The sequence below is a fragment of the Abramis brama genome (assembly GCF_963993115.1).
Source record: "Abramis brama genome assembly, chromosome: 20".
Classification (NCBI taxonomy): domain Eukaryota; kingdom Metazoa; phylum Chordata; class Actinopteri; order Cypriniformes; family Leuciscidae; genus Abramis; species Abramis brama.
Genome location: NC_139982.1, coordinates 14,099,222 through 14,155,805, shown reverse-complemented (window position 1 = coordinate 14,155,805; position 56,584 = coordinate 14,099,222). Strand labels below are relative to the sequence as shown.

The 56,584-nt window shown below is 37.5% G+C and overlaps 2 protein-coding genes across 3 annotated transcripts in view; one reads left to right on the top strand and one right to left on the bottom strand.

Moving 5' to 3' along the window:
* Positions 1-7,268: 7,268 nt before the first annotated feature.
* LOC311071523 (SITS-binding protein) lies at positions 7,269-42,925 on the bottom strand. 2 transcript variants are annotated; one of them, XR_014603890.1, is made up of 10 exons: positions 41,937-42,925; positions 40,133-40,304; positions 27,062-27,269; positions 26,027-26,174; positions 19,446-19,640; positions 17,241-17,491; positions 16,407-16,539; positions 15,373-15,494; positions 12,285-12,464; positions 7,269-11,372 (listed from the first exon to the last, which is right to left on the bottom strand). XR_014603890.1 is itself a non-coding variant. In XM_084095901.1 (10 exons), the coding sequence occupies exons 1-10, from the start codon at positions 42,405-42,407 to the stop codon at positions 11,196-11,198; spliced, it is 2,061 nt and encodes a 686-aa protein (XP_083952027.1). In that variant the 5' UTR covers positions 42,408-42,925; the 3' UTR covers positions 7,269-11,195. The 2 variants fall into 2 exon arrangements, 1 of the variants encoding a protein (XP_083952027.1); XM_084095901.1 differs by having other exon boundaries at positions 16,403-16,539.
* Positions 42,926-54,588: 11,663 nt separating this feature from the next.
* mrpl23 (mitochondrial ribosomal protein L23) overlaps positions 54,589-56,584 on the top strand; it is a 19,318-nt gene continuing 17,322 nt past the window's right edge. The window contains exons 1-2 of the mRNA XM_084095056.1: positions 54,589-54,727; positions 55,506-55,628. Of these exons, the coding sequence (XP_083951182.1) occupies positions 54,711-54,727; positions 55,506-55,628 (140 nt within the window). The 5' untranslated portion in view covers positions 54,589-54,710. The remainder of the gene's footprint in view (positions 54,728-55,505; positions 55,629-56,584) is intronic.

Below are 56,584 nucleotides of genomic sequence, written 5' to 3'. Positions count from 1 at the left end.
ACATCAAGGCTGTAATGTCATTGGTTATCAAGGCACACACTGTTTCGCATTCTCCAATGGTAGAGTCATGTACTGGGTATCTCACAATAATAAGACCATCTCAGCAAGAAAGGTAACAGGTAGGCGAAAGTGGATGTAGAGAACCCCTGGTTTAGGGGCTTTAAATGCTCATGAGAGGAGCTGCAAAATAGATATAAATTTGACTAAACAAGGTATACTGTAATTACACAAATATCATTCTATCACATAAAATGCAAGTCTTGTTATATTTTGATATATGACCATTGTACATTTTGGTGCAGTATCTTGCCTCCTAGATTGCCGATATTGTATAAGTGTGTTTCTTCGGTTATGGACACATTTGTGGATTTTTATAAATGAGGTCTCTTAAAACACATGCTCAGTAGTTTGCACATGCAACAGCAGTCTATTTGGGTTAAACTTAGGATAATTTATCATTGCTTTGGCACAAAATGCGTTCATTGACTAAGACATTTTACAAAAGGAAACATTGTATAATGCTACCTGTTGTTAGTGGTTTTTAGCTTGTTATTGTATAATTGTGTTTGTTATGTGAAAACCTTTGCTATGTAAGTGATAATCATAGCTGAACGATTTGAATGCGCTCCACGGAGGCAAATTTTGATGCCATAGAGCGTGTTCGATGTGGTCGAGAGTGAAGAGGCGTGGCAGCTGTTTCAGTAGCAATGGTACAGTGAGTGCGTCCAATGACGGTTGGCAAGGTGTATGATCAACATCCAAGTACACCCCCAAAAGCCAGCACCAATATGACAGTTCAACATCCTGGTGAGAGCGACGGTCAGGAGAGGAGGAAGGAGGCAGGGAGAGAGGAGAAAAAAAGAGGGAGATGTAACAGTGGAGGCTTCCCTCTTTCTTTAGAGAAAAAACACCTTCTAGAGAGCAACTCTACCACATACATTTTATGTTACACTATATTGCTAAAAGTATTGGGACACCCCTCCAAATCATTGAATTCAGGTGTTTCCAATCACTTCCATGGTCACAGTTGTATAAAATCAAGCAGCTAGGCATGCAGACGCTTCTACAAACATTTGTGAAAGAATGGGTCGCTCTCAGGAGCTCAGTGCATTCAAGTGTGGTACCGTTATGGCGCTTTTCCACTGCATGGTACGGTACGGCTCGGTTCGGTACGGCACGCTTTGGCGCTTTTCCACTGCATGGTACGGTACGGCTCGGTACGGTACGGCTCACTTTTGGCGCATTTCCACTGCATGGTACGGTACGGTACGGCTCGCTTCAGCTCGCTTTAAATGGTACCACCTCTGTTGAGGTTCCAAGCGTCCCGTACCGATACTAAAATGTGACGTGAAAACACTGCAGATCACTGATTGGTCAGACAGAATCATCACTACCAGCGTCATTGTATTTACGACACGAGACACTAAACCCGCTAGATTTAAATAGCCAGTAGACAACAGCCAGCGCTGTAGCGCCTGTTTTAAAAGTATTTGCTTTAAAAAAAAAAAAAAAAAAAAAGTATAAACTTCGAAAAAAGAAATGGCTGAATCGTGGTCAGTGGACGAGGTGCAGATGTTCCTCTCGTTGGTTGCCGAGGAGTGGATGGGGAAACACGGAATGAAAAATTCGCATTTAATATGATGATATCATGGCAGTAGAGACGGCAACTATAAAGATCAGTCCCACCCACTTTGAAGCGGTACTAACTGCAGTGGAAAAGCAACCGAGCTAAAGCGAACCGAACCGTGCCGTACCGAGTCGAGTCGTACCACGCAGTGGAAAAGCGAAGCGAGCCGAACCGTGCCGTGCCGAGTCGAACTGTACCGAGCCGAACCGAGCCGTACCATGCAGTGGAAAAGCGCCATTAGATGTTGCCAAATGTGCAATAAGTCCATTCGTGAAATTTCCTCACTACTAAATATTCCACGGTCAACTGTTAGTGGTACTATAACAAAGTGGAAGCAATTGGGAACAACAGTAACTCAGCCACGAAGTGGTTGGCCACGTAAAATAACAGAGCGGGGTCAGCACATGCTGAAAGTTGCCAACTTTCTGCAGAGTCAACAGCTACAGACCTCCAAACTTCGTGTGGCCTTCAGATTAGCTTAAGAACAGTGCGTAGAGCTTCATGGAAAGGTTTTTTTATGGCCAAACAGTTGTGTCCAAGCCTTACATCACCAAGTGCAATGCAAAGCGTCGGATGCTGTGGTGTAAAGCCACCGCCACTGGACTCTAGAGCAGTGGAGACGTGTTCTCTGGAGTGACGAATCACGCTTCTCTGTCTGGCAATCCGATGGACGAGTCTGGGTTTGACGGTCGCCAGGAGAACGAGACTTGCCTGACTGCATTGTGTCAAGTGTAAAGTTTGGTGGAGGGGGGATTATGGTGTGGGTTGTTTTTCAGGGGTTGGGCTTGGCCCCTTAGTTCCAGTGAAAGGAACTCTTAATGCTCTAGCATACCAAGACATTTTGGACAATTTCATGCTCCCAACTTTGTGGGAACAGTTTGGGGATGTTCCTGTTGCAACATGACTGTGCACCAGTGCACAAAGCAAGGTCCATAAAGACATGGATGAGCGAGTTTGGTGTGGAGGAACTTGACTGTCCTGCACAGAGTCCTGACCTCAACCCGATAGAACAGCTTTGGGATGAATTAGAGCTGAGTCTGCGAGCCAGGCCTTCTCATCCAACATCAGTGCCTGACCTCACAAATGCACTTCTAGAAGAATGGTCAAAAAATCCCATAAACACACTCCTAAACCTTGTGGAAAGCCTTCCCAGAAGAGTTGAAGCTGTTACAGCTGCAAAGGGTGGGCCAACTCCATATTAAACCCTACGGATTAAGAATGGGATGTCATTAAAGTTCATGTGCATGTAAAGGCAGACGTCCCAAAACTTTTGGCAATATAGTGTATTTCATCTTTTATTAGACTACATCTTCAGCTGCTACACTATGGGCAACCAGCTGGGGCAAGCTAGTTTTGGCGTGGTGATCTTAAAGCAAGTAAATATATGTGAAACCTGATCTAGAAAGCAAATTTTTGTCTTATCTCATCCTTCTGACATCACTTTAAAGTCTCCTAGTGTAGTCTCCAAGTTAATTGCTTGTTTTGCTGATCAGATGGCCATGTAAAGGCAGACGTCCCAAAACTTTTGGCAATATAGTGTATTTCATCTTTTATTAGACTACATCTTCAGCTGCTACACTATGGGCAACCAGCTGGGGCAAGCTAGTTTTGGCGTGGTGATCTTAAAGCAAGTAAATATATGTGAAACCTGATCTAGAAAGCAAATTTTTGTCTTATCTCATCCTTCTGACATCACTTTAAAGTCTCCTAGTGTAGTCTCCAAGTTAATTGCTTGTTTTGCTGATCAGATGGCCCTAAAATACATCACGAAGACCAAAGACACAGAATGTGTTACTGGTAAGTAGACTGGACTATCCAAAAAATATAAAACATCTCATATTAACAATCACAGACCTTTTATTTTATTTTATTTTTTTACAATTAACAAAGAGGTCTAAGACTGGGATAAATCCCTATTTGAGAAACCACCTCTATCTAACCGTTATAAAAGTTAGATGCCTGATCTCCCCAAATCCCTTCCAAAGAAGATCGCCCTCACGATACTGGCAAATAAAGGCCCAGGCATGCCAGAGATCATCAGGCTGCTGGACTGGCAGGACCATCCTGACCATTTTGTCATGGTCCTCGAATGTTCCTCTCCCTGTTAGAATTTAGTTGACTTCCAGTGGAAGCCTCAAAGAGGGGCTAGCGAGTCATGTGACGATTCAGGCTGCGCACACGTGGTGCTTCCACTGTGACATCAGATTGGAGAACCTTCTCATTAACAGGGAGACATCCGAAGTATGCAAGGACATTCTCGCCCTATAAGTCATACTGGGGTATGTGTTATATAATTATTTTCTTGCAGGATTATTTTTCTGTATCTATTGTCATACGTTAATGTAAACTTATCACACATCAGACAGAATCTCTTTCCTCCAGGCACAGCAGCGCACTCCTCTCCCGAGTACCACATCAGGAGAAAGTACCTGCGATATCGCAGGCCCACGACGACATGGTCACGAGGGGTCTGTTGTTTGCAATGCCTGTTTGTCTGTTGTTTGCAGTGCTGTGCAGACATTTCCCAAGGGACTATGATCTGTATATGCTTTAACAGAATTTTCATTTTAAATTATACAAACAATAAATATTTTCCTAATATATCCTATTACACAAAAAGCATATAAAAAATATACATACATACATACCTTTCTGTGTGGAGTTTGCATGTTCTCCCAGCATCTGAATGCATGGGTTTTCTTCGGGTTATAGTCCGTCCTTTGTTTGGTTTAAAATTGAAATTCAATAAAAATATTTTTTGTACATAAAACTAATGATAATTTGAAAAGAGTGGTGGTGACCCAGTCTAAAATGTTGACCTATCTATGTATTTGTTAAAAGCTGTTTTAATTCTGCTGTTAATTAAGAATGTTATTTGTTTCTCCAGTAGATGGCGTCTCTTGAACATGTAATATGTTCATATTTAATCACAGTCTGTGGAGGGTTTTTTGGCGTGAAATCTCTACTAAATTATGTTTTTGCTCTGTAAAATAGCTGCAGGGCCATACATATATCTATGTTTGTCACCTGTAGCCTACATATAAATCCACACTCTGCCCTCTTCTTAGAATGCCCACTTTCACCACTGTGTCCTTTGGTGTGACAAACAGAAATAGGGTTATTATATATGTGCTTCATTTAAATGTTTTATGTACCAAAGTATATAATATGTTGTAATATATTAGTAGGTTAGTATATTTTCCTAATATATCATATAACACAACTGTAATATATAAGTTAGTAGGTTAGTATATTTATATCATATCATATTACACAACATATAGGCTGACCATCAAAGTGGCATCTTAATATTTATATATTTTTGTCACACTTTATATGTCTTATTTTTTCCACATTGTTTCCACTAATCTTTGGAAAATCTTTATTAGAAGCAAAATCATTGGTTGTACTGGAAATTGCATCTCAACTGTAGATATACAGTTTCAAGTTGATTCAAGATAGTAAAACTTATATTAAACCCAGAACATTCTTTTAACACTGAATAAAAAGGACTCAAGTAGGCCTAAATAATATTCCCACTCAAATTTCCTGCAAGATTGCCGCTTCTCATTTGTCAATATATGGAAGCATTCAAGTAAAGGGAACTGTATAAAAGGTCAGTTCCTATACGTGTACCGGTAATCCTAATAGTATCCTGCAATGCATCTTATTTCTAACGCATAGACAGTTGTACCACCCTGCTAGCTGTGGGTCTTAAAGGATATTCTGTTGGTCCTCAGATACCGTATATCAGGCAGACTCTTAAAACCATTGCAAGGTGACAAATATCTCATAAGTGCAAAACAGGAAGCACACACATTTTCTCTACAGTGTTACTCCCAGTGAAGACATTCAATAACCCATTTCCACAGCAGCTTATATTTCGGGGATTGCGTTCTTGTCTGCCAAGACCATCAACACTTTCATCCTAAATATGGGGGATGTTTATAGGTTAGGCTACTATTCTTAAAGGTGCATTCAGTGTTTTTCCCCTTATTTGTTAAGTTTTTATAAAAGTCACCTGAAAATTATGTATTGCACGGCTCGGGTCACCCCTTATTATCGTGGGGGGGTATTTGAGCCGCTGTATTTGAAGAAACATCCTTACAGCAGCGTTAATTTTTTGTTTGTCAGTAATTATAGCCTAACACAAATACATTACTATTCACTTTTTAATGAAAATATGAACAACTTTACTAGATTAGCTATAAATGTGATGTGGAAACGCATAATCAGAGTCTGTGAAAAGGGTTAGTATTGATCGCTCTTTAAGACTAGTACTCTCAGTGTAATTTACATAAAACTCAGAGACGATCGTGCTGATTCACGTTGATAGATGGCATTATGGAGCATCTAACGTTCCTGTAGCTCAAACAGTAGAGCACTGGCACTTGTAACGCCAAGGTTGTGGCTTCGATTCCCAGGGAAAGCAAGAACTGATAAGAATGTAAATGTTTGGATAAAAGCATCTGCCAAATGCGTAAATGTAAACGTCCATTGAGGTACAGGTACAGGTTGTTAAAATACACCAACCAACAGCAATGCTAACGACTGAAAGCACGTTTAATGTGCATACTACCTCAAAAAATGTTTGGTCTATTGCATGCTGTTATTCAAAACACAGAAAGTTCTCCAAACCGCATCTCGACTATTATCAGATGCCACACACTTTTCACACTAGTTGAAAAAAAAAAATTCATACGAAACTTTTTCACTTTAACAGACTATTAAAAGTAGCCTCAGCCCACAATTTCACAACTAGTGTAGTTTGTGTGCAGCTTTGGAGTCTACGAGGAAAGACATTTGTAGTTAGCTGTATGATGTGACTTTTATCTGATGAACTCGGGAAACACCAGCAGAGCAAATTTTAGAGTGTAGGTAAACTATTCTTACACATGAAATTTGTCTCTTTTTTTACCTATGCCTGTAATGGAATAGGTAGGGCCCCCTGAATGTGTTTTCCATATGATTCCGTTTGCATGCTCCTACTATAAATAATTTATATTGGGTTTAAGTGGAATTAGTGCAGGTTTTCCTCGTCAGCAGAGCCACTGATACTGTGAGAGTGGACGCTTACTTGAATATCCCTGTGTTTATTGAGGGGTCAGATGGTGGCTACTTCTACAATGACAAAGGTGGGAATTCCAACACCTCTAAATTGGTGTATTTCTATTCGCATGCAATTCTACACATACTGTATACTTATATTATGCATAGTTGACTTAAGTGAATGAAGAAATTATATTTTATTCTGCAATGAAGCCTATGGCTATATTTTGCATTGTGCCATTTTCACAGTTATTTTCATTATTATTTACATATTTCACCTGAATGATTAAATAGTTGAATGTGTAAATAGTTTACATAATATTAAATAATAATATGCAATATTATGTAATATATCTACATAAATTTACACATTACATAATATTCATGTTAACATAACATTTTAAATAGTACATTTTCCTCCCCAATTTATAATAATGAGAATTTTTATCAACAACAGAAAAGCTATTTTCCCGAAATAGGTTTATATTTCTTTATGCCTTCTCCTTTGTTTCTTTTGACTTTGGGGTAGAATGAATGGGACATGATCTTGGCAGGTTTCATAGGATTTAGTTTGCAAACAACAGGCTCCTATACAGTAACAAAATGTAAACTTTATTGCAGATTGACATCTCTATTTTTCAGATTAACAGAAGACAGAAAAGTTGAATGGCAGAGTCATATATGATATATGCATATTGCTGATTGGCTTGTGGCACCTGATTTCTAAAAAGAAAACGTCAAAGATTGCTCAGCAGGGAACTTTTCAGAATATCATTTTCATAGCGTAGCATTTTAATATAAAATACAAGCAAAACAAGGCTCCCAAAACACCATTCTATATAAGATCATCACAATTAGTCTCTTCTGTAAATGCTCAAATGAAAAGAGCATCAAGAGATTAAGACATTAACAGTGCGCTGGGGCGTAAGACATTTTCTTTCTTTTGGATTTGATATCTTTGACCTGAGAAACCTGCAGATACAGTAAACATTCAAAATCACAGTGATGATTAAGAGGACATTCCCAGTAGGCCACACGTATCAGGTGATACTGATCAAGTTCTCCTCTCTCTGCACTGTAGATTCACATGGTGGTGATTGTGATTTAGTGTTTTAGCACAGGGACCAATGATCCAAGGTTGGACCTTGTCAAGACAAGAGATTGACAAGCTGAGTAGCAGCACATCTATCAAACTATTTTAAAAGTTCATCTGGATTTTGCCAAACTCACTTAAAGTGCCCCTATTATGCTTTTTTCGAATATTGCCATTCATGCAGTGTGTAACATAACAATATTTGTGAATGTAAAAGGTCTCCAAAGTTTTAAAGATCAAAGTGCACAACACATTTATTGTTTCCTAAAAGAAAGAATCAATTCGGAAGTGCCGAAAAAGTCTCACTTTCTGTTACAAATCTAGGTTTGTAACACACTTATAATGCCAGCCTATGGTCTTCATTGGCTGCCTGCGAACGTCTACTTTGACCCTCAAGCACTGTAGTTGTTGCTGTTTTCTACTTTGCGAAAGCACATCCACTTTAGCCTGGTCCTACCAGACTCTCGTACATTTCATTTGTACAGAGAGTCTGGCCACTCTCCATTGACAAGCGTTAACTTCCTTGAAGGCGGGTACTCTGTTGAAGTTTAAAACTATTGGATCTGCCCAGAGCCACTCAGGATCTGCCATAACCAATCGCTAACGTTTGGTCGTGACGTAAACCCTACAACTCAAACTAGCTCATGACCTCAACGTCATCGTTTTCAGCCACTCCCTCTGTTCGCTGATTGGACCGGTAAAAATTTGGCCAGAGAAAACCTAAGAATATACCGCAAACCCAGACGGAGTACTGAAGGAAAATGAAAATTGAGCGGAAGTACATAGGGGGGCGTAGTCAGGATACATCCACTTTGCATCCACATCCAAAAGATGAGGACTCATGCACGAATTAATACAGTAAAATCAACAGCATCGTAACTGTCCGTTTACATGGACATTGTATTGCGATTACAATCGATTTAAAAGTCCAATCCGAATGAAAATGCTCCTTGTAAGCACCTCAATTGAAATTAAAATGCACAAACTGATTAAAATTTTAATCGGTTTGAGAAGGGTGGGAAAAAACTTTTTCTAATCCATTCTATAGGACCTGTAAACACTTGATTAGATTGAAATCAGAGCAGAGTAGACCAATCACAACAGACTGGGCTGTCTGATCAATCAGAGCAGAGTAGACCAATCACAACAAACTGGGACATCTGACCAATCAGAGCAGAGTAGACCAATCACAACTGAGGCATTTGACTAATCAGAGCAGAGTAGACCAATCACAACAGACTGGGCCGTATGACCAATCAGAGCAGAGTAGACCAATCACAACAGACTGGGTCATCTGACCAATCGGAGCAGAGTAGACCAATCACAATAGACTGGTTCTTCTGACCAATCAGAGCAGAGTAGATCAATCACAACAGACTGGTTCTTCTGACCAATCAGAGCAGAGTAGACCAATCACAGCAGACTGGGTCATCTGACCAATCAGAACAGAGTAGACCAATCACAGCAGACTGGGTCATCTGACCAATCAGAACAGAGTAGACCAATCACAGCAGACTGGGTCATCTGACCAATCAGAGCGGAGTAGACCAATCACAACAGACTGGGTCATCTGACCAATCAGAGCAGAGTAGACCAATCACAACAGACTGGGTCATCTGACCAATCAGAGCAGAATAGACCAATCACAGCAGACTGGGTCATCTGACCAATCAGAGCGGAGTAGACCAATCACAACAGACTGGGTCATCTGACCAATCAGAGCAGAATAGACCAATCACAGCAGACTGGGTCATCTGACCAATCAGAGCAGAGTAGACCAATCACAACAGACTGGGTCATCTGACCAATCAGAGCAGAATAGACCAATCACAGCAGACTGGGTCATCTGACCAATCAGAGCGGAGTAGACCAATCACAACAGACTGGGTCATCTGACCAATCAGAGCAGAATAGACCAATCACAGCAGACTGGGTCATCTGACCAATCAGAGCAGAGTAGACCAATCACAACAGACTGGGTCATCTGACCAATCAGAGCAGAGTAGACCAATCACAACAGACTGGGTCATCTGACCAATCAGAGCAGAGTAGACCAATCACAACAGACTGGGTCATCTGACCAACCAGAGCAGAGTAGGTTCTCGGAAAGGAGGGGTTTAGACTAAATCCTTGATTGAGCTGTTTCAGACAATGAGAGAAAAGAGCTGATGCTGCAATGTATATTATGAGAAAATTAAAGTGTTTTGACCTTGGATGCATGTAAACCGATTGTAGGAGACCTCCAAAAGAATTTAGGAACCTTTAATATTGCATAATAGGAGCACTTTAAACCACAATTCTACAGGACAAATGTTGCCCTCAGGCTGTAAAATCATTTGTAATGGTGGAATTCAGCTTTCTAACAATTAGGAACTATATTTCATAAAACCAGGTATTCTAAACATGACCACAAAATGTACAAATGCCGCTACAATCATCAAAGTTTTTCTAAAGTTAAGGCAGACGTCGTCAACGAATGATTAAGTTTAGTCTGAAGTGATATAAATACAAAACTCTAATTCTACCTTCAATAATGTCCTACAGTATGAATTAATTAATATCTAGAAATAACATATTGGTTAATCTGGTCAATTGTAAGAATCTAAACAAATAATTATTAAAATCAGCATAATATCAAAATCTCTCAAAAACAACCATTATGAAGAATCAATTTGTCCTTGTGTGTTCTGCATTAAAACTAAGACTGTACAGCTATGAAAAAAATTATTTACCATTGGCTCATATTCTACTACTATTGATTGATCTTCAATATTCTTGTATATGTAGTAAAAAAATGATTGTGCTATTCACGTTAAAAGCCCTTAATTTCAGTCTCCTCAATTAATAAGTGCTTCTCTCACAGTTCATGCTGAAAAATTTGCATCAAAAAAACACCATGAGAACTTGAGGTACAGTTACAAAACATTGCAAACTACAGCAAGTATTCAGCAAAGTTCAAGTAAAAACCCAGCTGAGATGAGTGATGTTTAAGGTTTTCATCTTCATCCATTTAGCGCATTGGTTTGTCCTTGTAGAGTCTTTTTCAATTTTCATTCGATTGTTTGGTCTTCGTAAAATTCCATTGATTGTTTTTAAGCAAAGGGTTTGATTTCTAGCTCCATATCATGATAACAATTTAACTTTAAGAGGCTATAAGATTTTTATAAATTTATCAAATGTAAACGGCGTTCTGAAGAAGTAAAAATCCCCCAAAAATCTCATGAAACAACAAAACAAGTGGTGAAGAAAAACGAGAGGGATCTAAAAATCATGAGAAAATACAGATCACTTTGATTTTTAAAGTGCAAATGTAAAATTATCTTCTACCTAATCTCAAGATTCCTTGAGACGCAGATAATGGTCTTTATGGAAAGTGCAATTTGAGATCAGCACAAGTGAAAACAGAAAAAAAGTTGTAAGTAAGCCTCAGGATCTCCGTCGTACAAAAACTGGCACGTCCCCAAGGCCGACCGGGTAACTTTCCAGAAACGTCCCTCCATCAAACACTTGAGCATTGTTAGTGTCCTGCCACTGAAAGGCACTCTCTGGCAGGTAAATGTCTCTTTGTAAAGCTCCTTTCTCTGTAACCGGAGCAACAAGAACCTACAAAACAAAAGAGAACAACTTCAAGTGTACAATAACGAAGATCACATAACCCTCTGGTGCTCTTTTGCATGGCCGTCAAAAATGACAGAATTGTTTTAGTTTTTTTCAATGAAATGAATGTACTATATTTTAGTTTGATAATGTTTTTTATTTAATAGTTTGTATTTTTAGGGGATTTGATGGTACTATATTATATTTATGCTGTAGTTATAATCCATTTATTCACTTTTTGAGCTTGGACCTGAAAATCAAATTTCCAACTTAAACTGTCATAAATCTTTAATGCTTTGGAACAAAGGCTTGTTTGGTTACTTTTTAAAGACGACACTTGACAGATTATTGCTGAAGTGAAAAAAGTTTAAAAAGTGAACTTGGAAAAAGTTAGTTTTACATTTATTGCTGTGAAAATTGCAAGAAAAGATTTTCAATCTTTATATGAAATATATATTTTCCAAAACACATTTTACTCAAAATATGTGGGAAAATCAACGGCATACATCTAAACAAGCTATGTTCCAAATTTGAGGTTGATATCTCAAAAAATTAGTTTTCAGTAAGATTTTGTTTGGGCGTAGTACCAAATGTTTCCACTAGATGAAATTCGTCTCCCATTAATTTCCAATGCGCTTATTTTTGACCACGAACAATAGAAGTGTGACCATTTAACCTTTTCGAATCATGTCCATGGTTTTCACCTTTACCAAGTTTCTTATCATTCCGATTAAGTAAAAAATTATTTAAAAAACGAAAACTGAAAACATTTCAGGTTAGGTTTGGACTATGTTGTTCCAAAACCAACAAATGATCCAGGAATCAATCAGTCTTTCTTGGTAAAATCACGGTCACTGTCTTTGAGCAAGGAGTTTAAACTCAGGTCACTCCTAAATGGGCCGACTGGAAGCAGCTTACCTCATCTCCAATGAGGAACTCATCATCAATGGTGAATGTGATTGGGTCATTTGGACTAAGCCACCACAGCGGTCTGTAGATGGGGTTTCCAGCTTCTTGCCATTCTTCTGCGTATTTCAGGATCAAAGGAACGACAAAGTCGTGGTGCTTGGCTATGTAGAACCTGGTGAGGTTTAGGACCTAGACGGAAGGTGAGACTGTCAGTGAATGCTTAATAAAACTTATATGAAAGAGGATGTGAGTTTTGTTCGACACTGTTCTCGTCTAGTTCTGCTGTGGTTCGTTTCTAACATTCCTTGAGAGGTCACATCCTTCAGTTAACATCCTAGCCAACCTCTGGTGACGGAAACAAAGCAAAACCACGTTCATAAAAAATGTATTCTCTAGTTGAAAAAAGTTTCATGAGATGAATTTTGAATAACTGCCGGAGTTCGGTCTAATTTTAAATGGGGAAAACAGGCCTGTGGCTTCCAATCCCGTTTTCCTCCTATTTAGACCCAACATAGTCATTGAGTCTCTAATGGGTGTTGGTGTTGGGTAATCGCACAAAAGCTAGTACACACACACACACACACACACACACACACACACACACACACACACACACACACACACACACACTGCCTGCAGAGGCCAATCAACAGAATGGAAAATAAAGGCAAGTTAAACATTTCAGTATGATCAGCACATTTAACATCAATACTAATTAATTATGATTTAAAGGGGTTAAGACTGTCCAGATAATATCCATGAGCCAAGATCAAAACCAGTGCATGTTCCAATTCTATTTTCTCACTGAAATAGAAGTCATAAAGTTCTTAAAGGGATTGTTCACCCTAAAATTGTCATAATTTATTCTCCCAACGCCATTCCAAATCCTTTTATCCTCAGACACAAAATGAGAAAATGTTAAGTAGTCGTAAGACGACTTTTAGAATACTTTAGAACAGTGATCTCAAACTCAATTCCTGGAGGGCCACAGCTCTGCACAGTTTAGCTCCAACCAGCTCCAACTCACACCTGCAAGGAAGTTTCTAGTAATCCTGAAGACCTTGATTAGATGGATCAGGTGTGTTTGATTAGGGTTGGAGCAAAACTGTGCAGAGCTGTGGCCCTCCAGGAATTGAGTTTGAGATCACTGCTTTAGAATGTGTTATTTTTCACCCAAAAAAGAAAATTAAGTCATCATTTATTCACCCTGGTATTGTTCCAATGTCGTTTATGCCATTGTTTTTGTGTTTTTTGGACCACAAAATGAGCATTTATAAAAAATGTCCTGCCTCCATATAATGGCAGTGAATAGCGACCAGCATCAAGCTTTAAAGGGATACTCCACTTTTTTTGGAAATAGTCTCATTTTACAACTCCCCCAGAGTTAAACAGTTGAGTCTTACCGTTTTCGAATCCATTCAGCCGAACTCCGGGTCTGGCGGTACCACTTTTAGCATAGCTTAGCATAGATCATTGAGTCGGACAAGACCATTAGCATCTCTCTCAAAGAAATGACCAAAGAGTTTCGATATTTTTCCTATTTAAAACTTGACTCTTCTGTAGTTACATCGTGTACTAAGACCTACGGAAAATGAAAAGTTGCGATTTTCTAGGCTGATAATGGCTAGGAACTATTTTCAGGCGCTGCGTCATATCATTACGCCTGCTGCACCCATGGTACGGCAACAAAGTTTCTTGATTATTCACAGGAATGAGAGTATAGTTCCTAGCCATATCAGCCTAGAAAATCGCAACTTTACATTTTCCGTCGGTCTTAGTACACTATGTAACTACAGAAGAGTCAAGTTTTAAATAGGAAAAATATCGAAACTCTTTGGTCATTTTTTTGAGAGAGATGCTAATGGTCCTGTCCGATTCAATGATCTATGCTAAGCTATGCTAAAAGTGGTACCGCCAGACCTGGAGATCGGCTGAATGGATTCGAAAATGGTAAAACTCAACTCTGGGGGAGTTGTAAAATGATGCTATTTCCAAAAAAAGTGGAGTATCCCTTTAAAAAAAGATGCTAAAACATTTCAGAATGACCCCATGTGACACATACCTTGGATTCCAACACTTAGAATGATCCCATGCGACACATGTCATATATTTCCGTGATACTTTTTTTTTTTAAAGCTTGATGCCGATCGCTATTCACTGCCATTATATGGACAACTGCAAGCAGGACATTTAAAAAAAAATAATTATTCTCCTTTTGTGGTCTGAAAAATAAGAAAAAAGGGCATACGGCATTGGAACAACACCAGGGTGAGTAAATGATGACTTCATTTTCATTTCTGGGTGAACTATCCCTTTAAGCTTGAAACTTCAGTGCCTGATCATTGTAATGGCAGTGATTCACTTTCAGAATTTTCATTTTCAAAGTCAGCTGTCCCTCTACTGCTAAATATAACCACATGTGTCCATTCGTAGCAATGAAATGCATTGAAAGATCTACTTCTACCAGTGATTAGAAAAAAGAACCACCCCCTATTCTGGACTGCAAAGTCAAATCACAAACGAAACCTGTAATTGTCTCTGGAAATTTTCTTTTCCACTTATCCAGCGATTCATTATTCCTGGTGCAGCGGTTCTCATTACAGTTAAGATTGAGAGTCATAAATTTGAAAGAGACACTAATGCAGACCAGATGGACCCTTAACCACAGGTGATGTTGGGGAAAGGCCAAGCAATTACACCATGAAATGCAAGAAAAACGGCCACCTGGAGGATCCTCTGCGCTGGTCCTAAACTCAAACCGTGCTCTATGGGCTCAAATATATCAGTGCTTGAGACTAGATATTCTGGTATGTATTTAGCTAGTGTTTGGAGAAGGGCATTCTCATGATACATCATGGAGTGAATGAGTATTAGATTCCTAATGTTATGTTAAGAGTGAAAAAGAAATCTCTCATTCTGAGGCGTTTAACTCTCAATGGTCAACATATTGCGCCCAGTTTTCCTACCAGGGAACTCAGTCTTTATTACACTTAGCTCCATGTTATCCCTTTTTCTTTCCTGACCACAACGGGGGGGAAAAAACTGAACTGAAAGCTAAACCCGGATAGGGCCGAGGACCCGTCCTTGCTGCACTCACCCATTCCTTCTCAAACACCCACGGAGGTGTCTGGAAGCTGATGACAGGAAGAAAGGCTGCGATTCCCAGCCAGCGAACGAAGAGCTCGTCGTCTGCAACCAGTTCGGCAGAGAAAGAGCCTCCTGCCATTGAGGAATGCAAATGCATTCACATGTAAAAAAGAAATATATAATCATAGGATTATTCAAAACGGTTTTATACAAAATTGTATATGATATAAAGTGCTGTCTATATCTATATTGAAAAGAAGAAAAACATTTTTTTTTTTGGATAATCAGAAATTTTTTGCAATGGGGGATTATTATTTTCATGAGAATTTAGTGCTTAAGGCCGTGTGTCCACCAAAGCATTTTTAGCCAGCTGAAACCGCTAGGCGCTCTGCTGAAAACGCCTAGCTGTGGGCACTTGAGAATGTTTTGGCAGCGCCTCGTTACGCTCATGGCGTTTTAAAAACGCGGCGCTCCCATTGAAAACAATGGAAAAAATACGACCAGCCACGTGAAAAAAACGCTTTGGTGGACACAATGTGGGTGAAATATATGGAAGCTGGTTTCCGCCACAGAGTAAAACATTTTAAAAGATTATTGTGACTTTTTATCTCACAATTGGGAGTTTACATTAGAGAAATTAAGTCAGAATTGCGATATATAAAGTCAGAATTGCGTGATTAAAGTCGCAATTGGGTGTTATAAACTCAAGAGTTTATATCTCACAATTCTGACTGTATAACACGCAATTGCGAGTTTATATCTCGCAATTCTAAGATGTAAAAAGTCGCAATTACCTTTTTGTTTTTTATTCTGTGGCGGAAACAAGCTTCCATAGTGTGGCCTGGTCAAGTTCTTGAAAGATTTATTCGTACCACCCTGTGTACTATACAACTGTGAGCCAGGTGAAGATACTCCTTTGTTTTTGTAAAGGACTCAAGAAGACAGTTGATTAAATTATATTGTCTTTATCTATGGTATGCATCATCACAAAAGATAAATGTGTGTAAATGTGTATTCATGTGTGTGTGGGCAGGTATTACCTACTGCATCAGGAATGAAGAAATGATATCCCAGGAGACTGTGATGCAGCAGGGATGGAATGATGCCCTTGAGGCCGGAGTAACTCCAGTCTGACTGTAGTGCGCTCATGCGGATGAACAGCGGTTTGTGGCTGGACCTGTGCAACCAAAATTGGCCAGTTACAAAACAATACGACACATTATCCAATATTTTTTCATATGGGAAAGTTGTTTTTCAAATGAGTGACTGCCAACACATGTGATCTTTTGCACATTATAGATCTGATTGTTCAAACCATAATCAATATAAGTTGCATCTTGCAATGGTGAGTGACACTGGAGTCAGAAAAATGCAAAGAGGCTTTCTTCTACAACAAATATGAGTAGCTGTTAATGTGGAAAGAGGGGAAGAAAAACTGGAAATCGTGCCTGTAGTTACACATGGTATATCCACAGTGCTGATAACATGGTAAATCATAAAATAAGATCTTCCAAAATCCATTTTAATCAGATTTCGAATCGCACGTACGCATGTGGTTTGGATCAGGTTTGTAAAAATCTGGGTGGTTTAGACAGTACAACTACAGATTTTGGTTCCCTGAACAAAGTCTCATTTGTGGTAGGTTGCAGTTGATGGTCATGATTTTGCCAAATGGGACGAATTTTTGGATTAACATTTCCGGTTGATCCTTGAACAACATTCCGGTGAAACAAACTTAATCGTACCACCTGTAAATCCCAACCCCAGCCCTAAATCTAACCTAAAATCAATTTTTAGGACCAAAAAGGATGTTGATCCATGACCTACTTGGCAAATTCAGTGATTGATCGGGGTTATTAAAACAATTACACTAAATACCTTGTTCCTGAGGTCACAATGGTATTGTCCCCGATCTTCTCTGCCAGGTCCGCAAGGAGTCTGATGTATTCATCCCCGACCGATGCCTGTTCCTCGAAAAGGTTTCCCTCACCACCTTCCAGGATGACATACTCCATGCCCAAATGACTATGTAAGCTGTCCACTTTGTCCAGAAACCAATTCGTGGCTTTTGGGTTGGTGATGTTGAGCTTCACACTGTACTTTCCTTTCCACTGAGTCAACATAGGCACCTTATGAAAGAGGAATAGTGTCAAAATAATAATGAACAGGTAAACATAATGTAGGTAAATAACAAATGAGAAAATTGTTTAAAACATGCTGAGTTCTTTAAAAAAAAAAAAAGTTATTTTGAGGTCATATCGTTCTGAAAAACGTTTATAGCATTTTCAAGAAATGGTTAGATTAAATGACTCTTAAATGTCATATAGCCATCAAGTAAAATTGTTTTTTCCCCCTTATACCATGAGTACATTTAAGTGTACACATCTTAATCTTTATGAAGTTTTTAAATAAATGATTTAAGGTAAAAATATTTTAACTACTACCATCATAATTTTTTTTGTTTGAGTTGCGCCGCATGACATTTTATAACCTGAACTATCCCTGCCTTCTCAAAACTACTGCCAAACTACTTAAAGGGATAGTTCACCCAAAAATGAAAATTCTGTCATCATTTACTCACCCTCAAGTTGTTCCAAACCTGTATGAGTTTCTTTGTTCTGCTGAACACAAAGGAAGATATTTGGAAGAATGTTTGTAATCAAACAGATCTCGGTCCCCATTGACTTCCATAGTAGGAAAAAAATATACTATGGTAGTCAATGGGGACCGAGATCTGTTTGGTTACAAACATTCTTCCAAATATCTTCCTTTGTGTTCAGCAGAACAAAGAAACTCATACAGGTTTGGAACAACTTGAGGGTGAGTAAACAATGATAGAATTTTCATTTTTGGGTGAACTATCCCTTTAATAAGAGAATTAATAGAATTTCAAAAATAGTTTAATGAGGCTATTTTTCATTATTATTCTTATCAGGACAGTCGCACCGCCCTGACATTTTTATTTTATACTTTCTCCCCCAAAAGATATCAAGCAATTGTATGTCTGAATTACATTTTTAATGTATTTTTGATTAAATGTATAGAGGCATCACAAGTTATTGACGTTAACTAAAACTAAAACAAAAAACTACTTGAAATTAAACATTAACTGAAATAAAATAAAACCCTGAAACTTATTTTGAATTTTATTTGAGCTAGTTGCCAAGGCACCATTTCTCATTTTGGTTTAGTTGAAATACTAAAATAACTAAAAATAAAATAATCAAAGTCAATATGAAATAAGGATTAATCTATATTTAATTTATAATTAAGGCTGTAAAGTGTTTGATAACTTTATTCAATTTCCATATATTTACTTTGATAAGAACGTGGTAAATATGACATTTATTATGGATTGATAAGATTGTTTTAAGTTCACTTAAATTAAAAGTTGTTATTTTTTTAAAGCCTAATAAATGTCGAAATTGATAGCTTTCAATTATACTGTAATGTTGTAATGATCATTAATGTTTAAAAAAACAACAACAATTTTTGGTTTTGACATCAGACCAGTATTAGTATCAGTGACAAATATTTAAAATATACTGTCTTTAAGTTGTTTCTACATTCATTTGGAGAGTAACTGTAAAATTATTACGTAATCATGATTAAGCGTGATTAATTACAGAAAAAAATAGTATTTAAAAAAAAAATGTAATCGATTGACAGCACTAATATATTATATATACGATATATATATACTAATATATATATATGACAATCATTTTCTTAAACCAACACAACAAAATTACACGTGACACAAAAGTGTCGTGACACTGCATGTACTTACTATAGTAATAACAGTAAAGGATGCATAATTACAAGTAACTAACCCTAAACCAAACCCTAACTGTAACTCTGTAGTAAGTACATGTAGCTAATTAACATTACTCAGTACTCATTTGAGTATGTACAATGTAACTATGCCACCTTAAAATAAAGTGTCCCCGAAACTTTAACTAAAATTGAAGTGAAAATAGCATATCAAAGATACTAAAATAACTGGCTTCATGTCATTTACCCATACACCCCAGCGCATAAAGGACAAGACAGACACAGTGCTAAGCCAACAGACGGTGTTACCAGTCGTCCCTGTGGTCCTGAGGGCAGGCTCAGCCAGAAGTCTTCAAGGCCCGCCTGAATGGAGGTCTGAAACAGCTGCGAGTCCACACTCAGGTACGGGGACAGGGTGATGGAAATGTTTAGAAGCTTTACAAAAGGGAGGTCCCTGGTCTGTCTCTTAGACGTCCTTTTCTTTCCATTGAGGTAGCTGTGGTCCTACAAAGACAAGAAAAAATTAGCAAAGATCTCTTTGTCCGGCCAACGGCACCTGCTAAAAACAGTGGTGCAGAAATGACACACTGAACCTTACAAATCAAGTGTAAACAGGGCCTATAATACTATGGCATTTGGCTAACATGACAATTTCCACTATTGGTTTAAAAATTAGTTAAAATCAGGGTTTCACTAACACACACTTTGCCGATAAGTAGCAGTTTTCTTCTGTAGGCCGTCAGGTATTACAGATGTTGGCAGGAGCCAGCTTTAACGTCTCGGGATTCAAATGTTGTTGATTGTTTTAACAGTACGGAAAATATTATTGTTTCACCATCACTGAAAATAATACCCCTATTAATGTTTTTACCATGACAGTCGCTAACAGTGCCACGATGTCTGAGAAAATATAACAATAATGTCATTTATATTAATCATATCGTACAGGCATACCAAGCGCTGCGCTTATGAGGAATCTGTGCAATAAATAGCGAATACTGGCAAGTGTGTTTATAACCAAATTCATTCCAAGTCAAGCTGTTGGTTTTGCTTATGACTGTGTTATTTCAAGCTAAAATGGAAACTATAGCAAAGAAAAAAAACAAGCATTTCCCAATTGGAGTTTTGTATAACTGTCACACAATGGAAGGTTTTCCACTGCAATTTAGTGGTAAGACGTTTATTCAGGTTGGGATATGGGAACGTGTGGTACGCGTATCAGATACACATGCAATTATGCTTCACTGACATATTTGTTATAAAGTCCTTGGTTTTTGTTAGTTGAGGTCATAATCAAAACATTATAATTGTATGCATTATAAAACAAATTTCACAGAGAAATCGAGCCTACCACATCTGAAATATGTTGTTTTCAAAACTATATTCAAAACGTATAAGAGGAATGGAAGGAAAGATTTAATCATGAAAATGGGGTATGAAAAAATGTATATGAAAGTAAGAAATTAAGTCATGAGTTATTGTAAAAGGAGGGCTGCACTCAGCTTTACATTGACGTTAATGTTCTGATAAGCCTTTTAAGTGTTTTAGACATAGAGAACATTCTTTTCTTGGCAAAAAGTTCCCATTTTTTCTCCTTCACCTGCCTCTAATCTTCCTAGAGGAATTCAGCTGTGAAACGAACCACTGAGTTTTGAGATCAGTCAAGCATGCATGCAGAACAATGACTTGACTACTCAAAAATGTATGTAAACAATAAATAAAGACAGACCTAAAATGGAAATTCTTAAGCATTTTTCTGGCTAATACAGATGTTAGTATTTTTGTATTCTTGGATATTATGGACATGACCCAATATATAGGGATATATTATAAATCTAAACTGTTTTGCCTGTTTTTAAAAATTTTGTATTATTGTATAAATATTATATAATATTATACATGTACATTAAGTTTTTGTTTTTTAAAATTTAGTAACTTCAAAACACTAAAATAAATAGCTGAATGGTTTTCATGTTTTTAATTTCTGAATTTAAATTCATTTTGAAATATTTTGGGGGCATGAAGTCTGGGTGATAACTGTCGTATGAACCATATTTATATATTTATATCAAGTCATGTGGTGCAACTACCCAGACAGCAACATAGTGTCAGCCCAGATCCGGCCCACTTCTGGTACACGTGAAATCCACACGTACCAGATGTGGGCCGGATCTGGGCCGACACTATGTTCATGTCTGGGTAACATGCGCAAAAAATTATAATAAAATAAATCAGGAAATTATATCATAGAGGACCCCAGCAGACCCTCATATGTGACCAGGTCAATAAGACCTTTTATGGCAAGGAAGTGTAAGTTCAGGTTGTAAAATGCAATATGGTGCGACACTCCAAAAACATTATGATAATTATGAATAAATAAAAAAATGTATACATTGAAAAAATATATTTTAAAAACATAAGGTAGAGATGTATTCAGGGTGTAAGAAAAATATGTCACTACTTTTTATTTAATGGCTGCGCCACATTACATTTTTAGAGTCATGTTGAAAAAGGTATAAAAGTTTTCCGAGACCAACATCAATATAAACACTCTCATTACTACATAGTGATATTTACCATTAGCATGATGTTAAAAAGTGTTGTTGGAGTCGTGGCTTAGTGGTTACAGCAAATGCTCCAGAGACGTTAAGCTGTGGTGCTCATGTGGGAAATTCAGGTTCAAGTCTCACCCGCTAATATATGACTTGAATGCATTTTAACATCTGCCAAATACGTAAAAGTAGCAAAAAGCCGTATTATTATACAAAAATCTACAGCTAACATGACACAGATGGCCCACACTGGTACACTATTATCAGTCTCCATAGCATAACAAGTATCACCTAATTGGAAACCAGTTCCCCGCTGGCATTTGAGTGAACCAGAGATGTGTGTCTTTCTCTCAGGGGATCAGATCGCACTTCCCTGACCTCTCCAGCGACTGCAGATCCGCTTAGAAGAATGAAGCCTTTCATGTCCGCAACACTGACCAACTCTGACTGTTTTGTTCTGTCAGACTGAACTTAACAGCCCAGCTGGTGGCTTTTAACGCGAGACGTTTCGACTTGAACACAGTGTTCCCGCGTCCCTTGATAACTCGGCCTGGTATGCACATCGGTATAAAAACCAAACGTGTTCTGCCAGAACCCATAGCCTGTGTTTGTGATTATAATGAGTACCTTCAGAAACCTCACGATCAACCGCACGAGAAGCAATGGCGAAGTGTGTCATTTATGCACCACTAGTGGTCACTAGTTTGTTCACTGAGTCATTCAGGTTTGGTATGACATGTGGGTTAGTAAATTATGGCATTTTTCTTTTCTTTTTTTGCGTGAACAATCTGTTTTAACTGTTTTTTGATCAAAATAGTATGTTTTTTAATTCGGTTTAAGCCTAATATAAATTCAAAAAGACCCTAGATCTGTTTTTATCACAAGATGTTTCAAATGCACAGTGCTATATGCACAGATTTTCATATATTTTATATAATGGTCGTGCACATTAGTGGTCACTATTTGGACGCAAAGGGGAATTGTAAAATTGAACAATGACTGCATTTACATGCACCCTCGTAATGCGATTATAATGAGATTTAGGCAATGTTGCGATTAAACTTTCCCTCATGTAAACACAATGATCTGATCAAACTGATGTGATTAAGCTCATAATCGTTGCAATCATAATCATAATGAAATATGTGGCATGTACAGATTTTAATCGCAATAAACACGCATTGCATAAACACTTTAATCTCATCTATTCCACTCTGCTCAAACTACAGTAACACAGCAGTAACGAAGGCATCACATTTTTGAAGAAAGTTCATGTTGACAACTTTCCACGATTTGAAAATAATGCAGTATATTAACGAAATAAAGACATTTAGGTGCATTACCGAAAATATCCAATATGACCAAAAATAACCACAATTCAAACAAAAGATTAAACAGAATAATTAAAAATGCATGTAAACGGGATTGAAGAGGTTTGGTCGTGTCATAAACATTGTAAGTGCTTACTCTGATTATTAGAAATAATCACATTATTGGCGCACAAGGTAGTCAATTATTTTAGCCTTTTATTCATATTAACTCTTAAAAAATCATACAGATATTTAATTTCTGTAATGTATTTACCTGTATTTACTCCAGCCAATCAGAATCGAGTATTCAGACAGACCATGGTATAAAATTAATTTAATACATAGTATGTTATACTCTTACTGGGGTGTATTTCCCTTATAACGACATAACTCACTGCTGAACCACCATTGAATAAACTAGCTAGTCACGACTGTTTTCCGAAACATCTTTGTTGTTTGAACTACGTTAGTTCAACAACATAAGACTGTTGTTAATGACATCACATGCAGGCGGCGGGGTAATAACTTCTGCTAATTAATCTGCCAGAGTTCGCAATTAATGTATTTAATATTATTATAGTTGATTTAAAATGCAGTATTTTGCCTACACTTTACTCACGTATACATGCGATTCATTCAGTCAGCAGTTTTCTCCACAACACAACACTGTAATGAACTGAGGACTACTTCACTGTTTTTATTCCGTCATTTTATTTTATATGATTCATCTTGGGTTTCCTCATGCATATTACTTTGGGCTTCCTTTATGCATTTATACACATGCGCACATATATATATATATAATGGGATGAAAGATATTGAATGCAATTAATAGATGCATGATCTATTTGTCCACACGTCGTTTTAACAAGAAACTATGTTTCTAACCACAGTTTGAGAGCTTTCCGACGTTGTTTGCAAATGTTCGTTGAAACTATGGTTTCGAGAAACACCAAATCATTGAACTATGTTGGTAACCATAGACATGAATACGTAGATGCCACATTCGAGCGCTCCAGACACCTTGGGCCGCCCGCCATCTTGCAACAGTCAGTGTGTCGTCACTCACAGTAAGAATCAATGGCTGCGTTCGGAAACTTAGACGGTTCACTTGTTGCTTTGCTGCCTTATCAGGCAATGACTTTTCATTTCTCGCTAGAAATGACATCAGAAGTGGAAAACGTCGGTCAAAAACGTACATTTTCACACAAACTGACCAGCAACCGCTGCTTTTAGATGACATCTTTATTTTTTAACTTAACTGTTTCAGAATAGAACGCACAGGATTGTGGGATGTCAAAGGCAGTGAAGAATACATATATGCTAACTTCAAAAATCGATCAGATGAATTTATTTCAGGAGACTAACTTTGGATTCGGACGTGTCTTGATGCCTTCCTGCCTTGTAATGCGTCCTCCGAAGGCAGCATTTTTCAGTTTTCAGACGCAGCCAATGATGCCACAACATTGTGCAGCTTCTGGTTGTGAAACCGCAGAGATTTCAAATCCCAATGAAATGGGATAACCTTTCACAGGTGAGAATGTGTTGGTTTGTGTTTTTATATGTATTAACTCAATATTACATGTTTTTACTATGGTAACTTTTTAATGTTGTGTTAGCTGATACGTCTTGTTGTATAGTGATAGTTTAGCAAAAACATCAGCTGAAGTCTATTGCAATCACTTCCACTCAATTTGCTCTTGAGTGTTGACGGACCAGCTTTGACTGTTCCAATATGGCGGACGGCTTACGTATAGCGTATATATATATTGAATCATTGAATTACTATTATAGTTTTTGATCATATATTGGATTAGATTTTAGTTTTCACTTTATTTTTGGTTTTAGTCATTTATTTATTTTCTTTGTCATTTTTATTCGTTTTTGATTTTTTGTTGTTGTAGTATTATATATGTCTATATAGTATTTGTTAACTTTAATTTAATTTAGTTTTAGTAGAACTTATAGAACTTTAGTAGAACTTTTTTTTAGATTTTATTATATTTTATTTCAGTTTAAAACATTTATTTTATTTAGAGTAACGAATGCTTTTTTATGCATTGGTTTTAGTTAATGATAGCTGTTACTGATTATTTATTTCTACTCAACCATATACGAATATAGACGTAAAACACACAAAATGAACGCATAAATGATCATTTTCAACATGTACACTTTTTTTGAAAGGGTAGAAAATGCAGTGCTGTTGGTTCTCTGGAGTGTGTGAGGGTGTTCGGCAGGAAAACGAAGGCCTGAAGACCCGTAGCTATAACAGGTGCAGAGCCTGAGCCGCTGACGGCTGGAGATTAAACTGCACACACTGAAGGTCAGACACGGGGAATCTGCTGCAGATACACACACAACACTCGCCAGGGACAATCTGGGTTATTACTGGCTTTCATTGTTTGTTGTGGTTTTCTAACCAAGACACGAAACAAGTCATACATTTTCAGGCTAATTAGATTGATACTAATCTTTTCAAATATATACAGTATAGTTCAAAAGTAATATTTATTTTAATTAAATATAAAGACATTCATCATGCTACAAAAGATTTATATTTCAAATAAACGCTGTTCTTTTGAACTTTACATTCGTCAAAGAATCCTGAAAAAAAAAAAATAATAATTATCACGTATTCCACAAACACATTAAGCAGCGCAACTGTTTTCAACATTGATGATATGAAATGTTTCTTGAGCATCAATTTTGCAATTTTCAGGTGTTCAGTGTTATTTTTATTTTAGGAAATAAACATGATTGCTCTCCTCGCAAATTTCCTGTTTTTCATTGGCGTAGAGGACTAGTGCATCTTTGAGCCAACATTCAGTACGAGTAAAATACTGTTAAAATCTGATACTGACATTACTCAAGTCTTATTGGAATTGGTGACTTGTAACTTGTAATGGGGTCATTTTCGCTGCGATCTGTACTTTTGCTCAAGTATGGTTGTCAGGTACTCTTTACGCCTCTGATAAACAGTCAAGGCAGAGGGTGATTTTGTGTTGGGACAGCGAGCGTCACTCACCATGTTGGCGAGGAGGGCTGTGGAATGTTCGTCGAGGCCGATGACTCCCTCCAGGTGAAGCCGCTTCAGCCGGTTTGAGAAGGTTCTCAGCTCTCTCTCTAGCTTGGCCCCAGAGTCCACATTTGCTAGAAGCTTCCAGAAGGGCAGTCTTAAGAGAAATATTGTATTTGTTAGGCTAGAGGTGTTAGATTAAAGGTTATACATTATAGTACACCACACTAGGGTAATTATCGCTAACTAAAACTAAGGGTACGTTTACACAACAACAATCAAAACAATCCCCGTTCACACGGATCCGCGAAAACGACTAAAAACGCTGTATTATACATGCCAGGCCAGTAGATGGCGATGTCACTTTGTAGAGAAACACTACGTGCCAATAGACTATATACATAGACAAAGTCTAAATACATAATATGCATGAGCATGACGTCACCGTTTTCACAAATTCATGTTTTTGTAGTTTACACCGAGACAATAGCGTCGTTTTCAAAAACTTGCACTTCAAAACGCGTTTTCAAAAGTTTGTTTTCAGGCCCCAAACAGATGAACGAATTTGAACATACAAATTTGAAGTACTAAAATAAAATAAAGTAAATAAACTAAAGACTAAAACTATATAGACATTTAAAATAAAAACTAATAAAAATGCCCAAAAAATCTAAATTACTAAAACTTTCACTAAAATTAAAGTTGAAACAAAATATAAAAATAATATCTAATTGAAAATATTAACCAAAAATATATAGCCTAGTACATCAATTATACTAAAATCGGCACCACACCACAGTAAGGAATTAAAAAAAAATCTTAAACACAGTATAATCAGCAGTATTGATTTACATTAATCTAGAAATCAAAACATTATGATGTACAGTAAAATCGATGGATCACTTTTCAGCATTTTTTGAAAAGTGTCTGCTTCTAATATTGGACAGATACTGCTAATAATAAAGAAAGCGCTATTGTGCATCCCTAGAAATTCAAAGTAAAAAAATGAAAGAAGTAGAAAGAGAGTTTTTTCATCTGTAGTACCGTAAGACATCCATGTTTGGCAGCTCTCGTCTGGCTGTGGAGAGCCGGTTTATTGACTCCTGATGGACGGCCTTAATGTTGTGTCCGACACACACGGTGTACTCCAGAGGCATGCGCTCCATACTGGGGGGCGTCTGCAAACAGTAATGCTGTCTGCTTTCCATTCCTACATGTAGTGGGATGTTTGGGGCCACGAGAACTGACACACCTTTAAAAGAAAACCACAACACCACTGGATTACTGACGGTCAGCTTTGCATAATTAGAAATCCCCAATCAATCAGAATTAGGAGTTTTGTTGCTTTTAGTCCACGTCTGTTATGCTAGTGTACTCCTAAAAGTTGACGACACACACACATAAAAATATTGATGACATCATCGCGCACTCAGGGGCGTCTACATATTTTTGTCCAATCAAATACTGAAGTCTCTTCTGCTCAGCGGCACAGTAAAAACAGTAATATTGTGAAATACTATTACAAATTAAAAGAATTATTATTTTTTTGAATATATTATAATATGTGATGAAAAATGTGATAAAAATTCCTGTGATCAAAGTTGAATTTTCAGCATCATTACTCCCAGCTTCAGTGTCACATGACCCTCCAGAAATATGCTGATGTATTATCAATGTTGGAAACAGTTGCGCTGCTTAATATTTTTTTTAATAACCTGTGATACTTTTTTTCAGGATTCTTTGATGAATTACAAGTTAAAAAAGAACAGCATTTATTTAAAATAGAAATATTTTCTAATAATACACACTACCATTCAAAAGTTTGGGGTCAGTATTTTTTTTTGAAAGATATTAATACTTTTATTCAGCAAGGATGGTTAAATTGATAATAAAGTGATAGTAAATATTTATATTGTTAGGAAAGATTTCTATTTTGAATAAATGCTGTTCTTTTTTAACTTTTTATTCAAGAAAAAATCCTGAAAAAAATTATCACAGGTCAAAAATTGATTTTATTGATTTACAAAGAAATGAAGCCTTGGTTAGCAGAAGACATTAAAAATAGTAATGTTTCCAAACTTTTGACCGATACTGTATATTATTTTTTTGAAAACAGGATTCTTTGGTTAACTGAAGTTAAAAAATACAGCATTCATTTGAAATGCATTTGTTTTGTAACATTATAAAATGTCTTTACTGTCACTTTTGATCAATTTAATGTGTCTTTGCTGAATAAAATTATTAATTTCTTTAAAAAAACAACAACTTTTGAATGGTGTATGTCCCGCCACAGCGTCCTGTTTCAATTGGAAATACGTCAACGCAAAAAGAAAAGTCCTTTCATCAGAACTAAAATGCTGAAGAGAAATTTGGAGTTCATTCAATGATGTTGACATGCATAGTCTTGGTTTTCAATACTCAATACATGCATGAGACGCTGCGGAGACGTCAGGTGATTTCAGACGACACGTTAACTCCTGTAACTCCATTCGTGACTCTGTGTGAATGGCAGACACAGCATGAACGAAACCAAATACCGTCTTTCGACCTACCCCGGAGAAGCAGCCTTTACAGCCTGATGTATCATGGAAATTTGGGGCCTGTGACATTTGGAACAGGAAACATTGGAATTTATAATTGAATATTTCTATTTTCAAAGCTTTTTGAGAAGGTGGGTGGTTTATGAGGGCTGCTTCTGATGTCTTTCCGCACCTGAAAAGTTGAGATTATGTGAAGCAGATAATTATGTCCGCAGATGTAGCTGCCCTCCCTGGAATTCTTCCTGCTTCTCGGGTTTCACCACCATGTCAATGAACCCCAGTGTGGACACACACACACACACACACACACACACACACGGGACCTTCCGTCCAACTGCCAGCACATCTAATCAAACTCTGCCGATTCAACCCACAAAACAAGCCACGAAACAACACATCTCAAGAAATATTGTCCTGCGATAAGCAGTACATCATTTCAGAATTATGAAATGAATGAAAGAATTATTCATTATTATTCAAGAATTATTGATTCTTCAAACTCAGTTGCATCGATAAATCTTGGGTCTCTATAGAATAGCACCAAAAAATATTACATTAAAGGGTTAATTCACCCATAAATAGAAATTCTGTCATCATTTACTCACCCTCAAGTTGTTCCAAACCTGTATGAGTTTCTTTCTTTTGTTGAACACAGAAGAAGATATTTTGAAGAATGTCAGTAACCAAACAGCTTCTGGTCCCCATTGACTTCCATAATATTTTCTTTTCTACACTATGGAAGTCAGTGGGGTCCGTCAACTGGTTACCGACATTCTTCAAAATATCTTGTTTTGTGTTCAACAAAAGAAAGAAACTCATACAGGTTTGGAACAACTTGAGAGTGAGTAAATGATGACAGAATTTCTATTTATGGGTGAACTATCACTTTAAGCCAGTAAAGCCTGACATATAAGAAAATCCATCAGGAATTTGAACGCTTTTTTTTTTTACCTTTAGACAAAATATAATAAAAAAAACCTCTGTTGACTATAATATTTGACGCATCTGGATTTTATGGCTCATATACTGTATGATATAGTAGAATATGGAGCTCATACACGAGAGAGAATAAAACGTTTTATTCAGAGGCCCAAACTGAGTGCAGTTTCTTATATTTATATGGCCAAAAAGTGAGATGAAATTCTGATAGCTTATCATGTAAATCAATCAATCAGATCTTTATAACTGTACAGCAGACTACTTACATAAAATGCATATAAATACAGTTGTCACACAATATATCTCCCAATAATGTCTTAGTAAGATGATATTTAAATGCTTAGTTGATAAAAACACTAGTTTTAATTGTGCAAACAATGACAAAGACAAACGAATAAGCATTCCTTAAAAACCTAATGTTTTATATTTTTAACATGATTTATCTAAAAAATGATGTATGAATAATCAAGTGAACCTTATGTTGCAAGTGTTCATCTTTAAGTATTACTAAGTTATTCTTAAGTTTGCTTAATAAAAATCAGTAAAGATTTCACAGAACAAAGACACGTGAACCACGAGCTGAAGGGGGACGTTTGGAGAATTATATTAAAGGCCTTTTACTTGATAAAAAACTATCAATCAGACGACAAAAAAACATGTAGAAAAATGTGTACGACAGGCTTTATAGGTTAACAGTTAAGCCGGGGACACACTTAACAACTGTAAGGCATTTCATGCTATGCTTATTGTTGTAGTCTATTGATTATTTAGTTATTCTTGCCAAGTTACGCTGTAAACCCATAATGGTCCAAATAATTAATTGGTTTGAGTAGGGTAAACTTAAATTTAGCAAATTAGTTCAATCAAACTAACCTTTATCAGTATATAGAACTTTCTTTTTCTTTTAAGTTCACAAAACTGACACATTTTAAGTAATCTGAATTGTTTAATTGATTTGAGCTTTATGAATTTGTTTCTTTTCATTTAGACAAACTTAAATTTAACTGAAACTGGACTGGGATTTCTATTTCCCAGCATGCTTTGCCATGACACTCGAAAGGGAGAGTAAATGCTAAAACTAAGTGTTATATGGGGCCGGTTTTACAGACAGAGCTTAGATTAAACCAGAATTAGGCGTTAGTTCAACTAGCACATTTAAGACAGTTTAAACATGCATTTTAGTCTGGGACTAGGCTTATCCTTGTCTGTGAAACCGGGGGATAATGTTTTTTTGTGCAACCTATTATGTGGGGTTTTTTTGGGGTTACCATCATGGTGACAAGTGTGAGCTTAGTTTGAGAACAACTATTTTAAACGTTATATATCGCCGTACTCATTCAGCAATTACTATATTCACAATGCTATCAACGCATTGTGTTACAAATTAGCAAGTTAGCATTTATTGAATTAGCCTAGTTAGTTAAGTTTCTACCACTAAAATAAGTTGATATTACATGATAATTACATCAACTTATTTTAATCAACTTAAAATAAGTTGATATTACATTTATAATTTATCATAAATAATGATAAACACTTAATAATTATAATAATTACTAATTACATGATAAATAATAATAAGTGAAAAGTATGAGTAGATTACTTAAATATTTCAAGTTAAGAGCAATTAAAAAATCTGCCAGTTCTGCTTACTTAAACTTTGAATTGAAGTGACTCAATTTTTTGAGTTTTGCCAACTTATTCAGATTTACAGTGTACTTTTAGTTAGTTGAATGTCTGAAGTGGACCATCAAAATAAATTGTTACCGTATTTTCTTGCAATACATATTCCAATAAACTTTGCTTTATTCATAACTTATATATATATATATAGTGTAGTAAATAGTTTATATAACGTTTCTATTCATCTTGTGATTTGTGCCTCAAAAGCTTAAATAAAGCTAATAAATACAGCTTAAACTAAGTGTGTGTTATTCTTGTTCCTACAATTAATTAGACAAATGTATATCTAAATGGGTTGCAATGTGCACTATTCTGTGATGATTATTTGTACATTAATAAAATAGAACCATTAGGTGATGTGCTGATTTTGTAAAGTTAAGATTCATTTTTGCTTTGCGTTCACTGAGGTTTAAAATATGTGTAATGTGTAAAAGTCAGTTACAGACTCCGAATGGAATTTTGTTCTCCATCAAAAGTTATTGTCTCGTTAGTTTCCTTTTCCCTTTTATATTGCGAGACTCAGAGAGAAACATCTCTTAAATAAGATTCTTTGGCAAACTTTACCAGTTCCCTCTATTTATCACCGCAGATTAAACTTGGAGAGATATGAAGGTTGCTGTCGTGGCTAGCGTTTATAAATAATAGCGTGTACGAGTGTAAGGTCTGCTTAGTATCGCACCTGCTATAGACTTTGCCAAGTTAAGGAAAAAAGCCAAACTTTTCGGCATAAGATTTCTTAAAGGGCCAGTTCATGCTAAAAATGAAACTTATGTCATCATTCACTCACCAGCATGTTGTTCCAAACCTTTTAGGCTTTCTTGCTTCTGCAGAATGCAAAATATTTTTAAATATCTTCCAGTGATTTGTTTTTTTCATAAAATGAAAGTCAATGGAGTGCAATGTTGTTTTGGACCCCATTGATTTTCATTGTATTAACAAAAACAGTTGAAACAATCTTGACTTGTAGAAGAAATAATATCATACAGGTTTGAAACATGATGGTGAGTAGAGACAACAAAATATTCATTTTTGAGTTCCCTTTAAGTATAAAATGAGAGCTTTGGTTCAACTTTTCCAATCCAAACATACAGTTTGAATGCGCAAACTCAAAATTCACAGCTTTGACTAGCCAACTGGAAGACAAAGCAACGGCTGAAACTGAATAGAACTACATGTTTTCAGTTCTTTCTTTATCCTTTCTGTAATTATCCTTCTATCAGGTTATATGATACACCATTATTATTTATTGACATAATTTAAAATAGCACTAAGCATATCCAAGAATCATTCATTTATTGTTAAAAAATGGTTCCACTCTCTGCTCTCATCCAGGCCATATTAGGTGAAAAAGTGAGATGGGATGCTGTTATTCATCTTTGCTTTAAAGACAGAGTGGAAAATATTTCAGGAAAGCTGGTAGTAGTTACCGTGGGGAATTATTCTAAAAATAAGAGACTGCTCCCCCTCTTTTTCAACTTCTGTAGAACCCACCTTGCTCATAACTCAAGCCAAAAGTCTCTTAAACGTCAGCAAATGACAGTTATTTATTCCCCTCTGTGCAGATTCCATGTTATTCACGCCTTAAGAAAGGGGCCTCCAAGCTTTTGAAGGGTAAAACTCAAAGCGTCCGACTCTGGACCGATACAAAAAATTGCCAATCTTCAACATGACTTCAGCCTAGAGCTGCACACTTCTGGATAATTTGAGAATCACATATTTTTTTTTTTATAAAGATCAATATTCTCCCACGATTCTGAACAGGCAACTATACAAAATAACGTCATTTACAAGAGGTTCTGACGAAATGTTAATTGCTGCAGTCCACAAATATTTAATTAATTTGGAATATTTTTTTAAAAATTGGTTTGAAAGAATGATTCAACGACTCACTCATATACTTACGTAATTTGACTCGGTGTTTTTGAACAAATCTCTTGAATGAAGGATTCGATGACAAATTAATATTTTATCAGTCACTTGTCGCCACCTACTGGTGTAACAATATAATTGATTCAATCTTTATTTGAAGTGTCAAGTTACTTTCAAAGGCTGATTTACTCTATTTTGATCACTACCATAGACGTCAGTGTAAACTTTTACTATACTGTGTGTTTGAAAAGACTTTTTGTGAAGCCTATTCATACCTATACATGACAAATGCAGATTTTATTGTGCGCTGTGATCGTACTTGTCAAAGGTTTAATAGACATAGCCGAATCGTTGTCATTTAGGAATAAGATCACGTTGGTGTTAAATCGAGATTGCGAGCATTTGTGTTTATGGCGTTCACCTGGCAGAAAATAAAATGAGATTAAAAATCCCATAGGGCAAAGGATAGGGCTGCACAATATTGGACTGACATTGCTATATTTTGTTTTTCTGTCATATATATTGCGATATGAAAACTATTTCAGCAGATGACTTCAATAGCTATATTTGGAAAGAATTAATAATTCTAGAATGATTGGGGTGAGTAGGGGAGTCAATCTGCATAGAAAATAATAAACAAATTACAAGCATAGATAAATGCAATATAACAAAGTTCAAACAGAAATTGAATAATCAAATGTAAAATAACTGCACAGTAGACACTGTATAAATTAAATAGAAATAATATTTGTTAAAGCTTAAAAAAAATGTGATGTACTCTTTGTATTGTGTTGTTTGATTATCATTAATGACAGTCAGCAGAAGGCTACTGTCACTTTCAGATCGAATGCACTAATCCAATATAATGATTATACGCATCTGTTTTCTTTCTCAATTGTTTACATTCACGTAAGCAATAAGCGACTGTTTATGAGGATACTCGCAGAGACAGGCATTTTGACATAATTTTGCGTGTATGTGTCCATTCAAGCACAAGAGAACCGAAATTGTACATTTAAAAGTCTATAGGCAACCCGAGTCGAAACTGTTTTATTGTATCATTCACAAATGTCTGATTTTGATTGGCCAAAATCACTGTGTAATTTTGTTGAAAACAATGATATGTTGCAGCCACCATTTACATTTTTATATTTCCCCTTACAAAAAAATAAGTATACTTAAAATATACTTAAGTATGAAATGAACTATACTGTATAGGCTACTTGAAGTATAATTTATGTAAGTATACTAATATCAATGTACTAGGAGTATACTTTAAGTATAACAGTAGTAAACTGAGTACACAACTAGTTTTTTTGTTTGTACTGCAACTACACTACAAATTAACTTTTACAAGTCAAATACTTGTAGCACATTTTTTAGTTTATGAAAGTACATTTTGAAGTATACTCTCAGTAAACTATATTTTAGTAGTTTCATAATGTAGTAGTTTTATACTTGGAAGTTTTCTTTAAGTGAACATAACATCATACTTATAGTTTACTATTTATATTTTTTTTTGCACTTTGAGTATACTACTAAGTTGCTATTTATACAGTAGGCTATATACCTTTAACTGTACTTTAACTCTTTCCATTTTAAAAACATTTTATTCTAATTTCATGCATCCTTTGTTATCAACACTTGAATGTAAGTGTCATAAAAAAGAGCTAATTTTTAAACAAAAAGCTGAGAAAAACGCATTTTTGTCAAGGACTACGTCCAGATGGGATTCAGAACAATGATCTAAACACAGATGGAGAAGATCGAGTCCATCAACACCCCTAAAGTTTCACAGATGTTAACCTTTCCTGGGTCGACATTTCATTCAGTAACGTCTGGCAGTTTTGAACTTATATGCTGTTTAATGTTTGATGATCACGTTATTTTACATTTGCGTAAGCAATCCTCTATCACTTGTTTCTGCTTCTTCATCACCTGTGTTTTGATCCGGAGAGAAGATGTGTAATAGCGCCCCCTACCGTATAACAGTGAAAACACGGATATTCGGTCAATGGCGGGGAAAGAGTAAAGTAGATTTGAAGTAAAATCTTATGTACTCTACCAGTGGACTAGCCTACGCAAAAAATTCAGATACTCAGAATTAGGAACATATCTGTTTTTTTCAAACAATGTAAGTTTCTAAGACAGAAAAAAAGTATTTAGTAGGCTACTCAATCAAAAGAGTAAACACAACTACTACAAGCCAAGTATACTTAGATTATACTCAAGTATATCTCGATCAAAGATTAAGTACAAGTGTAGGCCAAATAAACTTTTCTGTCAAGTATACTTAAGTGAAATTGTAAGTATATTTCTGAGAAGTACATAAAAAATAGACTGAAAGTATACCTTCTTATTTTTATTTTAAAAGAAGTATAATAACAACACACTTGAATAAACGTGTCAAAAATGAATTGGCGTAGAAACACACAGCTAACACACGTGGACACAGAGGGACAATCATTACTTGGAGACTAGCAAAATCTAAATATGTCACCATCTCGTTAAGAGATGATTCAGTCATCAGTTTGGACAGGACATAACTTGCCTGGACACATCAATAATGTCTCTCATCAACAAAGTGGACAAAGCTATTTGACAGACGTCGCATGACCGAATCCCCACATAACCATTCGGTTTAAAACCACTATCCGATTTCAAGGCCTAAATGTAAATACACAGTGCTGAAAAGTTTACCTTTGGATTTGCCCCGGGTCGTTTTACAGGCCTGCACAACAACATGCCTTTTGGCTGCAGAGCGGCAACTCAGGAAAAACAATTATGTCCATTATCAACACATCGCCGACCAATAGAAGGCGAGAGCCGTGACCACAGGCAGCTGCTGGGTCGCCTTACGAATCTGAGCCAACATGATTGTCATTGTTATGCCACTGGGCATTATATACCATGATATGTCTGTGGTTACTTGGCAACGCAAGACAGCTGCATTGGCAGGAAGCTCGACATTTCTGTCTCAAAAGTGAGCCGATTACAGAGGGGTTTGAGAGGTCTCTCCGAAATCAAGGCCGTCCTCTAGCGAGGTGGAAAAGGGATTAAAATCATACGACTGTTTCGGTTGAACTGCTCACGCCGTTACATAACTCTTTGTGGGCCTGTGCAAACAGTGATCTAGGAAATCATAAAAGGCCTTTGTTTATATCACATGATGAATATTATGTCCTTAGCTGATGGCATGCCCTTTCGCTTTAATCTAATTCTGTTCAGCCGTCTGGGACGCAGATTAACACTTTCAGCTTTCAGCAGCCGAAAGCTCACACGCAAAAACTTGGAAGACACCGATGAGGGTGCAAACAATGCGCCCGCACGAAAAAAGCAGCGTGACTGTGTTGAGTAAGTCGGGTTATTAATTGCTGGATTGTGTGCGGGTGACGAGGTGCTGTGTGAGTGTGAGGGTGTCTCAGCTGTGAGTGGTAACCATGTTTAGAGACCAGCTGCCCACCTAAACAAGCCTCTCATGGCACGCCTGGTGGTCCGAAGCACGAGGGGTCATCGCAACACCCCTTCGATGACATTATTAGCCATTAACTGAACATTTATCAAACCAGGTAAGAAATCCAAAAAGTGGTATGTTTGCACCATGAATGTGAGTAAAGGTGGCAGCTGTTTACCACTAGTGTTGGGCAACGTTATTACCAGTGTTGGGGGTAATGCGTTACAAGTAATGCGAGTTACACGTAATCAGATTACTTTTTTCAAGTTACCAGTAAACGAAATATCTTTTTGAGTTACTTTTTCAAATAAGTGCATTGTTTTCTCAATTATTAGCTCTAATGTCCCCATGTTGAGAGAAATGGGGAGCAATCACACTTTACTATTAGCAATTAAAAAGGCAGGGGCTCAAGACCTGTGTATACGGCACTGAAAGGTCCTTTACCTTTGCAAAATAGAGCAAGCCCAGTCCAGGTGAGAAAAAGTAACACAAATGAAATTAGTTTCCATGAAAAACTAAGTAATGCAATTAGTTTTTTAGGGAGTAACGCAATATTGTATCACATTAATTTTAAAAATAACTTTCCCCAACACTGATTACTACTAAAAGTAGCCTGTGTTAAAATGCTGTGTTACTTATTCTAAAAATGAACTAATCCACTGATTTTACCGGCAGTAAACTAAGTTGTACAAAGTACAATTGGCATTTTGTTTTGTTGTTTTTACCAGCAGTCATTTTGAAATAAATCTTGGGCATTTTGCAAACTGTATGTCACCAGCCGTGTTTCCATTACCCTTCAAATGCGCAAATTGAAATTGCGAATTGAAAATACGCCCAATGGAAACAAAAACTCTCAATGGAAACAGTTTTTGCGCATTTACAGGTCACCTGACGTAGATGCCGTGGTATGTTTGGACAGAAGATGAAAAGAGACAAGAGACAAAAGAATTACGGGAATACTGGATTCTAAACCACTTAAAAATGCCACAATCAAGACCTTGAAGCAGATATGAGGGAGAAACACCCACAAACACCTCATACGTGCCGCTCACAAGTATAAGGCCATTAAAGCTTGAATAACCACCAATGGCTAGTCGGTGACTGGGATATATGTAAACCTACCAACCCGATGCCATGATTGTTGGAATGACTTATCACGAGAGGAAAAAATAAATTACTTTTCAGTCGCATAACATCGGTTAATGGAAACGTGGTAATTTCGCAATCGTTTTTTACTGACATTTAGAAAATATTGCTAAAGTTTTGCTCAAATCTGTAATGGAAACGCGGCTGCTGATAATAATGACACTTTCTAGACCTACAATGAATATCATGCTCACACATACTACAACACTTATAGTGTATGTACACTAATAGTACAATGCTTGTGAATTTTAAATATACTCCAAATGCTCTACTAAGTATGGCATGATATTTATGATTAAAAAAAAAACGTATTAAATTTGTTGGCACCTCAGCCATTTTATTGGTATAGTATAAGAGGTGACAGGACAAAAAGAGACAATTTGATCAGGAAATGAAAATGTGTGGGCTATTTTTTAAAAAGATAATAAAAAAAACAATAAAAGAACAAATACAGATTACTCATTTGGGGTTCTCATTTGACATCCATTTCAATCCTGAGCTACAGATGCATAATATATAGCTCAAGAATAATTTAATTCATTGTTCAAAGTTGATGGATTCAACATTGATGTTCTGTGTCAATTGCAAGTATTTCATTTCATTTTTTTTATTCAACTCATGGACCGTGGACAGCCATTTTACAGAAGACAGTTTGGGAGCTCCTTCATCCTAAAGTGATTGACGAAGTGTTGTAGTGATGGTTAGTGACAGGACCTCCTATCTTTACACAGGTAATCTGAAGGTCTTCCCGAGGAGCCATGGGGCTCTACGTCACCTTCTTGACCTTACAGATTCTTAGAATACCACATTTAGCCACATGGTCAATTCTAGGAAGAGTCGTGGTGGTTTCAAACTTCCTTCACATGTCAATAATGAGACATGTATCTGGGAAGCTTGAATTTTATAGCTTTTTCCAGCTCAAGGCATTGACGCAGAGCTGTACTGGAGGTCGATGGCGGTTCTGGTTTCTGCTGTGTGGTTGAATCGTCTGTCCGGACATCAAACCGGTTGTTATCTCAGAATAAACACCGACAGGGTGATCAGGACCTTGACCCGAAGCGGAGGCTACGATACTGGATGGCATAATTAACTAACTGTACACAAAATATTGATTCGACTGAGGTTTAATATTTTATTAGATTGACCAATCAGAATCAAGTATTCCACAGAGCCGTGTACTAATTGAACATATCAGCAACCGATGAGTAATGATAGTGATTTACTAGGGGTGCAACAATATATCTTGTCACAACACTGTATATCGCAATACAAAAATGCAACATGTATCGTGGATAGTGACAATATGTATTGTGTATAGTTCACCCAAAGTAAAAATTACTGTGTGAGAAAAAATTCAAGTTTTCAGAGTTTTAGGGTCAGTACTACATTAAACTGCTATATAATGTTGAATATAATGTATAATAATGCAATCTGGGAATATTTGTGGGTCCTGATAATGCCAAATGTCTAATGTTACCAGTAAAAAGTGGCCTACATTATTTTAAATATATCTAGTCAGTGACAGAGTGCAAGCATATTCGTCTAAAATAATTCTGTTTTCAGCTTCAGAATCATGAATATTTTTATTCTGGTGTCTCTATTGTCCTGTGCTTTGGGTTTCCAGCACCAAGTCCAAGCCTGTTCATTTTACCCGAATTGTGACATGTGGGTATCATTACACCCCTATGATTTACGTGTCACAATCCTTAAAACACAAAACATGCTTAATTTCAAGGCACTCTGACAGATTCATTGAGTTCAGTGAAGGATTTATTAAACTGATTCAAACCCGTAACTTATGAATGAGTCATTTCAGTCATTTCGGAGTACACCATAATTTACACTATAAAACATAATAATAAATGTTGCTATGGAACTGCAGATTTAAAAACATGCTCAATAATAAGGATCTCAAGAACTATTAAATATACTGAATGAATATGAAAATGTGTTTATTAATATTATAAATATTAATAATTATTATTCATTTTTTTCTGAAAATTCACGTTGTCGTGACATAGTATTTTTTATTTTTTTTGTGAAATAAATCTACAACAGTAAAATGTAAAGAATTTGGAATAATGTTTGAAATCACTGCATCTGTCTGTGAACGTCCTCCACCCTGCCTCCAATCAAAATAACAGCCAGACATAAACACAATGGTTATTTAAATCTGCCTCTGAGATTGTTTGCTTAATTAACTCTCTATATAAACATCAGACATCTGCTGACAAATACCAATGGGTTCAGACTCAAATCCGATGTCCTTTGTTTTGCATTCTTTCACCAAGCAGAAGTAACCATCTGTATTGTGTTACGCTCTCTATGTACAGTAGGTCCCCGCGATCTCAGGCCCGGGGGTGTTTTGAATTGTGTACGTAGTCCCAAGTAAATACATGTTTGGTCTGGTCAACAATGTGAGAAAGTACAGGATGGCCAAATTTGGCTGAGGAGGTTAATGACGCAGAGCTCCTCTTTGCTTACCTGAGGATCCCAGGAAGTAGCGCTCTAAAACTGATCCGAAGCCAGAAGGGTTGTCCCTAAGGTCGCTGACTGTGAAGGGCTGCATAGAAATGTTGGCATCGTTTATCGGCCAGTTGAGCGCATGGACACTGGCTCCTCCATACCATGAAATATTCACCATGGAAAAGCAGTCCTGAGAGAGAGAGAGGATAACTATCCTTAAAATGTATCATGGTCCATCTTTATACCAAAGCTTGATAGTTTATTGCATGTGAAAGTATCAATACAGTTACTGATTGAGTTTCTTCATATAGATTGAATAAGGTCTTCATCAGTGAGCAAAATCTGGACATGCATATCTAGCTAAGAAGCTTTAGGCTCTCATAACACATACAAACAGGTGCAGAACATCTAAAAGTCAAAGGATTGGACTGAACAATGTGTTCTTAGGCTTAAATCTGAAATAACACATGCCAGAGCATTACTGAGGTATGAAATGTGCAAAATGAAGGGATTAAACTAGAAAACTTCCGAACTGCTTTAGGTCCTTGCTGAACAAAGAAAGTCCCTGTCTTATCGGATATCTGTGAAATGTATGGAACATTGTACATTATCTTTGAGGCCGTTTCAGTCTGGTGAACTTTAAACCCTGCTTTAAATATGCATTTGGCAGGTAGGAAGGCAAAGTAAATATGTTTTTATTAATAAATATGTTTTTATCATTTCATGTAAATATTTTTTTATTAATTAAATAAAGTGGTGTCAAATCGATTCATCGCAATTAATCACATCTAACATAAAAGTTTGTGTTTATTTAATGTGTATGTATGTGTTTATATGTGTATGTATGTGTACACACACATATAGGATTTGTCAACATTAATAACAACATAACTATATAAAAAAAAAATAAGAGAACCAATTGCACTCTTTAAAATCACACAAAAATCCCCTAATTAAATAATACATTTTTAAAACGTTAAATAAAGATAAATGCTGCAAGTAAACAGATAGGCTATTCACACGTTAGCTATATTCTTATTCAACACTGTGAAACAAGAAACCACTAATGATTTGTTTATTAAGGGGGTCTGACCCACTTTATAATTACTTGAAAGGAAGTCAAAACAAAAAGATGGAGGTCTTAAAAGTAGATATTTTACATAGGCCTAATTATGTGGAAGATAAAGCAATTTGGAGAATGGATGGATTAGCCCTATGTTTCAGTTAGTATTGAATTTGGACCATTTTATTATCCACAAAAATTAGATTACAAGTTAGTCACAGCGCGTATTTTCATCGGGCGATAACTGATAGCGAACCTTCGCCGGAGGTAACCATAGCAACAATAGCGAACATTATAGCGATAATAATATATATAGCGAGGATTTTCATTATCAAATTTTAATTTGCATATTACAAATATTGCGCAAAAATGTAGAGATTTGTTTAACAGACTTTAAATTGACGTTTAGCTATAACTCTGTTTGGTTTCTGTGCGAGAAATTTCCTATCGAACTTTTTAAAACCCAAACCCCCCCTGAAAGTCACTGAACAAGCACAACTCTCACAGTTTTACAATTTTACCTGTTTTTTGGTTTGGTAGTTCTTATATATTTTGAGTAAAAGTTATTGATGTTAAGGTTCTTCAAATCATTGTATAGGGAAACAAATACGATGGTTTTGTTTTTGAAAAAGAATGCAAAGTTATTTTTGTGGGATTTTCAGAGGGTTTTCAAAGACATCAGGCTATATAAAAAAAAACTATTTTGGTTCTGTAACATAACCTATATTTTCAAGAGTAAAGTTCTAATTATTATTTTACCTTCAGATCCACATGGCAGTGAATTGGAGTCCAGGTTACACTGTAGCACTCAGTATCCGAGTCCTCCTCAGATTCCAAAGATATCTTCACCTCTGCGACCGAATCCCAAGTGTAGCAGAACTCGGTTTTGTTAAGCCAGCACATGTTCCTCACGAACGGAACCTCAATATCAGTGTTCCCCACGTTCTCCACGTCTATCTCCGCAAAAGTCTTGTCCTCAGTCAGTGTCTGTATGACCAGAGTTTGCGTCCGTCTCTCCCAAATGAGCCCACTAAAGCTCCCCTTAAGGATCCAGTTCTTGTTGGGCTGATCCACAACTTGCCAATAAATGATCCCAATTGTCATGACAAAAAAGATAGCAACTCCCAAGCATGCAATAGCCCCTTTCCAGGTCTCGTTCATCTCTTTCAACCCCGTGTCCCATGTCACCTCTGGGATTGGACTTGGGTTCCTGTTGCGAGTGTGTGGCATGGTGACTTCAGAAAGAAAGAAACAATCTAATCGACAGTGATGATAAAAAATAACAATCTCGCTGCTAAAACATGCAGAATCGTCATCATGTCCCGGTCCTTCACGGTAACGCGTTCGATTGTCTGTGAATGTGATTTTTTGAATTGGATCTAATTGCGTTGTTGCGCGCACCGGCCGCCGGTCATCAACGGATCCAGGTCAAGTTCTCCAAGCAGAATCATTCCAGAATAAATAAGAAATGTAATGCATGCTACTTCTAGTGCAATAGCAAGTTTAAAGCATTGATCGCAGAAGAGTGAGTAGCCTTACCCGGGTTTGGCAGCAATGCCTACAAATAGCTCCTCAGCGGCTTATTTGCTTGGCCGGCACTTTTGCGCGCTGGTGTGACGTAACTCCATACTGCTTCTTCAGAAAGGTAAAAGAGAAAGTGATTAGGCGAGCTTTGCGATTACCGGGGCCCCTGATCAGGGGCCGGACAGAGCGCAGTGTGTGATGAATCACCCATTCTCACTCTGAGTGCACGCGCTTGGCATTTTGGAGACGCGCGTGCAGAGTGATTTACTCGCATATGCATTCGCGCAAGAAACACGCATCAACCTTGCGCACAATGTTTCAGCAGGTGCACCGAGTAGGCGATTACTCCCACACTTTTGGTCTAATTTTCACCAGAGGAAAGCTGAAAATATACATTATTGTTTAAAGGTTTTATTTTATTCTCCTCACTACAGTACCGCTCCATCTGCATCATTTACGCACCACACTTATGCATTGCATCATATGTGTATTGCACATTTGTGTTGCTATGAATTGTATATCATGTATATTATATTGTTTGTGTTTATTGTATTTTGTGCATTCTAAGTATGAGGCATTGACAAATAAAGATGTCTCAAATGATAAAAAGACTAAGTAATTAGTTCCAAGTAATTTACTCTTATAGGTTTAATAACACTAATACCATTCTTGACAAAAATAAATAAATATTTAATGATATCAAAATGTCCAGAGGTGTGACCATTAATAATTATTGACATTTTTTAATTACTTCTTGAATGTATACTCAATAATAATAATAATAATAATAAATAAATAAATAAAATAAAATAAAACAATTTTCTATTTAAAAAAATAATAATATTTCAAATGAAGTATTTTTTGTTTATGTCTTGCCATATGCATATTATCAATTTCACCACAATGAATTTAGTGGCCAAAATACATACAAACAAAACTACTTTTCTGATTATTAATAAAACATAATGCTAAACTTACTGGCATAGTTTCTGTATGCCAAAAATTATTACAATCTCTATTCATTTTAATTTTAAAACAATTTTTAATAGTTTAATAAATTCAGTCAAAAATAGTGTAAGGGTATACACAGACAAAGGGATGTGAGTATATAAAGAAGCAGTGGTGAGTTTGTTGAGTCAATTTTAGGATTAACACAAGGCACACGACTAGTGACTTGGATGGCATATCATGGTATGATCAAACAGATTGAAAATTTGAATCTTACCTGTTGCAGGCGGAGATTGGAGCACACAGGTGTCATGATTTCCCTTGTGTTTTGTCTGTTCTAGGACTCCCGCACCTGTGTCTTTATTACCCGCACCTATGTTTTGTTAGCCTCTTGTAGTCCTGTGTATATACACCTGTGTTTCAGTTTTCTTGTGTCAGTCGTTGTCTTTCCAAAAAACTTATGTAAATCTATGTGTTTGTTTCTGCAACTAGATCCTCTCCTCTCTTCTTCCCTGCGCTACCATAACAACAGGGAGCAGACAAGACGAGGAGCACAGAGGAGATCTCCAGGAGAAGACAGATACACAGAGATGACTAAGAGGTTGACATGTAAATTACTTGGTGTGGATATCAAAGATACAGTGTACTGTGTCCGTGACAGTAATCCTGTAATCCTCATGTACAGTGGCTCCAAAAGCAGAGGCATTAGGATGAATGCCCATGGTGGAACCAATGAACAGAGGAGCCAGGAGCACGACTGACTGAGGTGAAGTCGGGAGAGGTGGAGACCCAGGTGGAGCTGAGTAGAGGAAGAACCAGTGTGACACCGCTGGACTGGAGGGCCATGGTGGAACTGCAGGCTCGCAGGACTGAAGTGGAGACAGGGCTTACCATACCGTGGCATAGCCGGTGGATTGAGGACAACGATGGAGCCGGAAGGAAAGGAGGAGCCTGGTGGAGCCAGAGGGGTGGAGAGAAGAGGTGTAGCCAGAGGCACTGGAAGTACATGGTGCAACCAGGGTGATGCCTGACCAATGCCACGCCCGAGGGGCGAGGGAGCCCGGCAGAGCCTGAGGGATGACAGACCACGGTGTAGCCGAGGGAGTGTCGAGCCAAGGTGGAGCTGAAGGATTGACAGGCCAAGGTGGAGTCATCGGCTCGGAGGCCTTTGGTTGAGCCAGGGGATCTGCGCACATAGGCAATGCTGGTATACGGAAAGCCCAAGGCAGAGCTGGGAAGCCAGGCCAGAGGATGAGGACTTGATGGGACCAGCTAAGGCGGGGCGAAGCAGCTTGAAGTCAGTGCAGTGTTTCACCCAGTGGGAGGCTGGGTGAAAAATGAAACTTGTGGCTGGGCAGAACCAGCGGCGACAAAGGAGTCTTGGAGCTGGGTGGTACTAGCGGAGTGGGCGATGGAGCTTGGAAGCCAGGCAGGACCCGTGGAGTAGGCGAAGGAGTCAGGAGATTGAACGAGACCAACAGGTGCAGGCCCTGGCTCCATGTGTGTGGTGGGCTCATGCTCAGTGTCCAGTGGTGTTCGGATTGCAGGTTTAGGCTCCTAAACCTAAAAGGTTTAGGACATTGGGGCCTGCCTACACACCTGGTCAGACTCGGCTGGCTTTAGCTCTGGGTCTGTGGTGGGCTCTGGCTTTGGGTCCTTGGTGGGCATAGGCACTGGCTCTGGGTCCATGGCTGGCAAAAGGAGGAGTGGGAAAGGACTAGGGAGGAGTTCCCAGGCAGGTGGGCTCACTGGAACAAGGATGATGATGACGATGATGACTGTATGGTGGTCGTGGGGTGAGGAGGTTGCGGCTGAATGTCCTCTTCTTCCATCTCTCTGACAGTGAATGGTGAGCCACTCGACCACAGAGCATAGTCAATATAGTGTGTCAGCGTGCAGGTGGTAGATCCCGCTAGCAACAGTCGGAATAGGAATTCATCCAGTCCACTCCAGAAACAGGTCTTTAAGGTGCTGTTGCGCCATGTACTCATCCACAGTCTTCCAGGGGATGGCCATCTTGTGCAAGGGAGAGGAGAATGTCTTTAGGGGAGTAACTGGAATATACAGCTGGGTTCATTTTGGTTCGAGTCTGGCCTTTTGTCAGAGTATACACAGATACAGAGACGATAGAGGTAGAATTGGAGAACACAATGGTGACTTTATTGAACCAACAGCAGGATAAACACAAGGCAGGGGAGTAGTGACTTGGATGGCAGATTGTGGAGTGACCAAGCAGAATGATAACTTGAATCTTATCTGTTGCAGATGGAAATTGGAGCACAAACACAGGGAGAAAGGAGCACAGAGGGGATCACCAGGAGAAGACACAGAGACAAGGAGATGACTTGGAGGTTGACACAGCGATGACTTGGTGTGGATATTGAAGATTCAGCGTAGGGGACCATTCTCACAAAGTATGTATCCAGGTAAGTGGGTCCATTGCTCTAGATAAGGCCAGACTAAAAAGCTATGTGTTCATCCACCTATTTTTATGTGCATTTTGGGATATCGCATAAAGAAACGCTGGATGGAAACGCCAAGATGCACATAAGTTCTAAAAATGCGCATAAATACATATGCCCTCAAATTAGTCAGATAATATTTTTATGTGATAGGACAACATGCGCATATACTACAATGGAAACACTTTTACTGAATACATTTCTTGATGCGAAATCAAAAAAGACGTGACTTTGCGATGGGATGGCATAACTAGACCAACCAGCGGACCAATCTCGCTGCACAGCATCTGAAATGCTGTTTTGGTCATTCTGTAATGCCTGAGCTAAGTCTGTTATCAAAGTGGTTCGGTATAATTCCCTCTCAAAAGTGCATCACACGATTGCGTTCACAAACACCAGGCATCTGAATGCAAGATAACATGGCTTCTACTGCAGCACCTTCCATTTTTCTTAGTGATATTTAGTGCCAGTTTATCAGGAAGTGACGATTATTTTCTCTTTGACTCACTGGATGGAAACAATGCTTTATTCCCAAATGTTTTATGCGATATTCCAAATTTGCGCAAAATTTTAATTCACATCTTTTGATTGAAACATAGCTAAAGACTCTGTTTATGTGCTGAAGATTTATAGCAGTGGTGTCTGAAATGAGAAATTCTATTTTGTATTTTTACATTAACAATGTTATTATTGCTCTATTTATCAAAGCCAAGTATAAATCTCATCAAGTTAGTGTTTTTAATCATTTTTACATTTATTCAAAAATAATAACTAAAGGCAGTAATAATTTAAACTATATATTTTATTTGTGAACTCTCAGCTGTTCTTTTTAATATTCAACTTATTTTCGGACCATCAGTCATCAAGCTTGGTAAACACTAGTCACAGACATGAAGATGTACCTTTAATTTCACCAAGCTGATTGCTCACTAACCCACAGTCATCATGTTTTCACACGTGTAAGCGGTGATAGATAAGTGGGTGAGTTGTTTACTTAAATAGTCTTCCCATTAACAACATAATTTTGTTCATTCAGACTGATTCACTCAGACTCCAAATTAGTTTTTTTGAGGAGGCACTTCCTCCATTGCCCCCTTGGAGTGCTGACGAGGGGCATGTGTGCGTGATCAGGTTCCACGGAGGATCATGGGAAAATTGAGTCTGTTACAAAGAGCGCTACTGTATATCATTGATCATATATATCTTGTATGTGCAAATATTTGATATTGTGTGAAATGTTTGTTGTGAGTATATAGCATATTTATTGGGAGCACACCACCAAATCATTTTCTTTGTAAATGTAACTTGGCCAATAAATGTGAATTCTAATTCTGATTTAAAAAACAAGCCTAGTACATAATTTAACATGCAACATCAAAAATCATCACAACTCACAGTTTTTGAATACAACCATTTAAAATTAGTTCAAATAAATATTTGAATAGCCTACACCTCAAATATGATTAATACATATGCATGTACACCAAAGTAAAGTACGGGCACACCTATCCATTCTTTATTACCCTTATAACAATAGACAAGACTTTATAGTGGAAGCTGTAAAGGATTCCCAGAAAAAATTAGTATTAGCTTCTGAATGGCTGAAGCAAGCCACTCACAGGCATGCAGGCCTTTTGAGGGAACTCCACGCTGCATCTGACATTGATGCTATTGGGAACAAAATACCCACTGCGCCATACTGATGAATGCTTGTCCTAGTGTGAAGTCATTAAGAGCACAGCTTGGGACTAAAACATTTGTGACCCTGGCATGTAGTCCAGATCCAGGCTATAAAACCTTATAAAAGTGTGCGGGGAAGACCAGCCTGCAGCATCACATACTTCTTGAAGTGAGACTTCTGACATTAAAGCTTTAGAAGCTGCCATACTATTAGCGTGGGCTCTCAGAAGCAGATGTGAAGGAAAATCGGGTGAACCCGAAGCAAACCAGCAGCTGGTCAGTCTTACGCCACTGGATAGACCGGTGGAATAAAGTCTCAAGAGCCCTTACTGGGCAAAGCAGATTGAGGTTCTTTTGGTCCGCCGACACAAAAGGATGAAGATGACAGGCCTGCAAGAACATAGAATGCAAGATCGTAGGTACTTTAGGCACATACCTAAAGTGTAAGATGGCTAGGGTGTAAGATGGCTTTGACCCTACCCTGGGCAAACTCTAGGCAGGAGGAGGCAACTGACAGAGCCTGCAAATCTCCTACCCTCTTAAGGAACATAAACATCAAGAGAAATGCCATTTTTAGAGTAAGGAATTTCTCAGATACTGAGTCCAGGGCCTCGAAGGGTGCCAGGGACAACCCTTTTAGCACCACGGCCAAATCCCAGGCCGGAAATGTCACATGAACTGCAGGCCTCAAAGTGCCACATATGAAACAGGTTATTAAATGGTGCTCCCTGATTCAGATACCCAGGGATGCAATCTGCTCTCTGGGAGACCAGCTTGCCCTGAGACCACAAAAAGTTATGGTGCGCCAGTCTGCAAAGAGGATGTGACCACAGACCCCCCTGATGATTTATGTACGAGACTACAGATGGGTTGTCTAGACGGACGAGAACGTGATAGCCTGAGATCTGGGAGGAAGTACTTCAAAGCTAGAAATACAGCCATCTTCTCCAGGCAGTTTATGTGCCAAGAGAGATGATGCCCTCTCCTCAAACCTCGTGTTGAGCTGCCCTCGAGGATCTTGCCCCAGCAGTGGCTGACAGGCAGGGATCGACCGAACCAAATCTGGTAGAACCCCCCTTAGAGAGGGCACACATCTCAGTGACGCAAATATACCGGGCAGAAACTGAGATATGTGTTCGCTGGAGGCCGCTGCGCCCTTCCGCGGAGGAGCAGGTGCAGCCGAGCTTGTGTGAAGTGGAATATACTAGATGAGAATGGCTTGCTCCAAGACCTCCACACCTCGGTGTGGAGATCTGAAAAGAAGAGCAGGCCTCAACGATTGAGCTTTGCTAGGCAAGTATACTCGTCCAGTTCACTCTTGCGACATGCTTCCTGCTTCTCGGCCCGCCAATCGATGTTTAATTTAGCTATGGCCTGAGTGATAATCTCCACCAGCTCCTCGTAAGCAGGGGAAAGAGGTGGCGAGTCCTCTAAATCCCCTGCCTCGATGCTCACGATATCCATGATCGCAGGCTTCTGTATCTTAAGTGAAATCACTGGAACCCACGGGTGAGAGCAGAGAAAGGGCTGATCCCATCTCACACTCCTCCGCTAGCTCCATTTGCGACCCCCATGATTGGACCGGAACCACAGGGGGCGCAAACCTGGTCGCGCTCATCAAAGAGGGTGGGAGGGGAGCGTTCTCAGTCACAGGGTAATGTTGCGCCAATCAGGACTGGGATAGTTGCACACATGCTTGAGACACAGTCACGCTGAGTCGATCCCCATAGCGTCAATGTCAGATGCAACGTGGAGTTCCTTCAAAAGGGAACAAAAAAGTATGGGAATTGTGTATTGTCCAAAAAATGCTACACAAATCACAAAAATCTGTCAGTTGTGTATCTACAGTATCTAACATCTGTCTGTCTGTTTATCTATCCCTAGCTTTCCCAGAAAACTCGTAGAGAAAGAACTTCTGATTGTAAAGCGCCGATGTGTCGAAGCGGCCAATAGCCTAAATGCCTTGAAGATTAGTTGCGACTGGCTCAGATTCTGTAAGTCAGCCCTTTTGCACCTCAGGATTCTGCTGGCAGGGCTCTGGTCATTGGATAAGGCTGTGGGAACCTCACCTTTGCTGTTCACTCTTCTCCAATAATCACATAACCACTAGACGGCTTCACCTATCAGCTGACTACTGGTTGCCCCCATTTTCCTTTCACCCATCAGCCTTATTTATTTTGATTAATGTTCAGATTTGCAGCAAAGGCTTGCCACTTCCGTCTTCTGCTCATGTCTGTGGATATGTGTGTGACTTTGCCAAGTTCATCTTTATAGTGGCCTTGGCTCAGGGTTAGAGTTGAGCGTGCTTTGGGGCCATGTCCAAAGGAAGAGTCTCAATTTACACATCAACTATATGACTCCGTTGAGAAGTGCTATAAATAACAGCTTGAATGATTGGTGGCTGGCTCTGCTTTCCACAGACTGTGGGAGTGAAGCGTGAAAAATAAACGGTAGTATATACAGGATAATAAATGATTTAGTGAATGACACCAAATTTTGATTGGTATATCTGTGTAAATGCTTCCGTTTTGCATTTTAAAAGACAATTTCAGTGGAAAAATTACTTTGTTTTATTTATTTGTTTACCTCTTTTACTTGAAAAAAATAAATAATAGATACAAATGATATCACATAACACAACATGTTAAATTATATCGACAGAACAATTATTTTTATTTTATACTCTTTTGCACTTATATAGCAATAAATGAATAATAATACCACCTTTTCACTTTAAATATTATCTGCAGTAAATTATTTTTGAATTTATTTATTTATTCATATTTACTCAATTCTATACAAAATGGTAATAAATAAAAAATAAAAAAAATAAGATTTTCAATGTGTTCACAGATTTTTGAACCCCACTGTATGTCATTAAAACAGAGATACATTAATGTCACGAAGAGAGATTGCAGTATTAAATTATTGAAAGAATTGGACTGCTCAACTGTTTGCATCTGCACACATATATCCATCTCTCCTATTCTCATGGATTCTCATGGAGCAAGTCTTCTGGAATGTTTTGGACCACCTTGAGTTTTACAGTTGCAGATCTTTTTCATGTACATTCATGTAACATAATATCCCAGTCAATGCAATAACGGAAAATATGAGTGGCATGGCAGTCCCTCAAGGAAATATAAAATGCTGTTTGACAAAAGTAAAAAAAAAAAGAAATAAAAAAAAAAGCACAAAGACCTTTACAAGCACAAGTATTCACTTTAAGCGAAAATACTTTTCCATCTTCCTGTCTGGATCTTCAATTTACAATTTCCCTTTGGATATTTAATATAACCCAAGCTGGGAAAGTTTCCATAGCTTTTCTCGCGCCTGCACTCCTGGCGTCTCCACCACAGTTAACCCCAATTTTTAGTTATTTTTTTGGTCCACATATTTTATCTTGCTAAACAAATTTCCATTCTGATTGCCTTGACCAATTTTCCATGCAAATAAATGATCTTGACTTCTTTTGTAATAGAATTTTGTTGAACTGTGTGATGGTAGCAATGGTACAGAACTGAAGAGTTTAACATTAAATTCAAGTAATTTACTCATTGATTTACAAGCGTTTTAAAAACTGTGGACATTACTTACATCAATGAATCAAATACATTACTGAATCACTTGACTGATCTTTTTTTAAAGAGAAAACCAACAACGAGTCTAATGTTATAAGCAGTGTGATTAGTAGTAGTAGTCTGAACAAGTATTTATAAATACTGTAATAAAGCTAATTAAGACGTATTTCATGAGAAATAATCATTTCAGATTTCACCCCGCCACAGAGCAGGCATCAGTTTCAGTCACAAACAAACTGCATGGTCCAAATCTATAAATGGCAGCGTTGGAAAACAGTGTGTGAACAGACCTTTGCTTGAAGGTTGAGAGGAGTCGAGTTGCACGAGTATGTCTCCTCTAACCCACCCGAGCCCACCCTGTGCTAAACATTGGCACCTTGACAAGGAGCTCTTGCTTCAATTACAAGAGCCTCGGCCAACTGTCTTAAACCCAAGAGCTCTTTCTAATCTCACACAGGTACTCCATAAACAATTATATTGAGGACCAGGTAACGTTTGTCTCTGGTGAAAAGAATCTTTCTGAGATTTTTGATAAATAAAAGTGGCATAAGACAAATGAAATTACAGATTTCTATGAGAATTCTGAGTTTTTTTCCCCACAGTAATAATATAAATGAAAGGTGCAAATGTGAAATTACAAGTTGGGGTGAAAATAATCCTGCCATAGGCTAATTACAGTGAAGAATATTAGGCTTTGAAAAGTGTACAGTTATTATAACACCCATAGAAATTTGAGTCAGTGTTGGTTCAGGTTTGCAGATCATTGTCGTGAGGAAAGGTTTCCCTCTTTTGACGGAAAAGGGCTTTGCACCTCTGACTCGTTCATTGACTTGTTGGAGAAGTCTTTAGATGTCATGTCTGTTGGGACAATGTAAATATTCATAACATTTTAAAAGAGATAAATTGTGGCGGACACTTACTCTGATCCTATAGTTTTTTCCCGTCAGAGGAAAATGATGTCACTTCTAGCAAGTCGTGTAAAAGGCAATTAGCACCAATGTGGGGTCCGGCTGAAGGGTGACCTCTGACCCGACACATGACGTATTGATGAATGAGGATAGAGAAAAACCATAGACAGTATAAACTGGACACAGCGACCCCATAGGTTACAACGGAGAAAAGTGAAGTCAATTAGAAGCACTCACTTCCTGATGGCTGAGCGTACTGTGCAGACTCAAACTGAGCTTGACGACGTAGATGTGACGTGAGGAACCCGTCTGTCTTCTAGTAACTGTGCCAAGAGAAATCTGAATTATTCCCTTCCGAATCTTGCAGAGAGTGTGAGTAGGAGATCTCCATGAGACAGGAGCAGGAGCAGGAGCAACTTTTGCTAAGTATTCTGATTAATTATTTTGTCATTTTGCCTCCACGTCCCCCCGATTGCCCGCGAGCTTCTCCTCCTGTATATACGGTAATCTCTCTATGTGCGACAGAGAGTCGCGTGGTTATGACGCAATCGTTAGCCTATTTTTACAAAAACTGCTTCTACGGGGCCATAACGTAAGATACAAGGTAATGGAGCCTTTTATACATTTTCGTGTTTCTTTAGAAATAAATAATGGACAAATGGAGTCTTTAAACGCCTCAGATGTAAAGTTATTCGCTGTCAAAGTGAATGGGAGTCAATGGCATGCTAACAGCAGGTGATGGTAAGCGAATCAATGGCGGCGCCCGGGGAAGCTTCAGTGTTTTCCGAAAGATTGGCCCCCTGAGAAAAACAAAACACGGGTCACGTATTAGAAGTCTAAAATGAGAATTTTTAAAGAGAAATGTGGGAGGAGCTTGAGTGTGTTTCCCAGCCCTGTTAGTTTGAACCGCGAGAGGCATCTACTCTACATCCAGAAATTAGAGGCAACTAATTTCTCTTCTGCCGGAACTAGACTCGCATCTTACCGGATTTATTAAGTTATTAATATGGATATTTTTCTTACAAAAACGCATCGCTTCGCTTCAGAAAGTCTTTATTAACCCCCTGGAGCCGTATGGATTACTTTTATGATGGATGGATGGATGCACTTTTTCGGGCTTCAAAAACTCCATTCACTCCCATTATAAAGCTTGGAAGAGCCAGGATGTTTTTAATTACAACTCTGATTGTGTTCGGCTGAAAGAAGCCAGAAGTGGGTAAATTGTTGGATCATTTTCAGTTTTGGGTGAACTAACCCTTTAAGTTTGGTTTAATTAAGGATAAAAAGGTATCTTGTGTAATAAACAATTGGTTGCTTTTGCTGAAATTTTACATAGGCCTACACAAATGTATATATTTTTTTAATTCCTTAATTTTTTTTTTTTTTTAAGAGGAATTTCTATTATATTTGGAGACATTGAGAAGGATGAAATGTCCCAAAGTAAAGTCTTTGTATTCTTTATTGGAGGCTTTTGGTTTTATAGTACAAAAAAACCTCCCCTACTATTCTTTTTATTCATTTACTTATTTTTTTCCCCTTTGTCTTTACTTAGGCTACTTCTTGTTTGGTATGTGGTGTAGAATGTGATGTAAAAACTGAATGTAATCACAGTCTTTGTTTGTAAATCTTTCAGTTATAACTGCCTTTCTGTTAATGATTAAATGCCATTAAACTTTAAAATCATGTATCTCGTAGCCCCCTCTGTTGGTGAAAAGAATCGCTACACGATTGCTCTCGTAAACCAGCATGTTGTTCGGGCTTGTTTGCAGTGTATTTGCTGGGTGTTTTGAACTTGCTGTAAAACGGGGACATTTCCGGGGACAGACAGACACCAAATATTTTTTATACACACCCATAATACTTTTAAATAAAAAGTAAATAAAAAACTCCAATAAACAATTAGATCATTTTGAAAGCATTTCTATAGAGATCTGGTGAAAGATATTACATGATTCTAACTGGAAATACATTCAATGTCCAAGGAAACTTTCATTATATGGCGGAAATAGAAATGTGACATGAAGAAACCAGAAGAAACAAGGCAGAGGACAGTTAAACGACGTCAAGATTACGTCACGACAATTAAATCAAAATAAAAGTTCTAACAGCAACCTTTTAAGGACATAAGGACATAATGGACATAAGGACATAATGGACATAAGAAAATATTCACATGAACTGACTTTTGTTCTTATTTTCATAACCACAATCCAATGTTTGAAGTAGATATTAAACGTGTATTTATTGTATACTCCACATTTGTGTATTTAACGAGAGCCTTGGACAACAGTGTGGATAACAGGGCTTTTATTTTGAACATGTTCAGACTCTTGTCCGCGCAGTTTTCACAGCAGTGCTCGAGGACCTTGAGCATATGAAAATAACATAACAAGCACATGTGATTGTAGACGTCTATAACATTTGCAGGACATGTCGAAACGGATACTGTAAGTGTTTTCAGTGTTTTATTTTATCTAATGATGTAAATCTAAGCTGATGTTTTGTTTATCTATATAAACAGTAACATTATAAAATGTGTACCTGTGTTTGTAGATCTAACGTTACAGTATACTTACACTAACGTTAATGCGAGCACTTATAAAAAGTGGCATATGTTATTAACATGTTTTGTGGCGTACACCATGATAATACCATGGTTTGGACGTGGTGCCACGACAATACCATGTTTTTGGACAATATCCCAGAATAATGCAATGAATGATATTTTGGACATGGTGAAAGAATAATTCTAGTTAATTGATAACAAGATAATGCTATATTCATAATACTAATAAAACATGTTTTTTTTAGCCACGGTACCATGAATTTAAGCTGTTTGGCTATGCCTGAGTACCATGTATTTGGTAATATGGCAATCATAGTACCATGGTAAATGTACCATTACCAAAAGTGATATATATATATATATTATATAGTATGTATGTATGTATGTATGTGTGTGTGTGTGTTTATGGAAAACATTTTTTAACCTGAAACTGCATAAACTTTGGAACTTTACCTGGAAAATTACTTTTCCCTTCCAAGAACTCGAATATTCTCCTATAGGTATTAACTTTGAAGCGCAGGACTCCTAAAAGTCATGTTTCAAAAATATACCATAGTTTTATCTTACCTTTTTGCAAGTACTATGGTAATACATTGGAAATATGAATAAATGGAATGGTAATTCAATTTCATGTCATTTCTCTTCTGCCATTTGTTCAGATACCCTTTATTCCAGCTGGGTAACCCACAGCTGAGAATATTTCGACCCACCTTCAACCTGACCCTGGTCAGACCAGGCAGAGAACAGCCACCTGATACCGTACAGTTTCGCATTCCTATGGAGTAAGTGTTTAATGCCATTTTCATCAACTAAACCAATTGTGTCACTGTTGTGTTATTAATTAGTTGATGCATTAAAGGGGTCATGAACTTTATATTTTATTATTATTATATTTTTTTTGTTTAGAATGATTTTGACATAAAAAATTGTCATAATTTAGAAATAAAAGGCTATTTTTCTACCCTGATTTTAGCCCTAGATTTAAACTCTCTGTTTGAAGGGGTGTGTCTGCTGTGAGACTTAAATAAACGCCCGCTATAATTGGCTAACATCTTTGCATATGAACTAAGTATTACATGTGGAACTCTCTCAGAAACTTTTACTACGTTTTTACTGTTACATCTTCGAGATTAACTAATCGTGAAAAGTGTTGATTATAGCGTAATATTTAGATCTACTCCCGTTGCATGAAAGGTTGCAGCGATAAGCATATATCTGATGACAGACATGAATGCAGTGATCTCGTCATTGCAACTCGATTTCTGCACTCTCACGAATGCTTTCATCATAACTAAAGGCTTCTTCACACCAAGAACCATAACTTAGTGTAAAGATAACGATAAAGTTAAAAAAAATCATTCTCAAAATAAAAGAATAGCAGAGTCCACACCATAGCTACAATGATAACTAGAGAAACGATATTGTTGGGATCACTTTCAGAAGGATTTTTTTCCAGCTGTTGAACGATAAAACACTGACAGCCAATCAAAGTCCATTCTAATTTAAGGCCTCGCGCATTTAAAATGGCAGATGACATTGCGGAGAAGTGAGGATACTTAAAATATATATATATGGAAAACAATTGGTCATGCCCTCTGAATAATTGGTGAGAAGTATTAACGGAGATGAGAATGAGATCATTATGTCAGACTAGCTAACAGTGTAACATAAAATTATCTCAGGTATCCAGCGCTAGTTTCGACAACATTGTCTTCTTACTTCCTTTGAAGTTGCAGTA

What these genes read in the sequence shown, in the direction of transcription:
- LOC311071523 (XM_084095901.1), bottom strand. Translation starts at nt 42,407, where the DNA reads ATGCCACACACTCGCAACAGGAACCCAAGTCCAATCCCAGAGGTGACA. An exon ending in CTACTTCCTGGGATCCTCAG is followed by an intron (nt 27,270 to 40,132) that starts GTAAGCAAAGAG and finishes TTTCTTTTAAAG; the next exon opens with GTGTGTCAGTTCTCGTGGCC. An exon ending in GGGTGTTTGAGAAGGAATGG is followed by an intron (nt 12,465 to 15,372) that starts GTGAGTGCAGCA and finishes CCTTCCGTCTAG; the next exon opens with GTCCTAAACCTCACCAGGTT.